The sequence below is a fragment of the Nicotiana tomentosiformis genome, chromosome 11 (genome assembly GCF_000390325.3).
Source record: "Nicotiana tomentosiformis chromosome 11, ASM39032v3, whole genome shotgun sequence".
Lineage (NCBI taxonomy): Eukaryota > Viridiplantae > Streptophyta > Magnoliopsida > Solanales > Solanaceae > Nicotiana > Nicotiana tomentosiformis.
The window spans coordinates 108,718,419-108,790,507 of NC_090822.1; the positions used below are offsets into that span (position 1 = coordinate 108,718,419).

Consider the following 72,089-nt stretch of genomic DNA (forward strand, 5'->3'; position numbering starts at 1 on the left):
TTCTTGGATGCCGTAGATTCTAAGTGTGGTTTCTGTAACTTCGTCTATCCCATCTTTCATTGAAGGCGAGCTTTTAATCTGCTCGCCTGTTAGATAAAATGTGTCCATTATCGCCATGTAAATCATAGTAAAAGAATAATCCCTTGTACAAGCTCAAAAGTAATCCCATATCCCTTATGTGGTTGATTGAAAGAATCAAAGAGGGAGGAAGATGGAGCAAAGCTAGTTTCTATATATGGTTTATTTCGGAGTATTAGTTAATGTAGATAGAAAAGGAAAATTAAGTCCACGAAGGGATAGGAGATAGAAAATAGGATTATAGGATTTCTGTTATTATGAAATTACTTGGGGAGAAAGTCATGAACTACTCTAGTTATTTTGGAACTAAGTTGGTTACTTGGTTACAAAGCTACTTACTTGGTCACCAAGCTATTTTTCGTCGTATAAGTAGGAGATTTCTTTACCCATTTGGAAGACATCAAATGTTGTAATAAAATTATATATGGTCGAAATAGATTTTGGCCTTAGCACGTTCGATCGAGTTCGAACGATGATTTATCGAAGTAAGATCCCGAAGGTGGAACAAACTAACCTCGAACCTGGGGAGGCCAATCCGTGTCGAGTTCGATATCATTATCGAGCTCGAATCAAAATCGAACCATGATGCAGAGTAGATCTATCATGATGATAATCCAGAGACCAACCAACATTGACCTCGAATCAATTCGAGGGCTCGAGCCAGGATCGGGCTCGAACCAAGATCACGAGTTCGAGCCGAAATCAAGCTCAAACCAAAATCGAGGGTTCTAAGCAAGATCGACCTCGCAGACAAAAGCCGTTGCAATCCCACTAGAGAGAATCTTGGCAGAAATTATGGAAAAGCTGACTTATCATGGGTCTCCCACTGAATGTTTATTTTATTATGCTTAGAGCCAAATCCCTCCACTATAAAAGGACTTGGTTATTATTTCTGTAGGACAAATTTTTCTCAGGCTTACATTGTAATAAAAGTGCTATATTCTTCTACATTAAAGAATTGTTCCTTCAGATTTCTTAGATTGATTCTATTTGTTAAATCCTAAGATTCATTGTTCCTGACAACCTTATCTATTTCGCATTCTCTGCAATCTATATTTATATTTCTATATATCCTTACATTTTGTGTTAAGTTACGCCACATATCCTCAGAACTGCGTATAAATTCAACTCTATCTATTTTTTAAGTAAACAGTTTGGCGCCCACCGTGGGGCCGAGGATAACATTGGTTATTTGATACAAATTTGAAAAAACATGCCATTATGCTTTGCACTTATTTCCGAAAACATCTTGAATTTCGGATCAGCTACGAATAACCAACAATCAAATGGCTTCACCGATCGATTACGAAGCCGGCCTTCAAGATGAAACCAACAACTTGACACCCGGGGCCGAAGGGACAATTAACGATGGCACCGAGGCTCGAATCGAAGTACCCGAAATTCGAGCCGAAATACCATTGGATGTCAATTCACAAATAGCTTTGGAGGTGAATCAGCGCTCCGAACCGGAAAGAAGCATTCAGGGCGGTACTCGATCCGTAGCCCGAGACACCCAAAACACGGGGAAAATCGGGGCCAGCTTACGTATGATCTTCGAGATACTACAAGCCCAACAAGTAGCGATGGCTCAGCTACAGAGCCAAACTCGCGCACAAAGCAGGCCGGATTCCAATCCACTTTAAGAAGTCACCCCTAGAACAGAGCCCGCCATAGTGAAATCTAACGAGCAAGAATGGGGGACTACTCCCGGAATTACTAAATTGCTCGAGAAACTCACAAAACGAGTCGAAGCCAATGACAAGAGGGTGGAAAAGTACAATGCCAGGGTCGATCAAATTCCGAGGGCTCCTCCAATGATAAAGGGGCTCGATTCAAAAAAATTCATACAAAAGCCTTTCCCGTCGAGTGCGGCACTGAAGCTAATCCCCAAATAATTGACCCGTTCATCAGAACAGGACAGTTACTAAAAACCAAAAGGAGATCAACAGAGAATAAAGGTCGAACAGAGACCGATATCGACCGTACGTCGCAGATCGGGTGAACAACGATTCAGAACGCAATACAGTTCGAAATAATCGAAGGATTGATCGAGGACAAAATTCTCGGAGGCTTATGAGTAAGAGCGGCTTCGATAAATATGTCAATCCTATAGAAGCACCTCGATTATCAGAATATAACTTCAGCGTTGGTGCATCCGCTCTCGTGTCAGCCATCGGACGCATCAAAGACACTAAATGGCCCCGACCCATGTAGACCGATCCTGCCCGAAGAAATCCCAATCAAATGTGCGAATATCATGGTACCTATGGCCAGAGAACAGAAGATTGCAAGCAACTAAGAGAGGAAATAGCTCGCTTGTTCAACAAAGGGAACCTTCGAGAATTTCTGAGTGATAGGGCAAAGAACCATTTTAAAAGCAGGGATTTCAGCAAGCAAAACGAGCAAGAAGAACCGCAGCACGTCATCCACATGATCATCGGCGGCATCGATACCCCTCATGGACTAGTACTTAAACGCACTAAAACATCGATGGTGAGGGAAAAGCGATCTCGGGCTCAAGATTACGCACCCATGGGGACTTTGTCCTTTGATGATGAAGATGCAGAGGGGGTCATCCAACCTCATAACAACACACTGGTAATATCCGTACTCATGAATAAAACTAAAATAAAGCGTGTGTTAATCGATCCAGGTAGCTCGGCCAATATCATCCGATTGAAGGTAGTAGAGCAGCTCGGCCTACAAGATCAGATCGTACCCGCAACTCTGGTCCTAAACGGGTTTAATATGGCATGCGAAACCACCAAGGGTGAGATAATCCTACCAATAAACGTGGCCGGAACCATCCAGGAAACAAAGTTTCACGTGATCGAAGGCTATATGAGATATAACGCCCTTTTCGGAAGGCCATGGATCCACAACATGAGAGCTATGCCTTCGACCCTACACCAGGCCCTCAAATTTCCGACATCGGGAGGTGTCAAAATGGTGTACGGAGAATAGCCAGCCATAAAGGAAATGTTCACCGTCGATGAAGCTAAACCAATGTCCTCACTTTCACCGACAAAAGTATCTGTCCCAGAAGGAGAATGGGACACCAAATAGCAATCACAGACATCGGCTTCGACCCAGCCAGACAACCAGAAAATCGAAGAGGATGATGATCAAAGGGTCCCTCGATCTTTCTGATTCCCGATGACTCCGACGCCACCAAATTAACAATCGAGGAGCTAGAGCAAGTCATATTAATCGAGCACTGGCCCGAGCGAAAGGTATACTTGGGAACAGGATTGAGCCCCGAACTCAGGAAGAAACTCGTTCAATTTCTTATCGATAACATTGATTGTTTTGCCTGGTCCCATTTAGATATAATAGGGATCCTGCCGGACATAACGACGCATCGGCTAAGTTTGGACCCCGGGTTCGGACCGGTTAAGCAAAAGAGAAGACCCCAGTCAAAGAGAAAGTACACATTCATAAAGGACGAGGTAACCAAGCTTCTCAAAGTAGGGTCCATTCGGGAGGTGAAATATCCTGAATGGCTAGCCAATATAGTTGTAGTCCCTAAAAAAGGGAACAAACTTAGAATGTGTGTGGACAATAAGGATTTGAACAAAGCATGCCCCAAAGATTCCTTTCCACTGCCCAACATCGATCGCATGATCGATGCCACGGCCGACCACGAGATCCTCACTTTTCTCGATGCTTATTCCGGGTATAATCAAATCCAGATGAACCCGAAGGACCAGGAAAAGACTTCATTTGTCACCAAATATGGAACGTATTGTTATAATGTGATGCCTTTCGGGCTAAAAAATGCAGGGGCTACTTACCAACGCCTAGTAAATAAAATGTTCGAAGAACAAATAGGAAAATCAATGGAAGTTTATATTGATGACATATTAGCTAAGTCCCTGCGCGCAGAGGACCATTTGACTCATTTGCAGGAAACGTTCGAGATTTTAAGGAAATACAACATGAAGCTCAACCCCGAGAAATGTGCTTTCGGGGTCGGTTCGGGAAAGTTCCTCTACTTCATGGTGTCACATCGGGGAATAGAGATTAACCCCGATAAAATCAAGGCCATTTAAAACATCGTCGTTGTGGACAGCGTGAAGGCCATACAAAGGCTAATGGGTCGGATTGCAGCCTTAAGCCGGTTCATCTCAAGATCATCTGACCGAAGTCACAAATTTTTTTCTCTACTCAAAGAGAAGAACGATTTTGCTTGGACCCCAGAGTGCCAACAAGCATTAGAGGAACTAAAGCGATATCTATCAAGCCCACCACTACTTCACACTCCAAAAACAGACGAAAAACTTTGTTTGTACTTAGCAGTATCGGAAGTTGCCGTAAGCGGTGTCCTAGTTCGAGAAGAGCAAGCCATGATTGCAGGTCTCGAGCTAGCTAGAAACTTGGGAGCAGAAGTCATTGAAGCCAATTGCGACTCTTTGCTGGTGGTGAGTCAAGTAAACAAAACCTTCGAAGTTCGAGAAGGTAGAATGCAAAGGTATTTAGATAAACTGCTTGTCACTTTGCACCATTTCAAACAATGGACTTTACGGCATGTACCAAGGGAACAGAATAATGAGGCCGATGCGCTTGCGAATTTGGGGTCGTCGGTCGAGGTAGATGATTCGGGCTCGGGGAATGTTGTTCAACTTTCGAGGTCGGTAATCGAATAAGGTCACGCCGAAATAAATACTACAAGCTTAACCTGGGATTGGAGAAACAAGTATATTGAATACTTGAAAAGCGGAAAACTCCCATCAGATCCTAAAGATTCCAGAACCCTACGGACTAAAGCTGCTTGATTCACGTTGACTTCGGACGGAACTCTATACCGAAGAATGTTCGATGGACCGTTGGCAGTATGCTTGGGTCCGGGAGATACCGATTACATCCTACGGGAAGTACACGAGGGTACTTGCGGGAATCACTCTGGAGCCGATACATTAGTTCAAAAAATAATCAGAGCAGGGTATTATTGGATCGATATGGCAAATATACGAAGGAATTTATTCGTAAATGTGACAAATGTCAAAGGTTTGCACCGATGATCCACCAATCCGGAGAGTAACTCCACTCAGTCCTATCCCCATGGCCGTTCATGAAGTGGGGAATGGATATCGTCGGCCCTCTGCCATCGACCCTAGGTAAAGCCAAATTTATTTTATTTATGACTGACTATTTTTCTAAATGGGTTGAAGCGCAGGCGCTCGATAAAATAAGAGAGAAAGAAGTTGTAGACTTTATTTGGGATCATATCATATGCCGATTCGGGATACCCGCCGAAATAGTGTGTGACAATGGAAAATAATTCGTTGGCAGCAAAGTAACAAGATTCCTCGAAGACCACAAGATAAGAAGGATAATATCGATGCCATACCACCCCAATCGGAATGGACAAGCCGAATCAATGAACAAAATTATCATACAAAACTTAAAGAAGAGGTTGAACGACGCTAAATGGAAATGGAGAGAAATTCTGCCCGAAGTCCTTTGGGCATATCGGACGACGTCAAAATCCAGTACGGGAGCGACCCCATTCTCCTTAGTATATGGGTCTGAAGCATTGATACCAGTCGAAGTTGGTGAACCCAGTGCCAGATTTCGATTCGCGATGGAAGAATCAAATAACGAGGCTATGAATACCAGCCTCGAACTATCGGACGAAAGACGAGAAGCTGCTCTCATCCAATTGGCCGCCCAAAAGCAGCGAAATAAAAGATATTATAACCGAAGAACCAAGCTCCGCCATTTCAAACCTGGGAACTTAGTGTTAAGAAAAAATACCATCAATACCCGAAATCCGAACGAAGGAAAACTAGGACCGAATTGGGAAGGACCATATCAGGTGCTCGAGAACATCGGAAAGGGATCGTATAGGCTCGGCATTATAAACGGCAAACAGCTATCAAGCAGCTGGAATGTATCACATCTAAAACGGTACTATTGATAAGGTACAGCCTTTCCATATTCATTTATATCTCAAAACGGACCCCTGCAGAAGTCCGAACAAGTGCTAAAATGGCTCTCTCGCTTGAAAGCACGCGTTGCACTCTTTTTCCCTTAGACAGGTTTTATCCCAAATGAGTTTTTCGGTAAGGTTTTTAATGAGGTAACGATTGATTGTGCAACATTTACAACAATATCCGAGGCCTCACAAGAAAGTTATTTCACAACAACAGGGTTCCAATAGAAAATATTGTAAGAGCCAAATGGTCGAAGTGAACCATGCTCATATAGATTGGCCCGAACCCAGGCGTGTAATAACATGCGAAGAAAGTTTTCTTTATCGGCTTCTTATATCCAAGGAAAATTTCTATATTTTGAGATTTATTATGCAATCAGAATCAAGATACACTCGACTACTAAGCCTACGGGCTACTTTTATTTCGAGTTCGAGCAAACGCTCACTCGACCATTACGCCTACGGGCTACACTACTTCGAGTTTGAATCATTCACTCGACTAAGCCTACGGGCTATTTTTATTTCGAGTTTGAGCAAACACTCACTCGACCATTAAGCCTACGGGCTACTTTTATTTCTAGTTCGAGCTAACACTCACTCGACTATTACACCTACAGGCTACACTACTTCGAGTTTGAATCACTCACTCGATTAAGCCTACGGGCTATTTTTATTTTGAGTTCGAGCAAACACTCACTCTACCATTATGCCTATGGGCTACATTACTTCGAGTTCGAATAAACACTCACTCGACTAAGCCCACAGGCTATTTTTATTTCGAGTTCGAACAAACACTCACTCGACCATTAAGCCTACGGGCTACACTACTTTGAGTTTAAATCGCTCACTCGATTAAGCCTATGGGCTATTTTTATTTCGAGTTCGAGCAAACACTCACTCTACCATTATGCCTACGGGCTACATTACTTCGAGTTCGAATCAATCACTCGACTAAGCATGTAGGATACTTTTATTTCGAGTTCGAGCAAACATTCACACAACCATTACGCTTACGGGCTACATTACTTCGAGTTCGAATCATTCATTCGATTAATCCAACGAGCTACTTTTATTTCAAGTTCGAGCAAGCACTTACTCGACTATTATGCCTACGGGCTATATTTCTTCAAGATCGAACCATTGACAACTAATAAGACTAGGGCTACATCGCTCCAAGTTTGAGTAAGCGCTCGCTCGGTTACAGAGGCTACGAAGTCCAAATTTGATTAAGTTGTTTAAATCATTATGAAAACATTCATAAGGTGTGAATAAAGTCCTCACAAGACAGGAAACAAAAACAGAAGCAAGTCGGCAAAAAGGGAGATATGTCTATATACAAATTTATCTGCATGGATGATTACAAGGTAAAAACAAAGAACTAAACTTCTCGGTCAGGAGCGGTCTCTTCTTTATCAGGCTCCCCCCCCCCCCCCATTTTCGGATCCACTCTTGCTCCCATTGTCATCGTCATCGCCATCAGAAACCAGAGCTTTAGCATCGGCTTCGAGTTCTTGGCCTTTTTTTATCTCTTCAGCGAGATTGAAGCCACGAGCATGGATCTCCTCGAGAGTTTCCCTTCTGGATCGGCACTTAGCAAGTTCGGCGACCCAATGCGCTCGAATATCGGCGGACTCAGCTGCCTCTCTTGCCTGGACTTGGGCAGCTTCAGCATCGGCCCGATAGACGGCCACGAGCGCATCCGCATCCGCCTTTGCCTTTTCGGCATCGGATTCGGCCTTGGCAAGTACAGAGGCCAACCGATCCTCAAGCTCCTCAATTCTTCTTGCTTGAACCAGGCTTTTTTCCTTCATTTTCTGAAGTTGGGTTTCGGACTATGATAACTGGGCTCGAGCAGTCTCTTTTTCTGCAGCAAAGCGGTCCATACCTTCTTTCCACCGCAAAGACTTTGTTCTTATCACGTCGACCTCCTCACGAAGCTTCCCGATCATCTCGATTTTTTGCTGCAGCTGTAAGACCGAAATGTTAGCTATCGTTCTAGTATCAAGCCCATAGGCTTCAAAAGCATCATTACCTGCTCAGACAAATCGGTTTGATCTCGATAAGCCTTGGCCAGCTTAGCTCGGAGGTCTTTTATTTCCTCTTCTCTCTACCCTAGGGAAAGTCTAAGGGAGTTCCTCTCATCAGTAGCCCGTTGCAGGTCGGCCACGTATCAATGCAGCTCATTCTGGGATCGAGAACATTGTTCTCGATGAACTGCCACTGCCTACAAAGAAACAAGAAACGTAGTTAACGAAAAACGAACATGAAGATAGTATCGACAAAATAATTTTAAAATCTCACCTGATTCAAAGCCTGCCGCAATCCGTGAAAAAGATTTGATTCATCACCAGCATCGGCAACGTCCTCAATACCGGTAAACAGATCACGAAAGGGATATTCTTCATCGTGAGGCCTGTCCAAATTGAGGGCTTCCAGAGCTTGAGCTTCCCGAATCACCCCTGCGGAAAAAGCGGGAAAGGTAGGCGAATCCTTGATTGTTGCTGCCCCAAATGAATCGCCTAGAGCATTCTCCTCGGTTCGAAGGGGTTCGAGGGCCTCTTCGGTCATATCCCCTACCGGTTGACTCCGATGAGATGCGTCTTCGATATCCGATATTTTGGGGACTCTACCCGAATCTTTCTCCGGTATATCTTCAGTTCGAGGTAGAGCCTCATGGAGCATCATCGATCCAGCCAGCGATGAGACATCGGTGGTTCTCTTCGTTCGGACTGCCAGCGCGGACTCATCGTTCTCTTCTTCTTCTTCTTTATCTTCATCCCTTAGACGCAGAACGGATTCCGCGGTCAAAGGGATGACATTCTTGTTCGGCTTACGAGCCTTCCTCTTCTTCGATTTTGGATCTGCGGGAACCGAAGCTCTTTTCCTTTTATTTTCCTTCACCGACTTTGGGACAGAGGCCGAAATTTCCTCCTCATTGGACAAGGGCCTCAAAATCGCGTCTTTACCCAAACCTGCATATGGAAAACCTTAATAAAATATTTTGAAAACCGCCTCTTCAGATCATCAAAGAGTCCGAGAAATGAGCTTACCGTGATTTTTGGCCTCCCACCAACCCTTTCACAAATCACGCCATGAGCGCTCGGCGTATGTGGAAGTCGAAACAAGGGCTCGTACACAGTTCTTGAGATCGGATTGCTCCGGGCATCCAGGGAACCGCTACATCACAAAAAAAAGGGGTGTCGATGAGAGAATAAATGAAAGAAGAAAATAGAAGTAACAGCAAGATCACACTTACGTTTCATATTCCACTCCTCGGGAAAGGGCATCTTTTCAGTCGGAATCAGGTTCGAAGTCCTTACTCGAACAAACATGCCCATCCAACCCCGGTCCCTGTCCTCGTCAATACTCGAGAACATAGCCTTGGTAGCCCGACGCTGGAGTTTTATTAACCCTTCTCGAAATATTCGAGGACGGTACAATCGGATAAGATGATCGAGGGTGAATGGCATCCCCTCGATCTTGCTCACAAAATATCGGGTCAAGATAACTATCCGCCACAAAAAAGGATGGACCTGAACTAGGGTTACCTGGTATTGTCGACAGAAGTCAATAATAATGGAATCAAGGGGACCCAAAGTGAAAGGGTAAGTATACACATTCAGAAACCCTTTCTCGTAAGAAGTGATATCTTCGTCGGGGGTAGAAATTATTATTTCTTTCTCACCTCAATTGCAATCCTTCTTTAGCTGTTCGAGGTACTTCTCAGTTATCGAACACATGTACCTCGATACCGGCTCACACCGGCCAGGGACTGATGAACCTTTATCGACCTTAAAATCTGAAGTAAGGACACACGCCCCGGGAACACACTCCTCAGGCCGTGGTTCTACCGGTGTTTCATCGGCGGCACACTGTGAAGATGAAGCCTTCTCTTTCTGAGAAATGGTTTGCGATGTTTTCGCCATTTTCGAATTCAAAGGTGAGGAGTTGAAGAAAGTGACAAAGATTTGGTAGAATTGAAGAGGGATTTTGCGGAAAGAAATTACAAATTTACAAGTAAGTTGGAGAGTACGAAGAAGAACTTGGGAAATTTGGAAGATAGAAGATGTAAAAATGGTAAAAGATAAAAGAAAGGGTTATTTATAGGTTCAAGCGATGGCGGTTCAGTATCAACAGTGGCCGACCACCGCTTGACATGCATTAAATGCCTTGAAAGGCTAAACCGACGGGACAGCTACCAAATGTGTCATGGTTGAACCCGATGGAAATGACAGGATATAATCCGATCGAGCTGTTAAAAAATCATATCATTTCTCGCCACATTCTTTCTGAGAAACGAGGGGGCTATCTGTATACGGTCGAAATACATTTCGGCCTTAGCACGTCCGATCGAGTTCGAACGATGATTTATCGAAGTAAGATCCCGAAGGTAGAACAAACTAACCTCGAACCTGGGGAGGTCGATCCGTGTCGAGTTCGATATCATTATCGAGCTCGAATCAAAATCGAACCATGATGCAGAGTAGATCTATCATGCTGATAATCTAGAGACCAACCAACATTGACCTCGAATCAATTCGAGGGCTCGAGCCAGGATCGGGCTCGAACCAAGATCACGAGTTCGAGCCGAAATCAAGCTCAAACCAAAATCGAGGGTTCTAAGCAAGATCGACCTCGCAGACAAAAGCCGTTGCAATCCCACTAGAGAGAATCTTGGCAGAAATTATGAAAAAGCTGACTTATCATGGGTCTCCCACTGAATGTTTATTTTATTATGCTTAGAGCCAATCTCTCCACTATAAAAGGACTTGGTTATTATTTCTGTAGGACAAATTTTTCTCAGGCTTACATTGTAATAAAAGTGCTATATTCTTCTACATTAAAGAATTGTTCCTTCAGATTTCTTAGATTGATTCTATTTGTTGAATCCTAAGATTCATTGTTCCTGACAACCTTATCTATTTCGCATTCTCTGCAATCTATATTTACATTTCTATTGATCCTTACATTTTGTGTTAAGTTACGCCACATATCCTCGGAACTGCGTATAAATTCAACTCTATCCATTTTTCGGGTAAACAAAAATCTTTCTTTAAGTTTCTTGTTTCATTTTTGAAATTTTCCCCCTGATGAACATTTTCTTTGTAAAGCCCATTGTTTACCGTTGCCCAAAACAATAAGGGAAAACTACACAGTAAAGTCGCTTTTAAAAATAATAATCGATAATTAATATATATATATATATATATATATATATATATATATATATATATATATATATATATATATATATATATATATATATATATTATTTATTTATTTATTAATGTATAACAGGCATATAATTTTCATATTTTATACATATGTTTTATATATTTGGCTAGTACATATCATTATTTTTGACAGACTGGCCAAATATGTAACTTGCCCAAACAACAATATTTACCTCGTTTTGTAAAGGCCAAGAATCACTGTTGTTCGCCTCAATATTCAGATGTCCAGTGATAGTTTCTGCGCTATTCCTATCGTTGTTACAGAATTGCTATGTATACTATTATTTAATGTCACTAATCACTTTCTTTCATTAACTTAATGATAAACCAAATAAATGAAAAATATAAATTGGACAAAAAAAATATAAAATAGCATAGATAGACGTGGAAAAATGAAAAAATAATTAATTTATATGTTTTCCTGTACTCTTCATCATCCGCTTCTTGTTTGTTTCTTTAGTATTCATTTATTTGTTCTATTTTTTCTATTATCGTTGAGTTAATAAGAAAATAGCATTTAGCTGTCAAATAATGGTATGTGAGGTTATTATTCGTAAAAGTGGCACATAAAGAGTCAAAGAAGATACAGAGCTCACTAGTCAAATCATCACATTGCTCTAGTGTTCCTGCTTCTTATTATTGTAATTTTAAATAAATACACTACAATAACAAACAACTTATATTTGGTGTATATGTTTACCACAGTGAAGAGAAAATTTGTAAAGCTAAAGGAAGCTCTGAAGTACAAAACCATGTGATTTGAGTAATTTGTAATGTAAAATACAGTTGTAATAAAAATCCAAATGTTATATGCAAGATCAAAAGCTAAAATTTAGTGTCAAGTTTGTCTAAAAGTCGTTGCCATTTCAAGATTTTAAATTTTATCAATATGCCAACGATTTAATTAGCATTACATTGATTTTGGCTAGAGAACAATTTTGATATAATCTAAAGCTAAAGTGATGCACTTAGGATAGCTGTTTGACTCAAAATTTAGATCTAGGTTTAACCAATTATATTTAATAAAATAGAGTCAACCTTAGCCAATATTAATGTCCAAAAGATATATTAACTGATTTTGTAGCAATATAATATGTACATTATCTGAATGGCAATAAATGTTGACAATACTAACAATATCCAGTGACTCAAAAAGAAGGAGATAGCATTAACTAACAATAAATAGCAATAGATGGCATTTAAGTAAATAAGAACGTGTGAGTCACCCGAAAAGGAATAGGATCTGTGGATATTCCTTCTGACAATGATGAATGATTAATGAGCCTTCAAATGTTCATATTGTTCTTGGATCGAGTGAAAAGGTTAGGCATGAATCTTAAGAAAAAGTTATTTGTTGTATCTTTGCAATAAAGTTAAATTCTATATAGAAAGTCAATATGTATTCTTACAAGTGAACATCTTATGTCCCCTATTATTATGTTCCTTTCTATTTATAGGGAAATAAATCTAAAAACCTTAATAGTAAAAGTCCTAAGAATATACACTAGAATATTCTCTTTTGTGTCTTCTCCTAAAAACTAGCCGTTATAAATCTGTCTAAGATGTTCGACCTCAACCTTGATCAACGATGGCTTCTCGACCTTGGTCTTCACTCACTCGTCGACCCCACCCTTCATCTCTTAAGGGAACACTTCGATCTTGGACAAGCCTTTATTGAAGTCGTACTGATAATATGTGGCAGCCTACGGAGGCTCTCTTAATGCTGACACGACTTATTCATATCAAAGATAATTTTTGGCCCATACAGTTATCCATTTGGCGTCGTCTGTGGGGACTTCTTAGCTAATCTTTTAGTTTTTTTTAGATTTATAACTCACGTGAGTTGCTAACCTAACAAACCACAAGGTTTTTTTCTTTCTCTGCACGTACGGAAATTTACATAGCAGATAACCAAGGAGACGGGAAAAACGTGACAGGTGACATCCCCGACAACCTCATGAACGCTATCAACGAGAGTTATGAAATGTTGGGCGATGACGTGACACCCACTGCCCCCTTCCCCTCCCCCATGCGCGAGAGGTCGCCTCCCCCCATTGTAGTACGATAAAACCAAATCGAAAAGGGGCCTCCACGTCCACAGGAGAAGGGATGCCACCGGCCATGAAAAGGCTCCTCGAAACATGGTTGACTGAGACATTAGTAAGAGTGCTCAACAAACAAGCTTTATGCACGACCATAGAGACCTTAAGAGCCCACATGGTGCAACGAGCAGATGAGCAGGGAAACCAACCAAACCCTTCAATGCCAGGTACAACTCATATTGTTACTAACAGTGCAGGTGAGGGCGTCCTCACTGTTGTTCTAAAAAGAATGGAAGAAATGGAGAATGAGAACAAAAGTCTCAGAGACCAAATGAAAAAATACCAAGAACGGTTCGACAATATACCGGGTGCCCCTAAACTACTGCAAAAGAGGGAGGCCAGCAGGTTCGTAGAGCAGTCGTATAGCGAGGAAGCAACCCCACATGCCATACCAAAGACCTTCTAAATTCTGCCAAATCTCAGGATATATGACGGAACAACCGACCTCCAAGATCACATGACTTATTACGTCACCGCCTGTAACGACACGACTTATCATTTTAAAAATTTATGCCCTATTCTGCAACTAAAGGTCTCGATCAGCTTCGTAATATATATTATGACCCGCGGGTGTGGTCGAGTTTGGTTTTCAAAATATTCGGAATTAAATTAAAAGATCAATTCTCATTTTTGAAGCATAAATGGAAAGAGTTGATCGGAGAGTTGACTTTTGAGCAAACGACCCCAGAATAAAATTTCAATGATGTCAATAGCTTAGTATGATGATTTCAGACTTAGGCGTATGTTCGTATTTGGATTTGAAAGTCCGTAGGACAATTCGACGTATTTTGGCGAAAGTTGGAAAAATAGAAGATTTTTGGAAAGTTCGACCGAAGGTTGAATTTTTTATAACGAGGTCGGATTTCGATTTCGAAAATTGGAATAGCTCCATTACGTCATTTAAGACTCGTTGCAAAATTTGAAGTCATTCCAGATTGATTTAATACGTTTCAGTGCAAATTATAGAATTAGAAAATTTCATAACTCATAATTCGATTCGAGGCGTGATTCATAGATTCGACATTGTTTGATATGATTTGAGACCTCGACTAAGTTCGTATCATATTTTGGGACTTGTTGGTATGATTTGACGGGGTTCCAAGGGCTTTGGGTGTATTTTTGGATCATTGGTTGAGAGACTAGTAAAGTTAAGAAATTTAAAAGTTTGACCATGATCAATATCGGGTGTAGACGACCTCTTTTCAATATTTTGAGTATGCGAGCAGGTCCGTAGCGTGTTTTATGATTGAAAATCATATATGGTTTGTGTCGAGGAGGTTGCGGATGAGTTTCGGGGTGGTTTCGGATCATTTCAGAGAAGTTTGAGTTTGCTGATTTCTGGTGAGATACTATTCATTCACAATTGCGAAAACTGTTCATTGAAGGTTACTTTTCTTTCGCTATTGTGATGATTTTCGGATTTTAGTGAAGTTCGCAATTTTGAACTATTTATCGCAATTACGATTCTTTTTGGATTTTAGTGAAGTTCGCAATTGCGAACAATGTATCGCAATTCCGAACAATGTACCGCAATTGCGAACACTGTTCATGGGAGGTACTGTTCATTCACAAATGCGAAATTTTTGTCCGCAAATGCAAACCTGGGCAGAAACATAAGGATTGAAAATCTGTCATTTCTTCATTTTCGATTGAAATTTTCGGAGCTCGATTTTTGGGCGATTTTGAGGATTTCTTCACAAGCTTGACTGGGGTATGTGTTCTATATCCGAACGTGATTATATTTAATGAATCTATGATTTTATTCATCGTTTAATTCGAGTTTTAATAGAGAAAATTGAGGTTTTTGTAAAACTTTTCAAAAAACAAATTCAAGATTTGGAGGATGATTTGTTATTGGAATTCGATAAAATTGGTAGGGTTAAACTCGTATCGGAATGGGTGTTTGAATTCCGTAAAACTTCTCTCGGGTTCCGAGAGGCGGACCCCGCGTTGACTTTGGTTGACTTTTTAATGTGAAATTTTAAGTCAATAATTTATTATCCGGAATTATTTTCGATGAATTTAAATGAAATTATACAATTAATTTGGATAGATTTGAGCCGCCTGGAGGTCAATTCAAGCAAGAAAGCTATTTTGAAATATCGGCATAACTTCAAAAAGGTAAGTATCTTGCCTAACCTTGTGTGGAAAATTTTTCCTTAGGCATTGTATCTTATTTTGAAATTGTGTGATTGAAAATTATTTACTCGAGGTGACGAGTACGTACTTAGTTTATATGTGCAAATTATATCGGTTAAAATTCGTAGACACCCTTATGTATTAAATTGAAAAAATATTGGAACTTATTAAATCCCTTATTTGTCATGCCTCTTTTCCTTGTTTGCTAAGGTTATTTTTATATGATAATTTGGTGTGATTGCCAATTATCTTTTATGTGAATTCTGTGTTTGTTGAGTTTCTATTTCGTGGATATAATTTTATTACGAATTTTCCATCTGAAAATAATTTATTAAATAATTTTAAAAGGAGGCATTAATCTATTTGCTAAAAATTTAGATTAAAGAAGGCGTTGTTCCTTGATGAATTACTTTTCAACTCATGTCATTGAAATTAGTATTGAGTTATAAAGGTCGTAAATCATATTGAGGCGAAGTGTTAAATTGTGAAATATTATTTTGTTGACTTTTTTACTCCCGGATATTTTGTTAAGATTTTTGTGCGCATTATGGCTGAGCCGTGGGTTTCTTATTGTGAAAAAATAATGTATTGTTGATTTTTGTGGCAAATTATAATATTTGGGTACCTGATGTGCAATTTGTGATATGTTATAATATTTGAGCACTTGACGTGCAATTTGTGATATGTTGTGATATGTGAGCACTTGAGGTGCAAGTTGTATTATGCTGTGATATTTGAGCACTTGAGGTGCGATTTGTGAAAAATTGTGATATCGATACACATGCGGTGATATAAAGTCAGGGTATTGAAACGCATGCGGTGAGATAAGGGTGGCTTGAAATATGTGGCTAGTAGGAGAACTACTAGAAGTCATGCGGTGTGATAATGGTGGCTAAAACGCGGGATGCTATTTCGAAAAAAATAATTTCTTTAAAATTAAAGGTGAAAGCTCCCGCGGTGATATAAGGAAATAAGATATTGTGAATTTATTTATGATTTGGGACAACGAAGCGGTACCTCGGGAATGCCCTGTTGATATTTCTTTATTCTTGTCTTTGGTGATTTTGTTTCATTTAATATATAAATTTTTGTCTTCTTCCGTGATGTACTAGTTGACTTTATTATTATGTGTTTTGTGTTCCTAGTTGTATTGTGTTGGCTTTGGCTTTTTAGCACGAGACTCTGAAGAAGTATATTTCTAATTTTTCTTACTGATTTTCGATGATTGAGTTGTTTAAAATAAAAGAAATTATTATTATATTTAAAATTAAATAGTTTTACATCCAAATCAGTATTTTATCTGATGCTTTAATTTAAGTGCAATGTTATTTTCTTCACCCAAAGGATTTCTAAAATAAATTCATTTCTTTGTTGATTTCTTACTTGATTTAAAAATTGTAAACTTACTTTATTGGAAATAAATTGATCATGTGATCTTATATACATTGATATTATTGCCACGTGAGTTGTCCGTACAGTGGGCTGAGACCCATATTTTTATGATTATCAAATGAGGTGTCACAAGGTAACTTTTATTTGAAGGAATTATATTCCAAAATATTATTTGAAAGAATTATAGTTGAAAGATATTTATTTGAAAGAATTATATTCGAAAGAAATTTATTTGAAGGGAGTATATTTGAAATATATATTTATTTGAGAGGGTTATATTCTAAGGATTTTTATTGAAAAAATTATTTTTGAAAGATTCATACTTGAAGTACTTACGTTGGAAAGACGTATATTTGAGGGACTTGATTGATGGTTGTATTTGTGTTCCTTATTCGTTTAAGAAATATTTGTGGTGTTCTTGTTGCCTTGTTGTTTATATCATTTATTTATTCTTGTTTTCATCATTGCCATTTGTTTATATTATTATTATTATATATTGTTACACTGCACAGGTTAATTGATTAGTGAGTGCCTTGACTGTACCTCGTCACTACTCCACCGAGGTTAATCTTGATACTTACTGGGTATCGACTGTGGTGTACTCATACTACACTTCTGCATATTTTTTGTAGAGAGCCAGGTATTGGAGATATCGGACTCGGACAGAGTTATAATGTGATCGCAAGGATTCAAGGTAGAGTTGCTTTGTCGTCGCAGCCCCTTGGAGTCTTTCCATTTTATCGTACTGTCAATTATTATTCGAACAGTATTGTATATTCGATTTCCTTGAGATCATTTCATGTATTCAGTTAGAGTTTGTGATTCAGTATGACCAGTCTTGGGAGGTTGTATCATTATTTCTGTTGGTGGTTTCGATTATATATGTAAAAAAAATGGCTTGAATTATTGTTATAGTCGGCTTATCTAGTCTTAGAGACTAAGTGTCATCGCGACGCCTGTGGTGGGATATTGGGTCGTGATACCGCCGTGAATGGCAACTATCTCACCAAGGAACATGTGTCATCTATTTTGCTGAAGAAATTTGGCGAAACCCTCACTGGAGGAAAGTTAACATGGTATTCACAGCTACCTACCTGCTCCATATAGACCTTCGAAACAATGGCTGATAATTTCGTGAAGGCGCATGCCGGGACCAAGAAAGCCAAAACAAGAGTAAACGACATCTTCGCCATCAAGCAATCCCTAGGAGAGGGACTAAGGAAATTTCTTGCCCGATTCAACAGGGTAAGGATGACCTTACCAAATGTATCTGAAGGGATGGCACTCCCAGCCTTTCAGAACGGGTTGAGTAGAGAGGGTTCAAGAGCAACCGGAAAGCTACTGAGCCGGTTGATGAAGTACCCTCCGACCACTTGGGATGAAATCCATAATGCCTATTGTACCAAAGTCTGGACAGATAATGACAACCTCAATGGGCCAACCCGACAGCTCATCTCGATACAAGCCGAACCCAGGAGAGAATGAATAGATAACAATATAACATGAGTAGGGATCACCCAATCTCACGACCAAACAGGTGTGATCATGTAATATTTACCCTACCAAAACATTCCTACAAAATTAATAAATAAATTATTCATATTTATTTTTTCTTAGGATTTTGGTTAATTATTCGCAATTATTTGCATTTAGTTGCATTTCTCACGCATTTTTAGCATTTTTGAAATCATAGAAAATAATAAAATATTTAAATCCTCATCATATATCATTATTAGGTTTTTATTGAATTTATCACTTCATTACATGATTTGATCATATTATTAGAAGAAAATCACAAAAATGGTTTATTTTTGATATTTTTAGTTTTAGCGTTAAAATTAGTGATTTTTCCTTTAATAATTGAAGATTAACTAATTATGCAAATAACACAAATAGATAGTTGATTTAATTTTACAAATTAAGATAATTTAGCACTTAATTTAGGATTTGTTTAAATTAAATAGATTTAAAAGTTGATTAAACAAAATAGGTTAGCCTAAATTCGGACTAGGCCAGTGTAAAACTAGCCCAATCCCCAAAATCTAGCCCAAACACCTGAGCCCAATACACAGAATTTGGTCCGCCCCATCACTAAACCAAACGACGTCGTTTAAGTGCCAGGCGATCCTGGCCGTTGATCTTCACAAGATCTAACGGCTCGGAACTCGCTTGTCATTTTGTATATAAATGTCTAAACGACTCCTACACCCCCTCATTTCGTCCCTCCCTTCTCTCATATCTCTCTCTAACCCTAGAGACGACCCCGTCTCTCACCTCTCTCTAACCAAACCCTAGCCGCCCCAATACGCTTCCCTCACACCGCCGCCGGAAATCGCTCTACGGCGGTGGTGGATCTCCAAAGCCACCCAAACTTACCCTAAATACTCTCCTCACCCTCTAGGATCCCACCATAACAACCGATTTCCCAAAAAAAACCTCACCAAAATCAAAAGATTTTAGATCTTAGATCCTAGAAACCGTAATCCCACCGCCGAAAATCGCCCTACGGTAGTGGTGGAACTCTAAACCCACTCAAACTTACACCATACACTCCCCACATCCTCTTAAATCTTATCCTACCAATAGATTTCCCAAAAAAACCACCAAATTTAGTAAATCTTAGATCTAAATTCCCAGAAACTCTACCTAGTCCGTTTAAAGATCCTCAGGACAAGAACTCCTTTCACGGATCTCAGATCTCATATAGGGGTCTTGGCATGAGGATTTTTTCTCCCACTAGATCTGTTTTTTTTTAAAAACCCTTAAAATCTACCTAGTCGCCAAAACATTCTCCTACCAAGATCTCCCATCAAGGATCTCAGATCCCAGACAGGAGTCTTGGCATGAGGGTTTTTTCACGTTTAGATCTACTCTTTTTTACAAATTTTGGCTATTTTCTGCCATTTTTCTGCTTTTCTTAATTATTTTTATTTTTATTCTTATATTCTGTTCTGTTTTTATTTTTCTTATTAATTATTATTGTCGGCTATATTCCGTTAAAATTAACTAGTTAAACCGGACTTAATTTAAAAATATACAAAATCGGGGTTTAAATATATTCTATTAATTTCACATCATCTGTTATTTCATTTGTAATAATTAATTAACTAAAGCGGATTAATCAGTGCTAAGTTTATTTATTTTTCTTTTGCTTACTGTTGCGTTTATTTTTTTTTATTTTTTTTAAATTAATTGTGTCTGGCTAAATAGACAGGCCCATAGCTTTGTTATTTTATTGGGCCTGGCTAAATAGACAGGCCCATAGCTTTGTTAAAAGTTTAAGAGCCCAAGCTCTTTAGGCCCAAAGTCACCTGACTCAGGCCCAGAACTGATCTAGTTTTGAGGTAATTCCAAGACCCTTAAGGGTCAGTTTTGGAAACCTAATTCTAAAATTAATTCAGAAAGTACTAGAACTTTCTAGAATATAGACAACTGTCTCAATGCTGAGTAGGAAAATAGGGATAAGATCCAAAAATATCCAGAAATAGGACACCTATCCATTTTCTGAGATAAGGAAGGTACTAGAAATTGGACAGCTGTCCAATTCTGTTAAGAAAATGCCATTTTCCCTAATTTATAGGGAATTCTTACAGATTCTTTCCTATTTCTCATCCCTTTTTTACTCCCTCACTCTATAAATACACTCCTTCTTTTTCATTAAGGAAGAGAGAATATTTTTCTAGATTTGAATACAGATTATAGACACATTATGGATACATTATAGACGGCCTGAAGATTTATTTTAGCTCTCTCTCTCTAAATACATTCCTTTCCTACTTAAAAAATCTGGTCATCTTTCCTGTTTTGCTGGGTTTCACTGTTGTTGTTCTGCTCAAATTCAGAGATTTATTTTCTTTTAGCTGTTTGTTTGTTTGTTGCTATCAAGGTACTCTTTTAACAAATGTAAAGTTTAATTTTGTTCTATCATGATTCTGGTTTGCTAGCCGTCAAAAATCTGGATTTTGTTTACTATTGTTTAAAGTGGTATGGTTAGAAATTATGTGCAAGTTGGTGTAGAATTAATTATTTATATTATTTTTTAGGCAATTTGAGTTATGTTAGTTCCAGTGTTAAAGTGTTCAACAAATTACAAAACTTTATTTAAAGCTTTTATATTTATGAGATTTATACACTCGTATGTGATAGTAGAAACAAAGGAAAAAAACAGTCTAGAAAATTTGTTCAAGTAGTAACAAGTATATTTATTATTACTGTTTAGCTAGCCAAAAAATATAATAATTTCATTTCTGCTACATTTTTTATACCATGAATTAGTTTAATATATTAGTCATTTACTATACTGTTTTAAATGATTAAATATAGTAATTCAATTTTTTGGGTCATGAAACTGGGTTTTCTACAAGACAATTGATGTAGCAGACCTTAATACAATTTCGGACCCAAATCAGTTGGGTCCCTGAAATTGTATCTTAGGTTCAATCTTTAAATTAAGCAAACAATTTGATTAGAGATAATCACTTTAAGATTTTCAAATGCAATTGATTTTTAAAACTTATCACTTTAACATAAGTTAATAAAAGATTTAGGCAAATCAGAAGAAAAATTATTCAAATTTAACAAAATTTTGATCTATCTTTGTCAGAAATCCTTTTACTTTTAAAAGATAAACAAAATATAGGTAAAATTGTACAAATGTCATCACAAATTTTTATCGCAAGTATGCATTGGGTCAAGAGTCACTTGGACTCATTACCATCAGGCCCAAATCATTCTTAAGTAATTTCATTTATTCGCTCACAAATGGATATTGGGGTAGAGTCATCCGAACTCATTATTAGGCCCAAACCTTCTTGAATCAAATGTGTTTAATTGATTGAATGCTTAATAACATTATTTTGGGCCAGATTCACCTAGACTCAGTCAGGCTCAAGTCCCTTTAGATTTAAATTCATTAACCATTGAGCAATAGACAATATATACCTTGGGTTAGAGTTCATTTGGACTCGGTCCTTGTCAGGCCCCAAACTTTAAAATCTGGGCCAGTTTGGCAGCTAATATACAAGCTGCCCCATTTGATTAAATAAATGTCTCACATAGTTTTGGAACCTTTGCACCTAGTTACATAACATAGGGTACTTAGTTTAGAGACATAATCACAATTTTAGGTACACTTTAGATTGGTTTAATTATTACTATTATGCACACGCAAATGTGACATAGTTGCGATGCCCAAGATAAACCAAGGTATACGTTCGCGTGACCATGGTCAAACATTAGTAAATAAAATACACTAATCAAACACTCATAGAAATGCTTTAGGCGCAGATTTTTAAATTACTATTATGATTACGTTTCTTTCAAATAAATTCAAAGTATGTGTTCGCGCAAATTTGACCAAATCTTTTTCTTAAATAAACTAAGTGTTAGGAATTGGGTATACGTACGCGTAACTCATCTTAAGTTAATTCTTTAAATATGGATTATTAAGTGATTAATAGAGGTAAAAGGTAAAATGCACATAGGTTCTAAAATATATAATTAAATAATTTAATTAAGCCAAGCATGATTAAAAGCAACCATGCTAAAACTACGGAACTCGAAAATGCCTAACACCTTCTCCCAGATTAACAGAATTCCATACCCGGTCTTCTGGATTCATAGACCAAAAATAGAGTCACTTTCCTCGACTTGGGATTTAAAATAAACCGGTGATTTGGGACACCATAAATTATTCCAAGTGGCGACTCTGAAACTAAATAAATAATCTCATTTCGATTAATGTCACTTTAATTGGAAAAAACTCCCCTATCCCCCTCGGGAAAAAGGAGGTGTGACAGCTCTGGCGACTCTCTCGGGGATCAAGAACCCAGAATCTCTAGTTCATGGTTCAAGAATTCGAGCTTGTTAATATGATTTTTATATGGCTTTATTGATTGTTGATATTACTGTATTTTGTGGGCCTAATGTGCTAATTGCCGCTCATTTACCGCTTTAATATTATTTGAACTGTATTAAACTGTCTTCTTACGCCTCCCGGATCCCTAGTAGGAACGTTTATTTGCATCATGTGCATTTGACTTAGGAGGCTCAACACAGGGGTTGGGTTTGTCTAGGGCAGGTGTACAGGAAATAAAAGACCATCGTGATGCATCTTACCTGCTATGTATACATTTATTTATTTTGGCTTGTTTGTTGACCGGTTAAGGAAAGAAATCAACAGAAAAACTAAGAGTGAGGTAGGATAGAAAATTCACCCGGTTATGAAAATTCCGGTATTTAAAAATGCCTGGAAACTCTGCCAAAATGAAAGTGAGTCAATATCATGTCAAAACTGACCGAACTACGCGGGTCTGATTATGTGAGATACGTAGGCAAAACACATCGGTGCCAACCCAAATTTTTCTAACTAAATAAAGTATTGTTCATTGGTCAAAAAATAAAACTGACCCAACTTCGGTTAAGTCCTGCGCCGTTTCGCCGGAATAGTCTTAGAATACCTTTAAATTGTCGAAGGGCTATTCTCGCCAAGAACGGACATGTCTGTCAATAAGGCATCACTTTTCCCATAAAATGCTTTACCCTGGCCTCAAAAAGTAGGAGGGGTCATTATTGCAAAGATGACCATTTTGGTTAACGCTACACAAATAGCCCTTTTCAGGCAATTTCCCTTTGAAAAAATCTGAAATTGGTTTTTTGGTCTGTCATTCGAACTAGAGTCAACCTTAAACCTAACCATTCACAGGTACAAAATGAGAACTGTCCAGAATCCATCATTGAATGTCGTAGAGCAAGCTCCGCTACAGCTCCAAATGTGGTGGTATGATTTAGACAAAGAGGGTCAAGACTGGGTAGTCGAACATCTGGATGCTCTCACCGATATCATGAAAGTTAAGCCACGAAATAATCTGATCAAGGTTTTAGTGACCTTTTGGGGTCCTGTCTGTAATGTCTTCCTCTTCTCAGACTTCGAGCTCACTCCCACCTTGGAGAAAATAGCAGGGTATACAATTTTTGGTCGGGGTTTGAGAAATTAACAGCTCATATTCCCGAGTCCTATGTCAGTGCGCCATTTCTTGGATCTCATGAACATCATTAAGCAAATAAGAAAGAACCGTGTGAACGAGGGCTACTTCTCATTCTACTTCCTATACTCCCGATATGGGCATCCAGAGGGATTTGAAACACATGAAAAAGGTTTAAACAACAAACAAAGCAAAGACACTTGGAAGGTTCACCGTCGTTTTACCTTCATAGTGGCATTTCTGTGTGTCATGGTCTTCCCAAATGAAAAGGGGACAATTGATATTCATATGGCTAGAATTGCACAAGTCTTAACTGACAAGGAAGATCACACGCTCGCTCCACTAATATTGGCGGATATCTATCGAGCACTGACGCAGTGTAAGGCGGGGGCGATATTCTTCGAAGGTTGCAACATTCTTTTATAAATGTGGTTAATTGAACATCTTCACCATCATCCGAAATTTATGAGCTACGGTCCAAGCAAGAGCAACTTCATTGAAAGCTATGAAGAAAGAGTGAAAGACTACAACTCCCCAGAAGGGGTTGAAGCTTGGATCGCCCACTTGAGAGTTTTAAAGGCAAATCAGATTGAGTGGACTTTAGGATGGCTCCCGGTGAGGGATGTTATATGTATTCCAGCCACAAAGAATTATTTTCTATAGATGGACTTGCGAAGTGTCCAACCATATGCACCCCAAAGGGTTCTGAGGCTATTGGGAAGATATCAAGTAGTACCCGAGGATGAAAACTTGAGTGTCCAAGTTATTGAGCTACATCCCGAAGCCAAAGTCCCGAAGCTTTAATTCAACAAATCTGGAATGGGTGCCGATACTTGAAAGCGGATACTCAAGTACCCGATCTTGCTAGAGGCGAAGTAGATCCAGGCTATGCCACATGGTTTGAGAAAAGGAATTGCATTGATGAGGAACCAGAGTCTGAGCCAGAAAGGCCCGCCAAAAGTCTACAAAACTAGCTAAGGGAGAAGAAGAACATGCCCACCATTTGAGACAGAAATATGGCAAAGAAATAACAATTCTAAAGGAAAGGTTGTTTGCCCTTGGGAATGAGATGGTCCAGCAAACCAAAGATTTCAAAACTGAAAAAGAGCATTGTTACGCACTAATCTGCCAACTAGAAGAAAGTGTGCAACAGCTACAGGACCAAAACAACACAAGTGCACAAGTGTTGGAAGCCCGGGCACAGCAGATTGGGCGTCTGCTTCAAGAGAAAGGAGTCATCAGAACTAGGATCAAGGAAATGGCTGACTATGTCGTGATGAAATGTCACGAGTGTGAAGACATGACTAGGTCCTTATTTTTCGCTTCTATGATGACCTTCGTCCATCAAGTAATGGATGACTTGGACCGTCTTCAAGAAGACATTGCGCGAAGGCCCGTGCAAAGACCAGCTAATGCCCCACAATCTCCAAGAAGACCAGTAAAAGCTCTCATGTACTTTTGATTAACCAGTTTTCGAGTATGTACTTTACTGCCCTCTAGAGTTTTAAATTGTTTTGAGTTTGTATTGTTGTCAGTACCTTAATCACCTATAATGAAAAACCTAAAAGAAAGCGATATTCTTTATTAATAAAATGAAAAAAAATGCACTTTGTTACTTTATATCTATCCCCTGAATTATGTAATGATCTAATTCATGCGGCGTCATGATACATAGGCAATCCACGTAGGATTCGATCATAACCCTAAAAGAAAGTGATTAAGAAAGCAAAAGAGAGAGAGACAATAAAGCTGGGATGAAACACGCAGCTGTTACAAAACATCTTAGCAAAACGTTCAACTGTTTAGGTGCATTGTATCTCCATTATGCGATTCCTATTAAATGTCTCAAACTAACTGGTTTGTTGTGTGTGCTTTAAAAGAACATGTTCTATTTTTAGGTGGTTAGTTTTGTGGTGGTAATCTGGCTTCACGCCCTTATTTCACGAGATCCAAAGGAAGTATCGCCATGGCCTCAGAGAGTCACTTACCTATCATTGAGCTCGAAGATAGCCCTGCATCAGTTATACCACAACTTGAGTCAGCAACTGCTGAGGAGAATAGGCGGTTAAGATGCCGCATGCTAGAAATTTGGGATGCATGGTCCAATGGCAAGGAGCCACCCAGTAATATCCCTGGTTTCCCTAAGTTGGTCCCAAGGACGGGAGGAACTACCAATGTCCCTATCTTACCATTCATGCCATTTGGGTTCCTCACCATGTCAACAAACTTTACTGGAATGCCTTCTGAGGTTCGCCCCCAGGCACCATCTTCGGGAATACCATCTATCGTGTTCACAACACCACCAGCCTCTAGCATGGCACAACCAACACTGCCTCGACAAACCTACGAACCATCAACTTTTACTTTCCAAGCTCCTTAATTCTAACTGGACACCGCTCGGGTTACCCAAAATGCCTATCCTCAACACCCACAATTTGAATCTCCTGTAGAACAGGAGAGAGTCTTGAGGAATCATGAACAAGAGGAGATAGCACGAAAAATGAAAAACATTGAGCAAAGCCTCAAGAATATACAAGACCTCAGTGGCCAAAAGAGCGTGTCATACACTGATCTATGCATATTCCCTCACGTGCATTTACCTGTGGGCCTTAAGACGCCAAAGTTTAAAAGATATGATAGGCATGGAGACCCAATTGCTTACTTAAAGTGATATTATAACCAGCTGAGGGGCGCTGGTGGAAAGGAGGAGTTATGAATGGCCTACTTTGGAGAGAGCCTCACCGGAATTGCTTCTGAATGGTATATAGACCAAGACATCTCCTATTGGCACATATGGGATGACCTGGCCCGCGATTTTGTAAGGCAATTCCAATACAACGTGGACATAGCTCTAGACAGAAATTCTTTGTCCAACCTCAAAAAGAAAACCTAGGAAAGCTTCCGAAAATACGCTCTCAAATGGCGTGAACAAACGGCCAGGGTAAAACCCTCGATGGATAAGATCGAGATGGTCAGTGTCTTCTTACAGGCCCAAGAGGGCAATTATTTCCAAAACATGATGTCTGTCAAGGGCAAACCGTTCGCGGAGTCCATCAAAATTGGAGAAATGGTAGAAAACGGCCTAAAACCAGGTTGTATCTTAAGTCAATCTGCTCTAAGAGCCACTTCCCAAGCCATTCAGAGCGGCTCGAGAGGTTTAGCAAGCCGGAAGAAAAAGGAAGAGGAAGCCATGATGGCTTCAAGCTTAAGAAACTCTCAGTGACCCCGGGATTATTCTGGTCCACCTTCCAGGGCCCCGCAACATTATTACCCCCCACCAGGATGTAGCCTATGCCATGGCCCCTCATCCTTATACAGTAATGAACGCTCAACTGTACACCCGACCACAACAACATTATAATCAGAACAGAGCTCCACCTCTAAGAAACATGCCTCCTCACCAAGCTCTGTATAATCCTCGTCCACCACAGAATAATTACCAATATAACACCCGTCCCCGTGAACCACCCAGAAAAGCAGACTTCACACCCATTGGTAAGTCGTACTCCAACCTCTTCCCGAAATTAGTCCAAATGGGTCTGTTGCAGTCTGTACCGCCGAACAGACAAAACCCAAAATCTCCATCCTACAAGCCAGGTACCAGGTACGCTTATCACTCTGGGGCAGAAGGGCATGACACTGAAGATTGTTGCACAATTAAGAGAGCAGTCGAGAGCCTGATCGAATAGAAAAGGGTAGTTCTAAGGGATGAGGAAGTCCCCAAGGTAACCAACAACCCGTTACCAACTCACAACAATGGTCCGGTCATCGGGATGATCTGTGAAGACAAAGAATTTGACCCCGCATTAAATGCGATTATTGCCATTGCTAATTCAAAGAAGAAACCTAAATCAATGGCAAAATAGGTCAGGGATGAGAAAAAGATGAATTTGGCTCCTCGAAATGAAGAAAAGAACGGGGGAAAAAAGACATGGGCAGCACCTGCCAAAGAGGCCATTCTCTACGTTCCAAGAGCCCCCAGAAAGGGACAGCTCGTGTTAAGCCCTCCCAAGAGATTACAGCGGAGGAAAACCACGCTAAATCTACCAAAAATGTATATACCAAAGTAGACTTACGTGGCACGAAGGCCAGTCATCCTACCTAGACTGGATGAGCCTTTAATCATTAGACGCATGTCACAAAATCCCATAAAAAACACTACCGCCGTCCCTTGGAACTACGATCAGACAATTGTCACATATAAAGGGAAGGAAGTTAAGGGGGAAGTGAATGAAACAAACTAATCTAGGATGTATCATAACCCAGAAGTATTGATCAAAACCAAGCAGAAGCGTTTCCCCCTCAAAAAGCCTGTAACTACTGAAGAAGCTGAGGAATTCTTCCAGAAGATGAAAACCTCAAAATATGTTGTAATTGATGAAGAGAGAAAGGCCCCCTCCCAGGTTTCACTCTTGTCTATACTGATGATCTCAAACGAACACCAAAAGGTGCTTCTAAAGACGCTGAATGAGGCGTATGTTCCAATTGAGACCATGGTTGAACAGTTAGAAAGAATGACAGGGCAATTTTTTGAGGTCAACCGAATCTCCTTCAGCCTAAACGACTTGCCTCCCGAAGGATCCACCCACATTAAGGCCCTTCACTTGACTGTCAAGTGTGAAGGATATTATATGAAAAGGATCATGGTGGATGGCGGGTCCTGAGTCAATATCTGCCCTCTATCAACATTGCAGAGGATGGAAATTGGGACTGAAAGGATAAAACCAAACAATGTTTGCGTGTATGCTTTCGATGGTGTCAAGAGGGACACGATATGGGATATTGGCTTAATCCTAATCATTGGCCCCGTAGACTTTGAAGTAACATTCCAAGTTCTGGACATAGACACTTATTATAACATTCTGTTAGGAAGACCATGGATCCATGCAGCAGGAACCGTGCCCTCTACTCTCCATCAAATGTTCAAGTTCGAACATGAGAACCAAGAAATAGTAGTCCATGGAGAAGATGAACAGTCAATCTATAGAGACCCGCCAATCCCATACCTTGAGGCAAGATACGGAAGTGAGCACATCATCTACCAAGCCTTTGAAATTGTGCTCGCCGAGCAGTACAATGAAGGAACCCCATGCCCTTAACCTTATTTATCAAGCGCATCAATCATGGTCGACAGCTAAATGATCAAGCATGGGTACAAACCTAGAAAAGAGCTTGGGGTATCCTTACAAGGCATCACAGAACCTGTCACCTTGGCTGCCAACAAGAAATTATTTGGCATAGGTTTCCAAACCACCGATGCCGACGTAATATGGGCCGATAAACGTAAGAAAAATGGGTAGGTCTTGCCTCAGCCAGTCCCGTACCTCACCAAATCATTTGTTAAGCAAAGATATATAGAAGAAGAAGAGGCTTTCACGACCGATGAAATTGAGGATATTTGTGAAGCAATGAGGAAAATGCTCTATGAAATCCACATGGTCCAACCGGGCGAAGGCTCAAGCACTGTTGGGGTGCAATACATGAGGCCCAATGCTAAATTGCAAAACTGGCAGGCTACTCCATTCCTAGTCAGGCGCGAATCCCGATAGTTCGGTCTTGCCATCTTTTCTGCATTCCGAGTTATTTCAGGGTGTAACTCGAATGTTTTTAGTTTTATTGTCTTTTTAAATTCCAATGTAAACTCTCCTATCTTCAAAATTCAATGAAATCAATATTTCATCATCTATGAATTTTTTTTTTATTCTTTCTGATTTTGCTATTTTTCTTATCTTTCTCTTTTTAGTTCTAATAATGCGGATTTAAATAACATGACATGCTTGTGAACTTCATACCCAGATCCTAAAACGATGTCTAACCCTGAAATAATGAATCAAGAACCAAAATATGATGAAGACGGGGCTTTTAGGCAAATAAATCAAGAATTGGAACAATTTGAGAATAATCCCAAGCCAAACCTAAATGAAACGAGCCAATTAACTTGGGCAATTCAGAAGAGGTCAGGGAGATCATGATAAGCATTCACGCCAGGAAAGAACTAAAGACGCATTGATCCAACATGTGTTTGAATTTAAAGACGTGTTTGCATGGTCCTACGACGATATGCCAGGACTAAGTGTCGACCTCGTAGTACACAAATTGCCAACTTATCCCGGTTGTCCGCCTATCCAACAAAAGCAAGGAAAATTCAAAACGGATATCAGCAACAAGATTAAAGAAGAGGTTGCCAAATAATTAAAAGCCAGTGTGATCCGAGTAGTCCGATACAGCACATGATTAGCCAATGTAGTCCCAGTACCAAAGAAGGACGGGAAGATCCGAGTATATGTGGACTATAGAGATTTGAACAAAGCAAGCCCTAAGGACAACTTCCCATTACCCAACATCCACATCCTTGTCGACAATTGTGCCAAACATGAGATACAGTCTTTCGTGGATTGTTATGCTGGGTATCACCAAGTCTTCATGGATGAAGAAGATGCAGAAAAGATAGATTTCACCACACCATAGGGCACTTACTGCTACAGGGTCATGCCATTCAGCCTGAAAACTTCTGGGGCAACCTACATGAAGGCTATGACTACCATTTTCCACGACATGATGCACCAGGAAATAGGTGTATGTGGATAATGTGATCGTTAAGTCCATAATGCAGGAAAACCAAATGAAGGATTTTAGAAAGTTCTTTGAGCGCCTGCGCAGGTATGAATTGAAATTGAATTTGGCTAAATGTGCATTCGGAGTTCCATCTGGGAAGCTTTTAGGGTTTTTAGTCAGTCGGAGGGGTATTGAGTTGGATCCAACAAAGATAAAATCTATCCGAGATCTACCACCTCCGAAAACCAAGAAAGAGGTCATGAGTTTGCTGGGATGGTTAAATTACATCAGTAGGTTCATCGCCTAGCTTACTACCATTTGTGAGCCCATATTTAAGCTACTAAAGAAATACGCAGCAATTAAATGGACGGATGAGTGTCAAGAAGCCTTGGACAAAATCAAAGAATATATGTCAAATCCGCCGGTGTTGGTCCTGCCTGAGCCCGGAAGACCGTTGTTCTTATACTTAGCGGTTCTGGAGAATTCTTTTGGTTGTGTCCTCGGACAACATGATACAACCGGGAAGAAAGAGTAGGCCGTATACTATTTGAGCAAGAAATGTACCGGTTATGAAGCCAAGTACACTTTGCTGGAAAGAATTTGTTGTGCCTTGACTTGGGTCACTCAAAAGCTTAGACATTATTTGTTGGCCTATACCACATACCTCATAACCAGAATGGACCCTCTAAAGTACATATTCCAAAAACCGATGCCAACGGGAAGGCTAGCCAAATGGCAAATCCTGCTCACTGAGTTTGACTTTGTCTATGTCACCCGCACGGCCATGAAATCCCAAGCCTTAGCCGATCATTTAGATGAGAACCCGGTTGATGATGAATATCAACCCCTAAGCACTTATTTCCCAGACGAGGAAGTGAATTCAGTTGAAGTAATCCCAGAAGACACTAAGACTTGGAAAATGTTCTTTGATGGAGCTGTAAATGCAAAGGGTGTTGGGATTGGGGCAATTTTTATTTCGCCCATGGGTCAGCACTATCCGGCTACAGCCCGTCTTCGATTCTTCTGTATGAATAATACCGCTGAATATGAAGCTTGCATCATGGGCATGAACATGTCAATTGATACGGATGTAGAAGAATTATTAATCATAGGAGATTCTGATTTGATCATTCGGCAAGCACAAGGTGAATGGGAAACTCGAGATATCAAGCTTATCTCATATAGACAACATGTGGAAGATCTTAGCAAACGGTTCAAATCCGTTGAACTTGGGTATATTCCTCGATTCCACAATGAGTTAGCTGATGCACTAGCTACTTTAGCTGCACTGCTGCCGTATCTAGGCAACGTCTATATTGACCTGTTGGAGATTCAAATCCGGGAAAGACATGGTTATTGCAACACGGTTAAAGTAAAACCAGATTCCCAACCATGGTATCATGATATTAAAAGGTTCTTGAAAACAAAGGAATACCTTGATCAGGCCAATGGAGACCAAAAGAGAACCATTAGAAGGCTCGCCAGCAGTTTCTTCTTAAGCGGAGAAGTATTGTATAAAAGAACCCCATATTTGAATCTTTCGAGGTGTGTGGATGCCAAAGAAGCTAAAAAGATCATGAACGAAGTGCATTCGGGAGTATGCGAGACCCACATGAATGGATATGTCCTTGCAAAGAAAATCCTGTGGGCAAGTGATTAATGGATGACCATGGAAAAGGATTGCTTCAGTTTTGTCCGGAAGTGCCATCAATGTCAGATACACGGTGACCTGATTCATGCACCGCCTTTAGAGTTGCATCCTATGTCAGCACCTTGGATGTTTGTTGCTTGAGGTATGGATGTCATTGGGCCGATCGAGCGGAAAGCCTCAAATGGGCACAGGTTCATCTTGGTTGCCATTGATTATTTCACAAAAATGGGTCGAAGCGGTCACTTTTAAAGCTGTCACCAAGAAAGCAGTGGTGGACTTCATACATTCCATCATTATTTGTCGTTTTGGTATTCCAAAAACTATCATTACTGTCACGACCCGAAATTTCCCACTGACGGGACCGTGATGGCGCCTAACATTTCACTTGCTAGGCAAGCCAACGTTAGAAAATCGTTAAACCATTTCCTTATTTCCATTCAGTAAATAACAATAATTAACTAAGATAAAATATAATAAGTGCGGAATATAGTAAAAACTGTATTAATTACTACCACCCGGATCTGGAGTCACAATTCACGAGCATTCTAGAATTTTCTACAAGTAATAGTCTGAATGAAATACAACTGTCTGAATGAAAGAAAACAGTAGGACATAAAAGATAAATGGGGACTTAAAGGTCTGTGAATGCCGACAGATCTACCTTGAGTATCCGGACAGCGGACCAGTAGAAAATCTCGATCAACCTAAGCCGGTATCAAAATCTGCACAGAAAGTGCAGAGTACAGCATCAGTACAACCGACCCCATATACTGATAAGTGTCGAGCCTAACCTTGACGAAGTAGTGACGAGGCTAAGGCAAGGCACCTCCAATCAACATGTACAATTTAACAGTGTATACACAAATAACAGGAATGAAGAACTAAACAGGAAATGTCGGGAGTGGAACATACTGAGGGGAGTACAAGATAAAGAACTACAACAGAATGACCACCGGAGCAGTCAATATACCATGAATCAACAGGAATAGTGAATACAGTAAGAAAAAATGCACGGCATCATCCTTCGTGCTTTTACTCTCAATCTCACCATAAAATTAATAGAAACGACACGGCATCACCCTTCGTGCATTAACTCTCATATCATGGAACGGCATCATCCTTCGTGCATTAACACTCACATTATGGTACGGCATCACCCTTCGTGTATTAACACTCACAATATGGCACGGCATCACCCTTCGTGCATTAACACTCACAATATGGCACGGCATCACCCTTCGTGCATTAACACTCACAATACGGTACGGCATCACCCTTCGTGCATTAACACTCACCCTTACCATAATGCAATGCATAATTAAAAACAGGGAGATAGAAATACAAGTACAAACCTTACTTCAACATTTGGTTCCATAATATCAATCTCAACTTTGAAATAAAAACTAAATTATCACCAGAAATTCCGTAAACATGATAAGAACAATAAATTGAACAACACTAGTATAACACGTAGCAATTTGGCATAGGAAAGAGACAATATAAGAAAAACAGAGAAACATGAAAAAATAGGTAAATTGGCGGTGCATAAGTACTCGTCACCACACATATATACCGCTCACGTGAATTTCACTTAGCAAGTAATCTAAGGTTCCTAATTCCCTCAAGTCAGGGTTAGACACAACACTTACCTCGCTCCGAAGGCCACTTAATTCTCAATCATAACTTTTCTTTGGAATTTACCTCCAAACCACTCGTATCTATTCAAAAATGAGTCAATAATATCAAATATTACTAAAGGAATCAATTATTTTGCATAAATTAAATTTCACAAATTTTCCTCCAAAAAGTTAAAACAGTCGAACACGGGCCCACTTGGTCAAAACCTGAGGTTCGGACCAAAATTCTTTTACCCATTCACCCCGAGCCCGAATATGTAATTAGTTTTGGAATCCGACCTCAAATTGAGGTCTAAATCCCCAAATTCCTGAAATCCCTAGTTTCTACTCTTACCCCTAATTCTACCATGAAAACTTTAGATTTTAGATTAAAACTTCAAGAAATATAATGGGTAATTGAAATAAAATAGTTTAGAATCACTTACCAACAATTTGGGTAAGAAATGACTCTTGAAAAATCGCCTCTCACTGTTTAGTTTTTGACAAAAATGAGTTTTTGGCTAAAATCCCATTTTTTGGATTCTGTTAAGTGTTGGGTGACAATGTTCATCGCGTTCGCGAGAGCACTGTCGCGTTCACGAAGTGTATGGGCTGCCAATCCTTCACGTTCGTGAGACAGTGATCACGTTCGCGTAGGCTACCGTTCCCTGGTCTTCGCGTTCGCGATGAAGAAAAAGATGCTTGCCCCTCCCCGGTGACTAACGTTACTCGTTCGCGATGGGCTTGTCGTATTCGTGAAGGATAACGCCCCCATCACTTTGCGTTCGCGACCAAGCCTTCACGTTCGCAAAAAGGAAATCCTCAGCTGCCCAGTTTACTCTTCGCATTCGCGAGAGTACCTTCACGAACGCGAAGAAGGACATGCCAGAACAAAGTGCTGAAAAACCAGATTTCCAAAGTCCAAAACATCCCGTGGCCTATCCGAAACTCACCCGAGCCCTCGGGACTCCAAACCAAACATGCACACAAGTCTAAAAATATCATACAAACTTGCTCGCGCGATCAAATTGCCAAAATAACACCTAGAACTCCGAATTTAGCACCAAATCGAATGAAGTTCTCAAGAACACTTTAAAATTTCTATTATATCAGCTGGACGTCTGAATCACGTCAAACCAACTCCGTTTCTCACCAAATTTTACAGACAAGTCTTAAATATCATAATGAACCTGTACCGGGCTCCAAAACTAGAATACGGACCCGGCACTAACAATGTCAAACGTCAATCAATTCTTAAAAATAATTAATTTTTAGACTTTTGATTTTCATCAAAAATTCATAACTCAAGCTAGGGACCTCCGAATTCGATTCCGGACATACGCCCATGTCCCATAATTCGATACGGACCCACAGGGACCATCAAAATAAGGATCCGAGCCCGTTTACCAAAAATATTGACCGAAGTCAACTAAAATTAACTTTTAAGGCAAAAATTCTTATTTTCATTAGTTTTCAACATAAAAGCTTTCTAGAAATCTGCCCGGACTGCGCACACAAATCGAGGAGGGTAAAAATGAGATTTTTAAGGCTTAAGAGTGCAAATTCGAATTCTAAAACATAAGATGACCTTTTGGGTCATCACAATTACCGACAATGACGCAAATCTGAACAGTCATATGATGAGGGAGGTATGCGAACAGTTTAAAATTACGCATCATAATACTACCCCTTACCGACCCAAAGCCAATGGTGCCGTTGAAGCGGCAAATAAAAACATCAAGCAAATCTTCAGGAAAATGATCCAAAGTTCTAGGAAAATGCGGCAAATCCTCTTGGTGATACCCGGCAAATAAAAACATCAAGAAAATCCTCAGGAAAATGCGGCCTAGAAACTTCGAAGTGGGACAACTCGTTCTAAGACATATTCTCCTGCATCTCGAAGAAGTGAAAGGAAAGTTCGCCCCGAATTGGAAAGGTCCATACATTATAAGAAAACTGCTGCCAAAAGGGGCATTGTACTTAGGAGACATCGAAGGAAATGACCTCGAGTCAATGTATACGTAGTCAAGAGGTATTATGTTTAACCCTTTTTGTGGTCTTAACACTCTCTGGTTGGGATGATGAAGGCTTTCATTCTTGCTATCCAAACACTATCAAATTTTTGTCAACCTTTGAGCCGGTTACTCTTCTTTGATCACCCTCATTGGAACTCGAAAGTTCAACTAACAGAATTAAAAAAAAATCAACCAATCAAAAAAAATGAAACTGTCACGACCCAAACTAACCCCTGTCGTGATGGCGCCTATCGTGGAACTAGGCAAGCCGACTCATTTCCAAAACAAACCGATATTTTCATTTCAAAGATAATTTCAATGTTATTTAACATAAAAACCTTCGTAAAGGAGTTCCAATCAAAATAAAAGTGCGGAAAGAAAAGCCCGACATCGGGGTGTCACTAGTCATGAGCATCTACTACAAACTGTCTAACAATATCAAGGCTAACTCAGCCTGGAAAATAACTAAATACAACTAGAGGAAGATAAGAGGGAGAAGAGCAGGGGATGCGATCGCCAAACATCTACCTTGTTATCTCCAAGAAAATCTGCAATCAGAACACTCAATAATCGCTACCGTGCTCAGCTACACCTAAATCTGCACACAAGGTGCAGCGAGTAACGTGAGTACGCCAACTCAGTAAGCAACAACAATAAATAAAGACTTAGCAGTAGTGACGAGCAATAAAGCATATAACATTCATATCATGAAATCTCAGTAAAGTACAACATGCTTTAAAAATCAGTGTTTGTACCAAATCATCTCGTTTAAACCCGGTTCCAGTAAAAATTATTTAAAGATATTTTTCCAACTGTTTTTCACACAAAGGCTCAATGCAAAGGTGAGCAAAATCGATGAAATCATAAACAGCCCCTCGGGCAAAACATCACTCATATACAGCCCCTCGGGCAAACCTCACAGTCACTCGTGCAACTCGGGCATACCTTACAATCACTCTTGCCACTCGGGCATACCTCACAATCACTCATACCTCCCAGTCACTCAGCACTCGGCACTCGCACTCAGAAGGTACCTGCACTGACTGGGGGTGTGTACAGACTCCGGAGGGGATCCTTCAGCCCAAGCACTATAATCTTCACGGACAACTCACGTACTATAATAATAAAGTATGCTGTAGGCGAGCAGCCCCGATCCACACTCATCCTCACAATCAGGCCCTCGGCCGCACTCAGTTATAAACCTCTCAAGCCACTCGGGCATTTCAGTCAAATGGGGCATTCAGCCCAAAACATTTATATGCATCAAAAGAGAGTCATAAAACTGAGTTATGTGGTAAACAAGTATAAACACGACTGAGTATAGGTTTTTAATCGAAAACAATGAGAGGATAGTAAGAAAAAAGTCCTTAAGGGTCCAAACAGCAATGGCACAAGGCCCAAACATTGCATTCAGCCCAATTTACAGAAACTCTTTCTAAAACATATAAGTATCATATAGTTTCAACAAAGTATGCAACTTTACAGTTGCTACGAGACGGACCAAGTCACAATCCCCAACAGTGCACGCCCACACGCCCGTCACCTAGCATGTGCGTCACTAAAAATAGTAGAATGATACAAAAATCAGGGGTTTCATACCCTCAGGACTAGATTTACAATCGTTACTTACCTCAAACTGCGAAATTCTTATTCTGCAATGTCCTTTCCTCGTGAATTGGTCTCCAAACGCCTCGAATCTGGTTATAGATAATTTGTTTCAGTCAATAAAATTAATTGGAATTAATTCTACAAGATAATAACGATTTTCCATAAAAATCTGAAAATTAGCTCACAAATTGCCCCACGTCTCGGAACTCGACAAAAGTTATAAAATTCGGAAACCCATTCAACAACGAGTCTAACCATACCAATTTTACAAAACTCCGACCCCAACTCGACCCTCAAATCTTCAATTTAAACCAAGAGGGTTTTTAAATTTATCCCAACTCAATTCACCAATTAAATGATAAAAACAACTATGGATTCGGGTAATTTAACCAATATTGAGTTAAGAATATTTACCCCGTTGTTTCCTCTGAAAATCACCCAAAATCGCCTCAATTCCGAGCTCCAAATCGCCAAAAATTGAAAATGGGATGAAGTCCCATTTTCAGAACTTAAACTCACTGCCTAGACTTTCCTTCTTCGTGAACGCGGTCAGTGCCTCGCATTCGCGAAGCACAAAATAACTCCCGTCCAAATTCCTCCTTCGCGAACGCGACAGCACCCCCGCGTTCGCGAAGCACAAAATGCCTCTGCCTCAATGCCTTCTACGTGAACGCGTTCAACCCATCGCGAACGCGATGCTTCGTTTCCCCCTCACTATGCGAATGCGACACCCCCTACACGAACGCGTAGACCAATTGCCTGGGGGTCTTCGTCCGCTTTCTCTCTTCTTCGCGAACGTGTAACACCTCTCACGTTCGTGATGCACACCCAGTCCACCCTTCGCGAACGTGCAGAGAAAATATTACCAGCCTCCCAGTTCCTCTTCGCGAACGCGAGGCTCCACTCGCGAACGCGATGAAGGAAACCAGATGGTGCATCAGAAAAATTCCAGCAGAGTTCCAAGTCCAAAATTCAACCCGTTAACCATCCGAAACTCACCCGATACCCTCGGGACCTCAACTAAATATACCAACAAGTCCTAAAATATCATACGGACTTAGTTGAACCCTCAAATCACCTCAAACAATGCTAAAATCATGAATTACACCCTAATTCAAGCCGAATGAAATTTGAAATTTTTAATTTCTACAAACGACTCTGGAACCTATCAAATTACGTCCGATTGACCTCAAATTTTTCACGCAAGTCATAAATGACATAACAGAGGTATTCCAATTTTTAGAATCGAATTCTAACCCCGATATCAAAAAGTCAACCCCCCAGTCAAACTTCTCAAAAATTAAACTTTTGGCATTTCAAGCCTAATTCCTCTACGGACCTCCAAATAATATTTCGGACACGCTCCTAAGACCAAAATCACCATACGAAGCTATTGGAATTATCAGAATTCGAATCCGAGATCGTTTACACATAGGTCCATATCTGGTTCACTTTTCTAACTTTATTTTTTAATTATGATACTAAGTGTCTCATTTCACTCCGAGTTCCTCCCGGACCCAAACCAACTAACCTGATATAACATAATATAGCTGAATAACACAAAAATAAGTAAAAATAGGGAAAACGAGACTATAACTCTTGAAACGACCGGCTGGATCGTTACAGAAACAAAACAAAATGTTTCCTTGAACTACGTTCAACTTGATTCCGAAAGGATACATAGGCAGCCTCACTCTGGGGTTCAGTCACACCAAAATAAAAATCCAACCCCCCTCCCCCCCCCCCAAAGATGAAACTGGGACAGAATTTATAATGGTTTGGCATGCTTTCGCTTGAAAGGTTCCAAGGTTGTAATTCAATCCAAATTCTTTCTACCCAAATCCTGTTCAAGTCCTTCCGACCAATCGGTAAAGATGTCCAAAATGGGAGAATACAGTGACATAGATTTGATGCAACCAAATAAGAGAAATAAAATGAGAGAGTCTTATCGGTGAAAACCCACACGGGCACCGTGAGGCGATGGTAAGAAGAGAAATTGAAAATTAGAGAGCCACATTAGTGAAAACTCAGCAAAGAGCACTACAAGGCAATGGTGAGAAGAGAAACAAGAGAGGTTAGCTGGTGAAAACCCGCAAAGGGCACCGCTGATCAAAAAAGGATAATTGGTCACTAACATGGACACAGTCCTCGGCAAGGTTTCTCAAATCTTGAGGTATAAGCTATAATGGATTTCTGAGAGTTGGACGGTTCGCACAGATCGGGCATCCAGTCCAAGAGGCATGTCATGTTCATTGAAGTCCGCATACACTCTAGATAAGTTTTCTTTCCTTTCCCCGAAAAGGATGCCTCTTGTCTAAATTCATTCGTCTATTCCGTTATTTGTTTTTATTTCAATCCCTTTTGGTCTAATTCTATTCTAAATTAAGACAAGGAAAGGATGGCAAGACTAATCTACAAGGTTCTCATTTGATACCAGCTAGTACGCAAAAGTGTCCAGCCTCGGTAGTGCATCAAGTCAGCCTCGACCGGCCATGATAGCTCATACTTTGAAGATCAGGAATTCCTAAAAGGAAAGGGATCAAAGTCAAAATTCCATAAAGGCAAAAGAAATTTAAAAAGGGTCAAGTCCCGCGTGATTAACCGTCCTGGTAAAGTTTTGGAAAAGTCAAGATCTTAGGGTCAGAAATGAAACCAATCCCCAGCGAGCCAGTAAGAAATCACAATCTTCGTCCAAAAGATGGGCCAAGATCGAGTGATCAAAAATCAAGGCCACAAAACCAACCACCATTTCAAAAAACAAATTGTTCCTTTTTGAAGAAAACAGGAAACAGGTACAACCCAAAAGCAACCTTGCAAAAAGCAGGGGCAACAAAAAGGAAAATCGCGCAAAGGCCGGAAACAGCTTTGCAACAACAACTTCAGAAGGGAAGTCTTCTCCAAAATTCTTTCCTGCATTCACTCATCCTCTGAAAATAAAGGAAGAAAAGAAGAAATAATGTTGAAAATAATTCAAAACTATAGCCTATGCTCCCTAGTTGATGTCAGCATAACCGGATGTCTTTTCCAACATAGGGTCCCACTCCCTAGTTGATGCCAGCATAACCTGATGTCTTTTCCAACATAGGGTCTCACTCCCTAGTTGATGCCTGCATAATCTAATGTCTTTTCCAACATAGGGTCCCACTCCTTAGTTGATGCCAGCATAACCAGGTGTCTTTTCCAATATAGGGTCCTACTCCTTAGTTGACGCCAGCATAACCTCATATCTTTTCCAATATAGGGTCCCACTCCCTAGTTGATGCCAACATAACCTGATGTCTTTTCTAACATAGGGTCCCACTCCCTAGTTAATGCCAGCATAACTTGATGACTTTCTAACATAGAGTCCAACTCCCTAGTTGATGCCAGCATAACCTGATGTCTTTTCCAACATAGGGTCTCACTCCCTAGTTGACGCCAGCATAACCTGATGTCTTTTCCAACATAGGGTCCTGCTTCCTAGTTGATGCCAGCATAACCTGATAACTTTCCAACATACGGTCACACTCCCTAGTTGATGCCCACATAACCTGATGTCTTTCCAACATAGGGTCCCACTCCTTAGTTGATGCCAGCATAAACTGATATTTTTTCCAACAAAGAGTCTCACTCCCTAGTTGATGCCAACATAACCTGATGACTTTCCTACATAGGGTCTCACTCCCTAGTTGATGCCAGCATAACCTGATGTCTTTTCCAATATAGAGTCCCACTCCCTAGTTGATGCTAGCATAACCTGGTGATTTCTCCCAACGTAGGGTCTCCAATCCCTAGTTGATTTTACCTTTAGAAATAGGGTCTCCACTCCCTAGTCCATATTTTCCCCGGGCACACCATCCCTGTCTTTTTATCGCTTTTAATAATTAAGTAGTATAGAATTTTGTTACAATAACTCACGAAATTTTCCTAATGAAACAGGGGCAGAAAATTTCATTCATTTGCTTTTGATTTTTTGAGCAGATTAATACCTTAGGACACTGGGTTCGAGAATATCAAAAGAAGAAGTCTCAATCCAGAATAAAAGAAAAGAAGAAAAGAGGAAGTTGAACCCAAAGTACAGAAGTGGAGAAGATGTGGATTGCTTAGGACAAGATTGAAGTCACCAGTTTTGTATGTCCCGTCTTGATCCGAAAAGATGGAGAAGATTGAACCAGCACCTGCGGCTAACAAGCATCGAGATCCAAATCAGAGTCTGCACAAAGAATCAGCCAAGACTCAAGACCAAACTTCGAAAAATTTACAGATAAGAATCTTCTAACTCGTAGCTGATAGGCTTAGTTAGTTTTCTTCGTTTTTTACTTTGGTGTAATCAGGAGTTCAGCAACAATAACAACAGCAACAACAGTGAAATCACAGTTTTCCGGTAGTCCCAGCTACCAAAACTTCAGAACTACACTGACATGATTCCTTTATAGCCAAGGATATGTAGTCAACATTTGAAGCAAGGTTCGGTCAAATATTTTCAAAACGCTTCCCATGGAGTGTCAAAACGGGTAAAATTAGTCCATGACTACTCACTTCGTCTTTGCCCGAAAACTCTTCGTGTTTCCGAGCAAAGAGCGGCAGCTGTGAGCAGGTAATTTTTACCCTACCAAAACATTCCTACAAAATTAATAAATAAATTATTCATATTTATTTTTTCTTAGGATTTTTATTAATTATTTGCATTTATTTCATTTCTCACGCATTTTTAGTATTTTTAAAATCATAGGAAACAACAAAATATTTAAATCCTCATCATTTATCATTATTAGATTTTTATTGAATTTAGCACTTAATTACATGATTTGATCATATTATTAGAAGAAAATCACAAAAAATATTTATTTTTGACATTTTTAGTTTTAGCGTTAAAACTAGTGATTTTTCCTTTAATAATTGAAGATTAACTAATTATGCAAATAACACAAATAGATAGTTGGTTTAATTTTATAAATTAAGATAATTTAGCACTTAATTTAGGATTTGTTTAAATTAAATAGATTTAAAAGTTAATTAAACAAAATAAGTTAGCCTAAATTCGGACTGGGCCAGTTTAAAACCAGCCCAATCCCCCAAAATCTAACCCAAACACTTGATCCCAATACCCAGAATCCGGTCCGCCCCATCACTAAACCAAACGATGTCGTTTAAGTGCCAGCCGATCCTGGTCGTTGATCTTCACAAGATCTAATGGCTCGGAACTCACCTGTCATTTTGTATATAAACTTTCAAAAGACTCCTACATCCCCTCATTTCGTCCCCCCTCGTCCCTCCCTTCTCTCATATCTCTCTCTAACCCTAGAGACGACCCCGTCTCTCACCTCTCTCTAACCAAACCCTAGCCCCCCAATACGCTCTTCGCACGCTGCCGTCGGAAATCACCCTACGCCGGCGGTGGACCTCCAAAGCCACCCAAACTTACCCTAAACACTCTCCTCACCCTCTAGAATCTCACCATAACAACCGATTCACCAAAAAAACCTACCAAAATCAAAAGATTTTAGATCTTAGATCTTATAAACCCTAATCCCACCGCCGGAAATCGCCCTACGGCAGTGGTGGAACTCTAAACCCACTCAAACTTACACTATACACTCCCCACACCCTATTATACCTTATCCTACTAATAGATTTCCCAAAAAATCCATCAAATTTAGTAAATCTTAGATCTAAATTCCCAGAAATCCTACCTAGTCCGTTTAAAGATCCTCAGTCCAAGAACTCCTTTCACGGGTCTCAGATCCCAGATAGGGGTATTGGCATGAGGGTTTTTTCTTTCCGACTAGATCTATTTTTTTCAAAACCTTTAAAATCCACCTAGCCACGAAAAATTCCTCCTGCCAAGATCTCCTATCAAGGATCTCAGATCCCAGACCAGAGTTTTGGCACGAGGATTTTTTCACGGTTAGATCTACTCTTTTTACAAGTTTTGGCTATTTTCTGTCATTTTTCTACTGTTCTTAATTATTTTTATTTTTATTCTTATATTCTGTTCTATTTTTTTATTATTATTAATTATTATTGTCAACTATATTTCGTTAAAATTAACTAGTTAAACCGTACTTAATTTACAAATATACAAAATTAGGGTTTAAATATATTCTGTTAATTTTACACCATCTGTTATTTCGTTTGCATTAACTAATTAACTAAAGAGGATTAATCAGTGATAAGTTTATTTATTTTTCTTTTGCTTACTGTTGCGTTTATTTTCTGTTATTTATTTTTAAATTAATTGGGCCTGGCTAAATAGACAGGCCCATAGCTTTGTTATTTTATTGGGCCTCGCTAAATAGACAGGCCCATAGCTTTGTTATTTTATTGGGTCTGGCTAAGTAGACATGCCCATAGCTTTATTATTTTATTAATATTGGGCCTGGCTAAATAGACAGGCCCATATCTTTGTTAAAAGTTTAAGAGCCCAAGCTCTTTAGACCCAGAGTCACCTGACTCAGGCCCAGAACCGATCTAATTCTGAGGTAATTTCAAGACCCTTAATGGTTATTTTTGGAAAAGTAATTCTAAAATTAATTCAGAAAGTACTAGAACTTTCTAGAATAGGGACAATTGTCCCAATGCTGAGTATAAAAATAGGAATAAGATCAAAAAATATCCAGAAATAAGACACTTGTCCATTTTCTGAGATAAGAAAGGTACTAAAAATTGGACAACTGTCCATTTCTATTAAGAAAATGTCATTTTCCCTAATTTATAGGGGATTCTGACAGATTCTTTGTACCTAATTCTCATCCCTTTTTCACTCCCTCACCCTATAAATACACTCCTTCTTTTTCATTAAAGGAGAGGGAATATTTTTCTAGATCTGAATATAAATTATAGACACATTATGGATATATTATAGATAGCGTGAAGATATTTTTTAGCTCTCTCTCTAAAAGGAAAAACTTCTGAAAATCGTCTTGATCTTTCAGAATATATAATAATACATTCCTTTCCTACTTAAAAAATCTGGTCATCTTTCCTGTTTTGCTGGGTTTCACTGTTGTTGTTCTGCTCAAGTTCAGAGATTTATTTTCTTTTAGCTGTTTGTTTATTTGCTGCTATCAAGGTACTCTTTTAACAAATGTAAAGTTTAATTTTGTCCTATCATGATTCTGATTTGTTAGCCGTCAAAAATCTGGATTTTGTTTACTATTGTTTGAAATGGTATGGTTAGAAATTGTGTGCAAGTTGGTGTAGAATTAATTATTTATATTATTTTTTAGGCAATTTGAGTTATGTTAGTTCCAGTATTAAAGTGTTCAGCAAATTACAAAATTCTGTTTAAAGCTTTTATATTCATGAGATTTATACACTCGTATGTGGTAGTAGAAACAAAGAAAAAAACAGTCTAGAAAATTTATTCAAGTAGTAACAAGTAGATTTATTATTACTGTTCAGCTTGTCAAAAAATGTAATAATTTCATTTCTGCTACATTTTTTATACCATGAATTAGTTTAATATATTAGTCATTTACTATACTGTTTTAAATAATTAAATATAGTAATTCAATTTTTGGGGTCATGAAACTGGATTTTCCACAAGACAACTAATGTAGCAGACCTTAATACAATTTCAGGCCCAAACCAATTGAGTCCCTGAAAATGTATCTTAGGTTCAATCTTTAAATTAAGCAAACAATTTGATTAGAGATAATCACTTTAAGATTTTCAAATGCAATTGAGTTTTAAAACTTATCACTTTAACATAAGTTAAGAAAAGATTTAGGCAAATCATTAGGAAAATTATCCAAATTTAACAAAATTTCGATCTATCTTAGTCAGAAATCCTTTTACTTTTAAAAGATAAACAAAATATAGGTAAAACTGTACAAATGTCATCATAAATTTTTATCTCAAGTATGCATTGGGCCAAGAGTCACTTGGACTCATTACCATCACGCCCAAATCATTCTTAAGTAATTTCATTTATTTGCTCACAAATGGATATTGGTCTAGAGTCATCCGGACTCATTATTAGGCCCAAACCTTCTTGAAATAAATGTGTTTAATTGATTGAATGCTTAATAACATTATTTTGGGCCAGATTTATCTAGACTCAGTCAGGCTCAAGTCCCTTTAGATTTAAATTCATTAACCGTTGAGCAATAGACAATATATGCCTTGGGCTAGAGTTCATTTGGACTCAGTCCTTGTCAAGCCCCAAACTTTAAAATCTCGGCTTGTTTGGCAGCTAATATACAAGCTGCCCCATTTGATTAAATAAATATCTCACATAGTTTTGGAACCTTTGCACCTAGTAACATAACATAGGGTACTTAGTTTAGAGACATAATCACAATTTTAGGTACACTTTAGATTGGTTTAATTATTACAATTATGTACACGTATGTGTGACATAGTTGTGATGCCCAAGATAAACCAAGGTATACGTTCGCGTGACCATGGTCAAACATTAGTAAATAAAATGCCCTAATCAAACACTCGTAGAAATGCTTTAGGCGCGGGTTTTTAAATTGCTATTATGATTACGTTTCTTTCAAATAAATTCAAAGTATGTGTTCGCACAACTTTGACCAAATCTTTTTCTTAAATAAACTAAGTGTTAGGAATTGGGTATACGTACGTGTAAATCATCTTAAGTTAATTCTTTAAATACGAATTATCAAGTGATTAATAGCGGTAAAAGGTAAAATACACATAGGTTCTAAAACACGTAATTAAACAATTTAATTAAGTCAGGTATGATTAAACGCGACTGTGCTAAAACCACGAAATTAGGGAATGCCTAACACTTTCTTCCGGGTTAACAGAATTTCTTACACAATCCTTTGTGTTCGCAGACCAAAAATAGAGTCACTTTCCTCGACTTGGGATTTAAAATAAACTGGTGACTTGGGACACCGTAAATTATTCCAAGTGGCGATTTTAAAAATAAATAAATAATCACATTTCGATTAATGTCACTTTAATTGGAAAAACTCTCATATCCCTCTCGGAAAAAAGGAGGTGTGACAACAGGGAGCGACATCAGCCTTACGTCAGGGCCCTCGTCCCTCCTTCCTCCTGCTATGATGAAGGTCTGTCGAGGACGAGAATGGGGACTCACAGGAACGATAGAGGTATCCCCCCCCCCCATTATCTACTCATAACTTTTGTGTTTCACCTATAGAAATAGTCTACGCCCTGGAGAAACTCGGAACAAAGGAAAAGTGGTCGCCAAAGATGAGGTCCGATCCAAATACCAAAAAATCCGTCGCCCTCTGCGAATTCTTCCAAGAAGAACAACAATAACATACCCAGTACTATCCCACACCGTGGGATCTAGGGAGGGTAGTGTGTACGCAGGCCTTACCCCTACCTTGTTAGGATAGAGAGGTTGTTTCGGCTCAGGAAAGCATAAGCACCACATTAATGAAAATATAGACAAGAAGGGACACCACCAAAAAGTTATATAAAAGTAGAATAAAAATAACAAGATAGTAAGGTGATCAATAGTGAAAGAAAACAACGGTTAGTCATAAAAATCTACTACGAGCAGAAGAGAGATTGTGTTCTAATACTACTGTTATGAACACTCTAGACTACCTACTCTACCGCCTTAATTCTTGACCTTCATACCTTCCTATCAAGGGTCATGTCCTCGGTCGGCTGAAGTTGCGCCATGTCTTGCCTAATCACCTCTCCCCACCTCTTCTTTGGCCTACCTTTACCTCTCTGTAGGCCCTCCAATATCAATCTCTCACACCTTCTCACCAGGGTATCTGTGCTCATCCTCCTCACATGACCAAACCACCTAAGACGCGCTTCCCGCATCTTGCCATCAATAGGGGCCACACCCACCTTGCCACGAATAACTTTATTTCTAATCCTATCAAACCTGGTGTGCCCGCACATATATCTCAATATCCTCACCTCTGCTACTTTCATCTTCTGGACATAAGCAATCTTGACTAGCCAACACTCAGTCCCATACAATATCATTGGTTTTACCACCATTATGTAGAACTTACCTTTAAGTTTCGATAGCGCCTTCTTGTCACACAAAACACCGGAAGCGAGTCTCAATTTCATCCATCCCGCCCCAATATGATATGTGATATCTTCATTAATCTCCCCATCCCCCTGAATAATAGACCTAAGGTACTTAAAACTTCCTCTCCCAGGGATGACCTGCGAGTCTAGCCTTACTTCCCCTCCCCCCCTCTCCCCCCCGAGTCTCACCAATGTACTTACACTACAAGTATTATGTCTTGGTCCTGCTCAACTTGAAACCTTTACTCTCCAGGGTCTGCCTCCATACCTCTAACTGTGGGTTCACTCTGCCTCGCGTCTCGTCAATCAATATAATATCATCTGCAAATAGCATGCACCACGGCACCTCCCCTTGGATATGGCACGTCAATACGTCTATCGCCAGGGCAAACAAAAAGGGCTGAGTGCCGACCCTTGATGAAACCCTATCATAATCAGAAAATGGTCTGAGTCCCCACCCACCGTCCTCACTCGCATCTTTGCTCCATCATACATGTCCTTAATCACCCTAACGTAGGCAATAGGAACACCTCTAGCCTCCAAATATCTCCACAAAACCTCCCTCGAGACTTTATCGTACGTCTTTTCTAAGTCGATGATTACCATATGCAATTTCTTCTTCCTCTCCCTATGCTGCTCCATCAATCTCCTTACAAGGTGGATGGCTTCTGTAGTCGAACGCCCCAGCATAAACCCGAACATATTCTCAGAAATAGACACACTTATCCTCACCCTTAGTTATACCACTCTCGTCCAGACTTTCATAGTATGGCTAAGCAGCTTGATACCCCGATAGTTATTGCAATTTTGGATTTCACCCTTGTTTTTGTATACAGGAACCATCATGCTCCACCTCCACTCTTCGGGCATCTTCTTCGTTCTAAAAATGATATTAAATAACCTAGTGAGCCACTCCAAGCCTGCTTTGCCCGCATTCTTCCAAAACTCCATCGGGATTTCATCCAGCCCGGTCGCTTTGCCCCTGCTCATCTTACGCATAGCCCCCTCCACTTCATCAACTCTAATCCGCCTACAATACCCCAGGTCACAACGACTCCCAGAAAGTTCTAAATCACCCATTACAATGCTCTTGTCCCCCCACCTCATTCAAGAGGTTATGAAAGTAGGTCTGCCATCTCCAACGGATAAGCCCCTCAATGAACAAAACTCTACCTTCTTTGTCCTTTATGCACTTCACTTGGTCATAGTCACGAGCCTTCCTTTCTCGCACCTTGGCTAACCTGAACAACCTATTATCCCCACCTCAGCCCTCGTGTTCCTCATACAAATGACTAAAAGTTGCAGTCTCGGCCACCGTAACTGCTAGATTTGCCTCTTTCTTAGCCAACTTATATTGCTCCCTATTTGCCCTCTTCTCCTCCTCATCTACACTTTTCACTAGTTTCAGATACGCCGCTTTCTTGGTTTTCACTTTTTCTTGCACCTCTCTATTCCACCACCAGTCTCCATTGTGACCACCAGAGTAACCCTTTGAGACCCTTAATACCTCTCTCGCACTTCCCTAATGCACTGCACAGTCGTGATCCACATAAAGTTTACGTCCCCACTGCTCCTCCAAGCCCCCATAGTCAGTAGCTTGACCCCCAACTCATACGCTTTAGCTTCCGTCAAGGCACCCCACTTGATCCTATGTTGGCTATACATCGCCCTCTTCCTCCTCTTCCTCATGATCTCAAGGTCCATGACCAGGAGCCTATGAAGGGTCGCGAGGTTCTCACTTAGGATGACCTTGCAATCCATGCAAATACCTCTATCGGACTTCCTACAGAGTAAATAATTAATCTGAGTCTCGGCCACCGAACTCCGGTTGGTGACCCTTTTCTTCGGGAAACTCGAGTTTGCTATCACCAAATCAAATGCTCTTGCAAAGTCCAGCAGAGACGTTCCTCCTCCATTTCTATCTCCAAAACCAAAGCCACCATGCACATCATCATACCCCCCAGACGTCGCTCCAATGTGGCTGTTGAAATTTCCTCCTATGGAAAGCTTCTCGGTATGCGGGATACCACGTACCATCTCATCCAAATCCTCCCAGAAATGTCTCTTGACTTCAAATTCAACCAAGAATGCAGGCAAAAAATAGAAGATTGTATCGCCCTAAGGCAAGAGGTTGTGAACATGTTGCAGCAAGGGCACCTTAAAGAACTACGGAGCGACAAGGGAAGAAATACCTTCGCCAGGGGTCAAGGACGTCAAGGCCCGCCGAAGACGCCCTCGCCGGCATGCACCAGCAACATAATTATTGGCGGCAACGATGATGCCTCCATCTACGACTTCAAGTTCACTGCCACTCACAAGCTTAAAAGATCAATCACCCATGAATGGTATGACGGTCTTGAAGAAAGTATCATCTTCGATGAGTCTGATGCCGACGGTTTGACTTTCCCTCACAATGATGCTCTTGTTATTACATTACGAGTTTTAGATACTGATGTCAAATGTATCATGGTAGATAATGGGAGTGGAGCATGCATTATCCATCCCCGATTCCTCTCCCAGATAAGACTCGAGGACAATATAGTGCCACGCTGTATCACACTAACCGGTTTTAATAATGCAATTGAACGGACATCGGGAGAAATTACACTCCCCATACTCGACGATGGCATAACTCTGGAGACAACGTTCCACATGATGGACCAAGCCACCGCATACAATGCCATAGTAGGACGACCATGGATATATCCCATGAGAATCGTCCCCTCCAGCCTATACAAGTGATCAAGTTCTGAACGCCTTGGAAAATATTTAGTATATGAGAAGAACAACGCACGTCCTATAAATGCTACCGCATCGCCATGGATAGCACGACAACCCAACAAAAGAAAGATAAGAAAAAAAAAAGCATACCAATCAATAGGGTCGAGGTCGATGCAAGAAGAGACCAGGGATGCCATCATAGACCCCAAAATGATTGAAGTCGTGGACTTAACTGTGGAGAACCTCGACCCCATTCAACTAGATCCCAGCGACCCCGGCAAAAAGGCCTACATGGGCTGCAAACTCCAAGAACTAGGTAAATTTAGTCAATTTTTAATAACTAACGTAGATTTGTTTGCTTTCAGCCATGTAGATATGTCGGGAATCCCTAAGGAGATTGCCACACACAAGTTGAATGCCAACCCATTCTATCCCCCTGCAAGGCAGGTCAGATGAAAGTTCAACCCCACCATCAATGATGCTGTCCACGAGGAGGTAAAAAAGCTATTAGAAAATGGTTCCATCAGAGAGTCGAAATACCCCAAGTGGATAGCCAACATGGTGATAGTCAAAAATAAAAACGGTAAATGAAGGATGTGTGTAGACTTAACACACTTAAACAAAGCATGCCCGAAATATTCATTCCCGTTGCCACACATCGACCAACTCACCGATGCAACGGCCGGGATGAGCTGCTGAGTTTCCTGGATGCATACTCGAGTTATAACCAAATACTCATGGAAGAAGAGGACCACATTCATCACCCTCAGAGGAACATATTGTTATAGGGTCATTTCATTCGGGTTGAAGAACGCATGAGTTACCTGTCAGAGATTGGTCATAATAATGTTCAAAGACCAACTCGGCAAGACCATGAAGGTATATATCGACGACATGCTGGTCAAATCCGTAAGGGTAGAAGACCATATCGACCACTTAAGGAAAGCTTTCGACATACTAAGATTGTATGGGATAAAACTACACCCAGAGAAATGCACATTTGGTGTAGCCTCGGGAAAGGTTTTGGGTTTCTTAGTGCCACAACGAGGGATCAAAGTCAACCTGGACCAAATCAAGACTATCAATGAGATACCCAAACAACAGACTACTAAGAAACAGGTCCAAAGGTTGACAGGATGAATCGTCGCCCTATCAAGATTTATCTCGTGGTCGTCCGACAGATGTCACAGATTCTTCTTCTTGCTCAAAAAGGATAACGGCCTCGAATGGACTCTCGATTGCGTACAAGCTCTGTGAGAACATAAGGCGTATTTGTCGTCACCGCCTCTACTCTCAAAGCCTAAACCCGGGGAACACATCCTCATCTACCTCACTGTCTCTGAAGTAGCAGTAAGTGCAGTGCAAGTGCGAAAAACTAAAGGTACTCAATCTCATATTTACTACATTAGTAAAATACTTGTCAATGCCAAGACGAGGTATCCATACCTCAAAAAACTGGCCCTGACACTGGTCATAGCTTCACGGAAGCTTAGACCCTATTATCAGTGCCACGATATCTTGGTCGTTATTACTTTTTCTTTAAGAAGCATTTTACATAGACCCTAGTTGTTGGGGAGGCTGGCCAAGTGGACCATCGAGATAAGCGAGAACTACATAACATATCAGCCAAAAACAACGATAAAGTCGCAAGTGCTCGCCGAGTTCGTTGCGGACTTCTTCGCAAAGATAATGCCTGAGGTTGAGAAGGAAGCCGCTCAAGCTTATCTTCAAACACAAGACCTTTGGATCCTATACACCGATAGTACATCTAATGCTTCTGTATCCGGACTGGGACTCGTACTAGAGGTCCCTACCGGTGAAGTAATTCACCAGTCCATAAGATACCTGGATATGACTAACAACGAGGTGGAGTCACAAGGACTTTCCAAATCAAAGAACAAGGGTTGCAAACATATCAAACCGAGATCTATAAGTTACGACCCGATTTCAATGAATGCCAGCTCGACCAGATCTTGCGAGCCTAAAATGTCGAAGTGGACGGCCTCGCCAAATTGGTCGTAGTCACCACAAGCATCATAAGCGGGTATAAAAGTATTGTCCACCTCATCAACTCATCGTTTGATCAAATCGAGGTAAGATCTATAAGTTTAACTTAGGACTGGCACAATTGTATTATCACCTACTTGCAGGACGACACACTCCCAAACGACAAAAAGGAAGCTAAAAACTGAGAATGCAAGCGATCAGATACAACCTCCTTCATAACGACTTGTACAAAAGAACATACAGCGGCCTTCTACTGAAATGTTTGGGTCTAATCCAAACCCAACACATTCTCGAAGAAGTCCATAAAGGCCACTGCGACGCTCATTCTGGTGATCGAGCACTCATTAAGTACCTCATATGGATAGGGTACTACTGGCCTACCATGAAAAAAGATGCCTCAGAATTTGTAAGGAAATGTGAAAAATGTCAAAAATATGCCACAATAAATCACCAATCAGGCAAACATCTTCACTCGGTCACCTCTCTATGGCCGCTTATCAAATGGGGAATAGACATCATGGGCCCCCTCCCGGCAGGGCAAGTTAATCTGCGAATTATTTTAGTTTTAACTGACTATCTCTCTAAATGGGTGAAAGCAGGAGTGTTCGCCCAAATATGCGAACAAGAGATAATCGCCTTCATATGGAAAAATATCATCTGCCGATTCGGCCTACCCAAGGAGATCGGCTGCGACAACGGACCCCAGTTCACAGGAAAGAAAACCGCTAAATTACTTGAAAAATGGCACATTAAGAGGATACTTTCAACCTCTTATCACCCGGCGGGCAACGGGCAGGCAGAATCCTCCAACAAGTCCATATTAAACATCATGAAGAAAAAACTCGAAAACGCCAAGGGATTATGGCCGGAAATACTCCCAGAAGTATTGTGGGCGTATAGAACAACCACAAAGACAAGCACAGGAGAGACACCCTATTCTATGGTGTACGGAATTGAAGCAATTATATTAGTCGAGGTCGGAGAGCCCAGCCTAAGGTACTCCCATGAAAGCGACACTAGAAATGACGATAAGGAAAGAGCTCGATGAGATCGATGAATGAAGAGATATGGCGTACCTAAGAATGGTCGCCTAAAAATAGCAAGCGGAACATTACTACAATAAGAAGGCAAAGGTACGGCCGCTCAAAGTCGGAGACTACATACTCAAATCAAAACCCTAAGTAAGTAGAGATCCACGAGAAGACAAATTAGGAACGAACGGGACGGCCGTACAAAATTATAACCCAAATCAAACTTGGGTTCATTCCAACTAGAGACAATGGAAAGAAAACAATTACCAAACAATTAGAACATCAGCCACCTCAAATACTTCAACTTCTAAAAGGAAGGAGAGCCCCCCCCAAGTCGTACTCTTTTTCCCTCACGTGTGTTTTGTCCCATTAGGGTTTTCTCAAAGAGGTTTTTAGTGAGGCGACGAAAGGGGACACTTTGAATCAAACTATGCAAAGAACAGACTGCTTTTTCTTTCATTGCCCGACTCCTCATGATTCCCTAAGTCGAACAATGAAGGGATTAGATAGACCGGGACTGTCACTGGAATGCCATCCAATGCCCAGAGTTTGTAACTTTCTCCAATTATGTAGTCAGAGCAGCAATGTCAAAGTAATAAAAATTTACGTTTATCAAAACCGCCTTAACAAAAGGTTAAGTTCGACCATCTCTTCGAATGGCCTATCGTCCCTCGACCACAATTCAAGGAAAGGTTAAATTCGACTTCGCTCGAACAAACACCCATCGACCCTCAGTCGCACCTTAACAAATGGTTAAGTTCGATCATCTCTTCGAGCAACGCCTATCGGCTCTCGTCCATAATTCAAGAAAAGGTTAAGCTCGAACAAATACCTCTCGGCCATCAGTCGTACCTTAACAAAAGGTTAAGTTCGACCATCTCTTCGAACAACGCCTATCGACCCTCAGCCACAATTCAAGGAAAGGTCAAGTTTAACCCAGCTCGAACAAACACCCATCGGCCCTCGACCGCACCTTAACAAAAGGTTATGTTCGACCATCTCTTCGAAAAATTCATATCATCCCTCGGCTACAATTCAAGGAAAGGATAAGTTTGACCCAGCTCGAACAAACACTCATCGGCCTCCGTATGTTTCACCTTAACAAAAGGTTATGTTCGACCATCTCTTCTAACAATGCCTATCGGCCTTCATCCATAATTCAAGGAAAAGTTAAGTTCGACCCAGCTTAAACAAACACCTATCGGCCCTCGGCCGCAACTTAATAAAAAGTTAAGTTCGACCAAGTTCAAACAATGCCTATCGACACTCGGCCACAATTTAAGGAAAGGTTAAGTTCGACCCAGCTCGAACAAATACCAACCGGCCCTTGGCCATAACTTGACAAATAGTTAAAATTGACCATGTTCAAACAACACCTATCAGCCAAATCTAAACGAATAGACATATTGACCTATGTAAACAAAGGGCTGATATGACCCATAGATATTCATCCCCAAGGCTACGACCAGCTAGAAAATGATGTCAATAAAAAGAGCAGAAAATATAACGAGCAAACAACAGAAGCAAATAAATACAAGTGCAGAAACATATCACAGGAATAGAAGAAGGTGCAAAAAACAACTTTAATATTTCATATGTAAATAAAGAGTTTTTTACAAAGGCTCTTGAAGACGCCGACAAAAATACACACAAAATTTAAAAAGAAAAACTACTGGCCATAGCCATCACGGCCCTCTACGCCCTCATCAACTAAATTTCTAACAGCGTTATCTCCCTGACCACCAATGCCCTCATCATCTCGGTCCCCGGCATCCTCTCCACATTCGCCCTGAGGGTAAACGGTATCATAGTAGGCGTCCTCTTCAAGCTAATCTATGACCTTTTCCTCATCCTCCTAGTCAGGTCGAGGCATGGCAGGGTCGTACCCACAAGTGACCCGAGCTTCACGAGCCTTAACCCGGGCATCATCAAGGGCCACCTCAGAAACAAAGCTCGCTACATGCAAGTCCCAAAACACATCTAGTTGGGCCTCAGCATGAATCCACTCTTCGTACAACTCCCGAGGGGCACTGGGAAATCAGAAGCATAAGAAGAACACAACCGCACAAGTAGTTGGGCCCTCTCAGCCTCTAGAGCATCAACTCGGTCATGAAGTTCGGAGTTTTCCCTATCTAGTTCCCCGATCCTCTCCTCGAGCCGGTCCTCTTTTGCCCCCATCATCGATTAATCATTTTCCTACTCATCCCGAAGAGTCTTATTCGATAACTCGAGGATTTCAACCTTCCTCCGACCGTCCAACCAGGAGGATTCCGCCTTCTCGAACTCCTCCTGCTTTTCGGCAATCTTGTCGCGGAGGGCCTATGCCTGGAACCGGCACTCTTCAAGATAGCCTTGCATCTTGACCACTTGGGATTAAAGATCATTGCATTGGGCCTCTACGTCTCTACTGATCTTGAGCTCCTCCTCGTTGCTCCTCAATATCCCTTCTAGGATGCTACACTTCTCTACCGCCTGCAACAGCTTTTCATCACTCTTCTTCAAGTCTTCCCTTAGGTCCCATATATCGCTGTCCTTGCAAAGCTGACTTCGGAGATCCCTGTATTTACCACGGTACTCAGTATATTTCCCTTTGAGATTCACAAAGATCTCTTTGCGCCTTTTTACCCTCCAGGCGCTCTCAATTTCCAGAATCACTGTCTGTAATCAAAGGAAAAAAGTCAGAACTTAGAATGTTCTAAGACATAAGAAAAGAGTCTTACAACAGTACTTACCCTGATAGCAAGGCCGGTAATGCTCTTCGACAGAGCAATGTTATCTATCTCCTTGAGGGTCTTACCCTCGACGTCGAAACAAAGAGGGTCGAGGGCAGATACTATCTCCCAGGTGTTCACCAGCAAATCATATCGATTTGGATCGTGATGGTCCTCGAACCCCCTTCAATCTCACCTCAATCTGGGTGAGCCCCTTTTTGATTACCTCAAGTCGTCTAAATCAACTTCGAAACCTGATAAGCGTAAAGGGCACTGGATGGGCGCAAATATTGTGACAGCTGGAATTTGGACGAAGGCAGAATTGGAAATAGCTGAGACAGGGGCGGAGATTGAAGGCATAGTGGCCCTTCTCTTCCGGAATAAGGTTACGGGGGCCCTCGACCTCCTCGCAGCCCCTCTGACCGAACCTAGAGAAAAATTGAGAAGGAAGGGATCAACATAAAGGACAGACATAGACAACAGATAAATATCGTCAATGATTGGGAAGATATTACCTGTCGAGGGAAGAGACGGTCTGAATTTCTGGAAAAAAACTCGACCAGTCACGTATCCCCATCGTATGAGGAAGGATTTCTCTGTTCTAGTCGGTAATATGGACCACCAACCGAGGAGGTCGTATAGAAGCTGCAGAAAAAGAAGAACTGATTAACCAACCCACAGCAAGAAAAATGCAAAAGAAACACAAACAATACGAGCACTTACGGGCGGGTTTCCAGGCCTTAGGGAAGCTAACGACAACTGACATTGCGGCTTCGGTCCTAACAAAGAAATAATTGAGCCAGAAGTGCTGACTAGCCTTGTCGTCCATCCTCACCACCAAGCATTTTCGCCCACAGTGTTAAAGATTCAGCAACGTCCCTCGATTGAAATGGGGGCGAAGAGATGCGCCAGGTGGCGTATCGTAATCTCGATGTCGACCAATTCGGCGAACTTCACTAGCATTTTTACCACCTTGAAGATGTAAGGGGCGAGTTGCGCTGGGCACACGTTATAATAATGGCACAACTCTTCTATCAATGACGGGAAAAGGAAAGAATAATCGATGGTGAACGGATAAGCGTAAAGGGCACTAAATCCAGGACGATGGACCCGCACTTCGTCGTCACCTGCGGGGACCAATTTCACGTGATCAGGAAGGCCGACTAGCCTTAAATTCAGCTAAACACTTGACCGTCATTGTAGATCAGAACCTGTCAATCACCACTTTCAGCATTTTTTGGAAATCGGGTTTGGCGTCAGGGTACCGGGATACAATCTCCTCTATAGTAGGGAGGGTTTCCTCCTCAACAACAATTGCAACATCTTCCCCCTAATCAGGGAAAATGACATCTAAAGGGATAGAATGATCTTCCATATAGATATCGGATGAGAGGTTCGACACTGTTATAGAGGAAGACAAAGAAGTAGAGAAAGCAACAGAGAAGCGGTAAAATCCTACGAAGGAGAAGTAGGATTTTTGCTTAAGAAATATAAAGAGTGTGGAAAAACTTCAAATCAATGAACCCTCCCCTATTTATAAGCTTTAGGGGCACCAGAATCGAAATTTATGCCCTCTTCCTCATCCTCCTCGTTAGGTCGAGGCGTGGTAGGGTCGTACCCACAAGCGACCCGAGCTTCACAAGCCTTAATCTGGGCATCATCAATGGCCACCTCAAAAACAGAGCTCGCTGCATGCAAGTCCCGAAACACATCTAGTCAGGCATCAGCATGAATCCACTCTTCGTACAAGTCTCGTTGGGCACTAGGGAAATTAGAAGCATTAGAATAACACGGTCGTACAAGTAGTTGGGCCCTCTGAGCCTCTAGAGCGTCAACTCGGTCATGAAGGTCGGAGTTTTCCCTGTCCAGTTCCCCGATCCTCTCCTCGAGCCGGTCCTCCTTAACCCCCGCCATCGACTGATCATTTTCCTGCTCAGCCCGAAGAGTCTTATTCGTCAACTTTAGGATTTCCACCTTCCTCCGACCGTCCAATCGGGAAGTCTCCACCTTCTCGAACACCTCCTGCTTCTCGGTAATCTTGCTGCTGAAGGCCTATGCCTGGAACCGACACTCTTCAAGTTAGCCTTACACCTAGACCACTTGGGATTAAGGATCATTGCATTAGGCCTCTACTGATCTCGAGCTCCTCCTCTTTGCTCCTCAACGTCCCTTCTAGGATGCTACACTTCTCTACGGCCTGCAACAGCTCTTCATCCCTCTTCTTCAAGTCTTCCCTTAGGTTCTGCATATCGCCGCCCTTGCGAAGCTGACTTCGGAGATCCCTGTATTTACGATGGTACTCAGTATATTTCCCTTTCAGCTTCACAAAGATCTCTTTGCGCCTTTTTACCCTCCGGGCGCTCTCAGTTTCCAGAATCACTGTCTGTAATCAAAGGAAAAATTTAGAACTTAGAATGTTCTAAGACATTAGAAAAGAGTCGTACAACAGTACTTACCCTGAGAGAAAGGCCGGCGATGCTCTTCGACAGAGCATTGTCATCTATCTCCTTGAGGGTCTTACCCTCGACTTCGAAACAGAGAGGGCCGAGGGCAGGGACTATCTCCCTGGTGATCACCAGTAAATCATATCCATTTGGATCGTGATGGTCCTCGAACCCCCTCCAATCTCACCTCAAGCTGGGTGAGCCCTTTTTTATCACCTCAAGTCGTCCAAATCAACATCGGAACCTGATAAGCGTAAAGGGCACTGGATGGGTGCGAAAGCGGCGATAGCTGGAATTGGGACGAAGGCAGAAGTGGCAATAGCTGAGACAGGGGCGGAGATTGAAGGCGTAATGACCCTCCTATTCCAAAACGAGGTTACGGGGGCCCTCGACCTCTTCGCAGCCCCTCTGACCAAACCTAGAGAAGAATTGAGAAGGAAGAGATCAATACAAAGGACAAACATAGACGACAGATAAATATCGTCGATGATTGGGAAAATATTACCTGCCGAGGGAAGAGACGTTCTGAATTTCTGGAAAAAAAACTCGACCAGTCACGTATCCTCGCCGTATGAGGAAGGATTTTTCTGATCCAGTCGGCAATGTGGACCACCAACCGGAGAGGTAGTATAGAAGCTGCAGAAAAAGAAGAACTGATTAACCAACCCACAGTAAGAAAAATGCAAAAAAACACAAATAATACAAGCACTTACTGGCGGGGTTCCAGGCCTCAGGGAAGCCGACGACAACTGACACTCCGGCCTCGGTCCTAACAAAGAAATAATTGACCCAGAAGTTTCGACTAGCCTTATCGTCCATCCTCACCACCAAGCATTTTCCCCCACAGTGGCGAAGATTCAGCAACGTCCCTCGATAGAAATAGGGGGCGAAGAGGTGCGCTAGGTGGCATACCGTAATCTCGATGTCGGCCAATTCGGAGAACTTCACTAATATTTTTACCACCTTGAAGACATAAGGGGCGAGTTGTGCTCGGCACGCGTTATAATAGCGGCACAACTCTTCTATCAACGGCGGAAAAAGGAACTAATAACTGATGGTGAATGGATAAGCGTAAAGGGCACTGAATCCAGGACAATGGACCCGCACTTCGTCATCACCTGCGGGGATCAATTCCACGTGATCAAGAAGTCCGACTAGCCTTAAATTCGGCTAAACACTCGACCGTCATTGTAGATCGGAACCTCTTAATCACCACTTTAGGTGCTTTGTGGAAATCGGGTTTGGCATCAGGGTACCGGGATATTACCTCAAGTCTACAGTATAGAGGGTTTCCTCCTCAACAACAACTGCAACATCTTCTCCCTGATCAGGGAAAACGACATCTAAAGGGATAGAATGATCTTCCATATGGACATCGGATGAGAAGTTCGACATTGTTATAGATGATGACAAAGAAGTAGAGAAAGTAACAGAGAGGCGGTAAAATCCTACGAAGGAGAAGTAGGAATTTTGCTTATGAAATATAAAGAGTGTGGAAAAACATAAAATCAATGAACCCTCCCCTATTTATAAGCTTTAGGGGCACCAGAATCGAAACGGCTAGTCATGATTAGCATAGAGATCATAAACGACCGAACTAATTAAGGGTCAGAATTGACGCAATATGTCGGGAATCATAATCATAATGACGCATGACAACATGACGTCACTCCTTTTCTTGGAGCAGGTGGCTTCTACAAATTACCCAGGATATTTAAGGGATTTGAAATATGCGGCCCACAAAGTGCCACATTGCCTGCTCTCCACAACGATCACGACCCGTATAGTCTGCTCGATAAGATCGACCACGGACGACATTATTCGTTCATTGAACTCGCCTCTGAGGACAACCTCAACAATCGGAGGGACTAACTGTATGGGTCAAAAATTATCTTTGATATGAGTAAGCCGTGTCAGCATTAAGAGGGCCTCTGTAGGCTGCTACGTGTTATCAGTACGACTTCAACAAATGCTTGCCCAAGGTTGAAGTGGTCCATTAAGAGATGAAGGGTGGGGTCGATGAGCCATCGTAGATCAAGGTCGAGGTCGAAAATATTAGACAGAGTTATAACGACTAGTTTTAGGATAAGACATAAAAGAGAATATTCTAATAGATATTCTCTAGACATGTTCTATTAGAGTTTTTAGGTATATGTTCCCTATAAATAGAAAAAGGCATAGTGATAGGGGACAGAAGATATTTACTTGTACGAAAATATATTGACTTTTGATATAGAATTAGGCGTCATTGCAAAGATACAACAAATACCTTTTTCCGAAGATTCTTGCCTAACTTTTCCACTCGATCCAAGAACAATCTCAACATTCGAAGTCTCATCAATCATTTATCATTATCAGAAGAAATAACCACATATCTCATCTATTTTCGAGTGACTCACACATTCTTATTTACTTAAATGACATCCATTGCTATTTATTATTACTTAATGCTATCCCCTTCTTTTTGGTCATTGAATATTGTTAGTATTGTCAACATTTATTGTCATTTGTATAATATACATATTATCTTACTACAAGATCGGTTAACGTATCTTTTGGACATTAATATTAAATAAGATTGACTCTATTTTATTTAATATAATTGGTTAAACCCATATCTAAATTTTAGGTCAAACAATAATAGTGCTGCCGGAAGGGAAACTCTTAGCAGGATGGGGCATAGCCGAATAGCTATACAATTTTATTTGAAATTTTATAATGAGGGAGCTCGGAATTGGCCAAGATAAGGAGAGAGGGAAAAAAAAAAAAAAAAGAGAACCTTTTGAATTCTAATGTCCAGCGTCTCCTGATAATCTAGAATTAGTAGTGATCGGATTGATGTGATATTTTGGAGACTGATGCCTATGAAAAAGTTGTTCGCTATCTGCTCAAACTGCTAAGACAATCTGTTGGGAATTCTTATTTAATTTGCAAGATGAAACTTATTTGTTTAAAAAAAAAAAAATGTGCACAAAGTGCTAGGGTATACCTCGAATTTTCTCTCAATTCAATTCATTCGTCAAAGCAAAAGCACCAAAGGTTTCTGCCAGCATTTAAGTAATGAAACGGGCGATTCTCAGTTGGAGACCAAGTTGGGAGATTCCTTGAGGAATGCAATAGAATTGGAGCATATCTTTATTCTGAAGCTCATTATTTGGTTTCAGAATAAAGACATAAAGAAAGAGAATATCAAACATCATATCCTTTACTACTTATCTTCCCTTTGCTATCAAATAATGAGCTGCTTTCTTTCGTATGCTACATGAATGAATTGGGCTTAAATGGAGAAATAAAAATTAATATGGTCCATCTTAACTTATTTATTACTGAGACGTAATTATTATTTGTTATTACCTTTCGTGTATCATTTTGGCGCCGTAAAATATGTACAAGGAAGCTAAGTAGGAGTTAGGACGGGACAAGACTTTCCCCACATCCCATTGCTATTCAAAAATAAGTTGAGAAGATTTTCTGGATTTATTAAGCAATATATTATTGTTAATATATGGACAAGGATTACAGCTTACAATAGGCAAAACGACTGGTTTTCCTATGGCATTACAAAAATATTTTTTGCCACAGTACTTATATATGTTGTAACACTTTTATCTCAATCGCAAATGACTCCGTTGCTGGAAATCTATATATATGAAACTTGCAAATAAATATTTAACTTCCAAAAACATTTTTTAAGCTTCAACTTCAAATATTTCTTTTCCTACTACAAATCGAATATTGTCTAAACCCATAGTGAATTCAATTAATATGGACCAACAATAAGTTCCTAAAACATACATAAGCATATGGTCTTGTTGTAGTCATATTAAAGAAAATGGCAGATTGGTGCTCTAGGTATCCAACGTTCATGAGGGTCCAAGATTTTATCGTCATATTTGACGAATGAAAAAATTCTTAGGATTCCAAATGCTTTCAAAGAAAATCACAGGAAAGTCTCTTTCTTGTTTAATTCAATTTTGCTTTAACTTTTCCTTTGTGCTTCTCCTTGTTTGTTTCCTTATCTTTCTTATTCTCATTCCCCTCAAACTAACGACAATGTATCCGACAGACCCTTTCATATGAGGAGGTTAAAGAAAAATGTTACGTAGGACTTCAAATGAAAATAACACGAAACTCTCCTTCTTGTTTTATTCACATTGTTTTAAGTATTTTCCTTGGTTCTTCTCCTTGTTTGTTTTCTTATGCTTCTTAATTTCATCATCTTAGTTAAAGTTGTGGGACAGACATTTTCCTCCTCACTTTCTCCATAGGGTTAGCGCCACTTTATTTATTAAAAAAAAACATTGTTCACTTTATAGTTAGCATTCTCTTTCTTGACCTTTCTCTTTTTTCCTTTACTTTTCTTTTTTGTTTGTGAACCATTCCTCGATCCGGGGCGAATGTAATCTTTTGGTTACGGGTTTAATTGAATGCATAACTTTCGATGAGAATTATGGATTTATATGTAAAAATCTGCTGAATAGATTTGAACCCATAATTTTATCAGTACAATTCTGATTTCGCCTCTGCCTCGACACACATGAAGTGTAGAAAGTCAACGTATTAATGAAAAACTTCACCATACCTTTTGAAAGACAAAGAAGGAACAACGAAGCATGCACCCAAAATCACAAATAAAAACAAAGAAGCGTCTTCTACTCTTGAGACTACAAATTCCTTTGTTTTTTAAAAGAATTGGATCTTTACACAAATAGCCGGTCATATTCATTGTTTACTTTTTCTAAATATATATATAGATTATACATTGATTATACGTAATTATATACATAATACATAAATTATGCATATATTATACCTCCACCGACTATTTTTAGTTTAAATGATTGGGTGGGCGGCTATTTGTGTTAATTCTTCTTTAAAGAAATCCTAATGGTGGTGGACTTACAAAAGACGACTTCAGTAGGCCAATGCTTTACAGCTCACAAAAGTACAAAAAGCGACACACCCTCCCTATAAAGGCTCAAAAAGTCAGAAAGGCTTCTCACTAATCTTTTCGGCCCACCAACAAAAACCTATTACGCCTTACCGAACGAAGTTTCCTATCAATTACCCAAGCCCAATCGTCCTAAAGCACAGGCACTTTAGTAAATTCAAAAATGATTTAAGTTATATTTACTTCCATCCTAACCTAATTTATGTGATGTTATTTGATCTGATACAAAAAATATTTTAAAGTTTGTGGTATAAAATAGATCATAGATATTTTTGTGCGTAAACTATTTTATTAGGGGTAAAATGTGTCTAAATATAGTATTCCTTTCATCCCAATTTATGTCTGGTGTTTGACTGGGCACGAAGTTAATTTTTTTTAAACCTATAGTCTAAAATAATTTATAAATATTTGTGTGACTATAAATCATTTCATTAAGAAGAAAAATAGATATTTTTAAGTAAACATGTTAAGTATTAAATATCAAAATGTGACATTCTTTGTAGAACTAACTAGAAAAAAAAGGGTGCCACATGCATCGGTACGGATGAAGTAATATATTATTTTCTTGGACATATTTAAAAGGAAAAATTATCGTATATAAAAGGTGTAATTGACAACGTAATTTTTTTTACTATCGGTGCAAATTATTAATTACTATTTTAATCAAATTATGAATGTTTATAATAGATAAGAGTACTTATTTGTAATTACTTTGACTAAATTGATTATGTAAATACCTTTTGTACTATTAATCACAAGACATAAACTCATTTTAGAATTCATTTGTAGTTAAGTAAAGGGAAAATACATAAAGATCCCTTTCCAAAAAATATGTTTGAACACTTAAACTAAACGGGTATTCTTTTACCCCCTAAACATATTTGAAATAAATTATTTCACCACCTCAAACACGAATACCAGTTTCACAATATGCGTTATTTTTCACACGCGCCAGGTCAGGCACCATGTCAGCGCTACGTCAGAAATTTTCTATCTTTTGTAATTTGTACTCTTTTTCTTTTCCATTTTTCTTACTTCTATTTTTACAAACAAAAAAATAAATTTGCTTAACAAACTTATAGAATAAACTGACAAATAATTAATTTTAACGACATTTTAGGTATTCCAAGCGCAAGCTTTTGTAGCAAACTGAACAATATTAGTTGTCATTTTCCTAGTTCCGGCGACATCTCCAACTTGCCTCATTTTCTTCTCTGTGTTCAAAACCGCTTCTATTTGCGCCTCTAATTCAAAAATTCAAATGAATAAATAGAGGAGTAGATCGAAAATTAACCACGAAATAAAACATTTACCGCATTGAATTTTTGAGTTTTTTGACCGATTAAGATCGATTTTGAAACCCTAGAAGAGAGAGAGAGAGAGAGAGAGAGAGAGAGAGAGAGAGAGAGAGAGACTTGTGTTTGAAGACTTTTAACTTTGGGTGTTGCGAGATTTTGTTGGGTGCAATTTATGGAGTCTGTATCTGAAATTTGGGAAAATTTGGTGAAAGATTTGGGTGGTTTCGAGTTGGATTAAAGCTTCATAGTTTACTGCACTATCTGTGAAGAAGAAAGGGACCGGGGGGGGGGGGGGTGAGGAAGAATGACAAAGAAGAGGGGGCCACTTTTTTTTTCCTATTATGTACGCTCTTTTAATTTGTTTTCTTTCTATTTTTTGCCACATTAGTTATTGATAAATGATGAAAAGTACATATTTTTTAGTATATTTGCAATTAATTCTTGTGTGAGTCGCGAGAGATTACGTGATTTTTGAACTGAAATATACTCATTATGTGTTTCTTATGTGTAGGAATGAGTTTTGGATGATAAATGATCAAAAAATAATAATTTGACATAAAAAAGAAGAGATGGAAAGAATTGGGAGGTCGTCCAATCTCATGCGTGGCACAAAAATGGACGCGAAAAAAGAGAAAACTGAAGGCACAAAACAGCAAAGTGAAGCAAAGGCACGGATCGCTTCACGAACTGAAAAATTGCAAAAGCTGAGTCCGCGTCTATGGGCGCGCGGCGCGCGAAGGCAGATGCGGATTCCAGCTTTCCTATCTGAGATTGGATTATATTGGACGGCCCTCCATCCTACCTAGGTCATATAAATAAACGATAAACATGATTTTTACACAACTTTGGAGGAGGAGACACTACTTTAGGGTTATACAACACCTTTGGAGGCAAGAATACACTAGGAACAAGGAGGAAGATTCAACCATGAGTTTTTCCTTTCTTCTTCCTATTTTCTATTGTTGGTTATGAATTTTAGTATTGAATTTCACATACTACTATGAGTAGCTAATTTATTATTTAGGGTTGATGGAACCTTTTGGAGGATGAATTCTTGTTAAGTTTAAATATAATTTAGCCTTTGAATTTTTTTACTTGTTCAACTACGTGCTTATTTATGTTGATTGAATGATCATCAATTGACTGTGCCTATTTATTATGTATTGCTTGGGAAAGGATACATATTTAGGTAGTTGTTGAACAATGTCATTCCTAGCGTATATGAGGAATCAATGTGGCAGGTTCAAAGGTGGGTTTAGGAATAACAAAGCCTTGACGTGGTCATAGTGAGCGGTAAGATTGTGCTAGCTAGTGTAGTTCGGGAGAATATATCTAGTAAATTATTGTAGTTGCTCGGGAGAATATTACGACAGCTGAAATACTCATGATCAATAAAAAAATAATTAGGCAAAATTATAGGAGACATAGCGGGAAGGATTCAGACAATTGGAAAAAATCATAACTCTAAACCTCCTTAATCTTGTCTCCAACCCTTAGTATCTTTAGTTATTAATTTACTATTTTAATTTGTTAGTTAATTAGTTAGACATAAGAATCATAATATTTATAACTTAGGAATTGTTCAACCTTGTCTTCTTGGTGATAGTGAACAGTTGTAGCTAAACATTAATTTTCTGTGGGATTCGACTCCGGACCCTTAGACTGGATTATATTTGCAGCGACCGCTTATCCTTTTTAGGACTAGAGCTGGGCGTGATCAAATTTTGGCGTCGTTGCTGGAGAACTAACGTTGTAGTTGTAGCTGTAAATATTGTTTGGTGTTAGTTTTGAATTTTTTTTTATTTGTGAGACATAGCATCTTGGAACTATGAGAGTTTTGATGTTGACAATTCTACTTTTGATCATTCTTATGCATATTGTGGAGGAACCACCTATGTCAAAATTATCAAAATATTTTCGAGAGAGAGTTAAGTGCACCAACTCAATCTTATGTGTGGAATGTGTGTGATATGTGTGGTGGTCAAGATGGTTACTTTCATGGTTGTGCTTATATTTCTTATCCTCCCCAATTCCTTACTATAATAGTTCTACTTTTTCTTGTGAGGTTAACAGGAACAAAGAACCCGGGGATAACAACCTGAAAGAGACCAAGGATATGCTAAGGTACCTTGTGAAAAATAATGATGAGACACAACTGCAGATACAAAGGCAAGATGCAACTATTCGCAACTAGGAGGCTCAAGTGAGTCAACTAGTTGAAACTTTTAATGCTCAACATGTTAATATTTTGGATAGTAGCCAGGAGCTGCATGCATTAGAGACAGAAATTGAGGTGCCAATGGAGGGGTCCAAAGTAGAACACCAATATTCTAACCAGCTAAAATTTAAAGATGTCGATGTTGTAGAAGAGATACTGGTGTCAACTAAGGACATTGAGGATACATATTTAGTTGACTCTAGTGTCATTGGTGTTGAGGATGTTGACAATCTCAAGGTTCATGTAGTTGAGCGCATTGGTCCACACTTCAAGCATTTTTCCACATTGTGTTTGGATAATAATATTGAAATAGAGCCATCTGAGCAAATTGAAGAGTCAAGGAATGAGTAACAAGGTGCCTGCATTCTGGAATTCTTCTTGCCAGAAAGTCAGGATTACATACCTCATGTAAATGCTAGGAAGAGCAGAATGCTATATTATTTTCTTGGGGCAGTTAGATTTGTTCCACCACACTTGGAGCATAACCGAAAACTTGAAGCAAAACTTGAGGTTCAATTCATAAGCTCGAGGTAGAGGCAAAAAGTGATTTGCGGCATGCCGCGATGTTAAATCAAGCGCTTGTTGGGAGGAAACCCAACTTTACTGCTTTTTTAATTTTTAATTTTTTTTGTAGTGTCGCTTTTTATTTTCTAGGAGCATGGGAAGCAAAGCCATTAGAAGAAAGCAAAGCAAGTGAGATGGTGAGAACTAAGTATAGGGTGCCCACACAAAGAATCAAGTATGGGAGAAGTCTGAGTACCCCATGAGCTGCTAATGCTTCGGCCTATGGCCTACTAGGGAGTTTCTTTTACCCTATTATTATTACACTTTGTGCGCCCCAAGGTGACGTAATGAATATGAGACTTGTTAATCATGATTTAAATAATTTTAAAGTTATAATATAGCTATATATGATATTTGGATAGAAAATATGAAGTTTGAGCAAAATCGGATTAAAGTTGCGGAAACACCGATTAAGGATTTGCCATATAATAGAGTTTTTTAAGAAATATATTTCGTATGTTATATGAGGTTGTTTTGAGATATATTATATATCAAATTAAAGGTCTTGGAATATAGTTTCCAACGCACTTAACCGTTCGTTCATACGACACCCGGATAAAAAGTTATAAGCATTGGGAGAAGGGCCTATCAAAGGGTGCCAAGTATCACCTTTATGACTTTTAAAACAATTGGGATATTTGCATCCCATCTTGTCTCTTTCTCCAATTTTCCAGAGAGCTCGCCAAAATAACACCCCTAACTTTACTCTTAAGCTCTCTATAAGAGCTTCAAACAACATTATCATCCCGGGCACGGAATCAAGAAGCGATAACATTAAAACGATCCTTACGATGTAAGTATCGCTATATCGCCTCTCTTTTTCTTGTGGTTTGACTTTAGGAAGGTACTTCATAGTTAAGAAAATGTGTACTTTCTGTATTTAAGTGTTTAAATATCAAGGAAGGTTGATAAATTCATTTCCTAATAGTTAGAACTCACGGGACGGTGATCGGAAGTCGTGAGTTCGAGTTATTTGACTTGTAGTGGACTGTTTTGTGGGCTGTTTCGTGTTGCCTTTGGGCTGTATATTTTTCTACTATTTAATGGAGTTTTGGAGAATAAATGGTGTGGAGAAACACCACATAATAACAGAATGGTGGGCTGGTCGTTCATCGTTACATTATTTTAAGTTGTTTGATACTACTTTGGTTGTCGTTTTATGTATGAAGTGATTAGGGTATGTGGGCTGTTTTGTAGTATATTATGATGGTGATAAGGTTGGAAAATGATGCTCACATGTTGTTATTGTTATGTTCTTATTGTTGTTAGTATATGGTATTGGAGGAGGAGGGCCTAGTTACAGGGGAGATGCTGCCCAAATTTACGTAAACGAGCTACTAGTTTAAGTTGAGGATCTAGCCTTCACTCAGCACTGATTTTGAATCTCCTTATGATGTGGTAGATTGGATTGAGTTGTTTGAAGAATTTCTTGGAAGGTATTAAGGACTCAATAAAGTTAAGGTATGTTAAGGCTATCTCTTCTTTCTTTTTGGCATGATCCAAATGATACAAACGAAACGAGCAAAATACGCAACTTTCATAAATGACTATATTCATAGAAATACTATGGATGTCTATATTCTTGATTCCCCGTGTGAATTATTATTATATCCTTTGTTCATGGGTCTCAGAAAAATATGTATTTGATAAAGTTTGTCCGAAAGGCATATTGATTTTATGATATTCGAGAAATCTTATTAACATATTTCTTATGAATTTCATGCATTTATACATGTACATTGACCCATGACAAGAAGGCGTTATATACGCATATATTATATGTATATAAGATATGGAAAGAGGTTATGGCATTATATACGCACCACCACCTGATCAGCTGGTATACGTTGATGATTTACCCACAGTGGCCGAGAAGATATGATGGGATGCCCTCAGAGACTTGATGATGTTATAAATGTATATACCTATGCATGGTATGACATTTATACGCATATGCATGATATTATAATATTAAACGATTCACAGAGCTATTCAGATTTACATGTCGAGTCCTTTACTCCATGTTTCTCTCATATCTATGATTTACTGATTTTCATTCCTTACATACTCGGTACATTATTTGTACTGACGTCCCTTTTGCCTGGGGATGCAGCGTTTCATGCCCGCAGGTCCCGATAGACAGATTGAGAGTTCTCCTAGTAGGCTATTAACTCAGCAGAAAGTGTTTGTGCACTCCACTTGCTCCGGAGTTGTCTATTTGGTCAGTATGATTTGAATATGTATTGTTTGGTATGGCGGGGCTCTGTCCTCCGGCATTTATGATATTTATGTACTCTTAGAGGCTTGTACACATATGTCATGTATACGAATACTAGTATGATCTTATAGGCCAGTACGTCATATGTATAAGTCGGTATATCAAGTTGGGTCACCATATATTGAGTATTTCCTTATGTTTTATTCTACTTATTTCACGACAGCCTCTCCGGCTTATTTACCTATGATAGTACGATACGAAAGATACGTTACGTTGGTACTCGGTTGAGTAAGGTACCGGGTGCCCATCGCGGCCCATCGGTTTGGGTCATGACAATTGTATTTATGGGTGTGCACTTGGGACAATGCAAAATTTTAAGTGTAGGGTGAAGAGACTGTTTGGGTGGATTCCTATGCTAGTTTAGTTGTGTTAATTTATATGTGTTGAAAAAAAATTAAAAAAAATATAATTATGTAGAAATAATCCCTTTTATTTTTTCTTATGACCGCGGTTCTTTTCCAAGGGATGACTCTTTGAACCGGATAGTAAATTTTTTTTAAGTAGAATTTTCAAAAATTTTTGGACTTTTCCCAACGATAGACTTCCTAGACAGTTTTCTTGAGGGTATAAAGTCTAAAGAAAAATACAAAAAGATTTATTTTTTCTTTCCCTTGGTTGTTTTGAACTGATAATGGAATGGGAAGAACTTGAGTATCTATGCTTTTTGACATGTTTTACATCGGGGCTTAGAGATGGAGCATTTTTGTTGAGTACTTTCTTCTTGATTCTTGCGACTATATGCCTCGAGAGTATATGTGACTTATTTTGACACTTGGGCTCATCTTTTGACTCCTATTATGTACATCCTATGTGATTGAATTATATTATGACTGTGCTTAGTTGCCTTAACTTGATAGTCGAGTCTGAGCCGTCCTGAGTAGTCATGTGCATTGTGTGAGGTGAGATATTTGGTTGTACTTTGTGTCATCCCTTGCTAGTCTAGAACTTTCCCTGTGTATGAGTTGAAGCGAAATAAATAAGCTTTGCGAGTCTAGAAAATGATATAGGCGTTTCTTTGATTGACCTTTGAGTTACTTGCCGACCAATGATAAAATTCTCCTTTGTTAGCCTATTAGAGCCTGTAAACTTTTTCTTTGGTATCCACATTACAAGATGAATCCATTTTGTTCTTAATTAAATCTTGTTGAACCTTTACCTCTGAAAGCACTTAAGTAGCTAGAAGAGAAGGAAAAGAGGTTGGGTAGTTTTTGAGTGGAACCATAGAAAGGCCAAAAGGTGCATGTGTATATTGAGAGAGCCACTAGCTGGAAATACCAATTTATGGTGGGTGCTGAAAAGATTTTGAAAAAAGAAAAAGAAAATAAAAAATAAAAAAATCCCTCCATTTCACTTTGATATGTGCTAGTGCTTATGTAGATGTGCTTAAAGTTAACGGGCTACGTTATGTACGGTTTCATAGCGATATGTTGAGTGATCATGAAGAGGATGTGCTTAAAAATTAAAGTGTTTTGTATTAAAAGTGCTTAAGAGGGTTACTCACTATTGTCCATATCTATCCTACCCGTCTCTTAGCCTATATTACAATCCATGAAGACCTAATTGATCATAGACTTTGCGAGTTTAAATTAGTAGCGACTTATATAATGGGCAAGCCTATGGTACGAGCTTTGGTGGCACATGAGTTTCGTTGCGAGAGTGAGTGAATTCTTTCATTATGTGAGTCCTTAAATTATACTTGAATTCATATTTGAGTGTGCGGACTAATTACTCTCTTTGTTTTGTTGGTGAGGGTACATGCTTTACAATAGATTGGTAAGGAACTCGTATCTTTAGTTTGCACAAGAAGCGAGTCAAAAAGAGGAATATATTGGAGTCATCCTTTGAGGCTTGGATGTTAGAAAGAGTCACACAAATATTTTAAATAGTCTTGGCATCATTTTTAACCTTGAGGAAAAGTATAAATAGTGCTTATGTAGGTTCTAAGCATTGATATAAACCATTGTCATTGGTAGGTATCTTAAGTATGTTTTGAAAAGTGTACTTGCAGACGTGCTTAATTTTAAGTTGCTCAAGAGAGAACAAGAATTTAAGTGTGGGGTGTTGATAAATGATGAAAAATGCATAATTTTTTGTATATTTGCATATTAATTCTTGTGTGAGTCGCGGGAGATTACGTGATTTTTGAACTGAAATATGCTCATTATGCGTTTCTTATGTGTAGGAACGAGTTTGGATATAAATGATAAACAAAAATGACAATTCGACACAAAAAGGAAGAGATGGAAATAATTGGGAGCTCGTCCAATATCGTGTGTGGCATGAAAACAGACGCGAAAAAGGAGAAAACTGAAGGCACAAAATAGCGAAGTGAAGCGAAGGCACGGATCGCTTCACGAACTGGAAAATTGCAAAAGCTGAGTTTGCGTCCATGGGCGCGTAACGCAAGAAGGCAGACGCGGATTCCAGCTTTCCTATCCGAGATTGAATTGTATTGGTCGGCCCTCCACCATACCTATGTCATATAAATATACGTTAAACGTGATTTTTATACAACTTTGGAGGAGGAGACACTATTTTAGGGTTACACAACACCTTTGGAGGCAAGAATATACTAGGAAC

General features: G+C 39.8%; 4 protein-coding genes across 4 annotated transcripts; 2 read left to right on the forward strand and 2 right to left on the reverse strand.

Moving 5' to 3' along the window:
• Positions 1–31,094: 31,094 nt before the first annotated feature.
• Positions 31,095–32,078, forward strand: LOC138902003 (uncharacterized). Its single transcript, XM_070189808.1, has one exon. The coding sequence runs from the start codon at positions 31,095–31,097 to the stop codon at positions 32,076–32,078; it is 984 nt and encodes a 327-aa protein (XP_070045909.1).
• A 14,788-nt stretch (positions 32,079–46,866) lies between these two features.
• LOC138902004 (uncharacterized) lies at positions 46,867–47,988 on the reverse strand. Its single transcript, XM_070189809.1, has 2 exons — positions 47,749–47,988; positions 46,867–47,376 (listed from the first exon to the last, which is right to left on the reverse strand). Exons 1-2 carry the CDS (start codon positions 47,986–47,988, stop codon positions 46,867–46,869), a joined length of 750 nt encoding a protein of 249 aa, XP_070045910.1.
• Positions 47,989–48,550: 562 nt separating this feature from the next.
• On the reverse strand, positions 48,551–49,323 carry LOC138902005 (uncharacterized). Its single transcript, XM_070189810.1, has 2 exons — positions 48,794–49,323; positions 48,551–48,734 (listed from the first exon to the last, which is right to left on the reverse strand). The coding sequence occupies exons 1-2, from the start codon at positions 49,321–49,323 to the stop codon at positions 48,551–48,553; spliced, it is 714 nt and encodes a 237-aa protein (XP_070045911.1).
• Positions 49,324–49,344: 21 nt separating this feature from the next.
• LOC138902006 (uncharacterized) lies at positions 49,345–50,028 on the forward strand. The gene has a single exon (XM_070189811.1). It carries the CDS (start codon positions 49,345–49,347, stop codon positions 50,026–50,028), a length of 684 nt encoding a protein of 227 aa, XP_070045912.1.
• Positions 50,029–72,089: the final 22,061 nt, after the last annotated feature.

Bases quoted from the DNA above. Each gene is read 5' to 3' on its own strand.
- LOC138902003 (XM_070189808.1), top strand. From the start codon at position 31,095: ATGGACCCTCTAAAGTACATATTCCAAAAACCGATGCCAACGGGAAGG.
- LOC138902004 (XM_070189809.1), bottom strand. From the start codon at position 47,988: ATGTTCGGGTTTATGCTGGGGCGTTCGACTACAGAAGCCATCCACCTT. The intron at 47,377-47,748 runs GTGGGTGGGGAC...TCTATTATTCAG, and splicing joins CAAAGATGCGAGTGAGGACG to GGGGATGGGGAGATTAATGA.
- LOC138902005 (XM_070189810.1), bottom strand. From the start codon at position 49,323: ATGGTACGTGGTATCCCGCATACCGAGAAGCTTTCCATAGGAGGAAAT. The intron at 48,735-48,793 runs GTATTAAGGGTC...GTGGTGGAATAG, and splicing joins ATTAGGGAAGTGCGAGAGAG to AGAGGTGCAAGAAAAAGTGA.
- LOC138902006 (XM_070189811.1), top strand. From the start codon at position 49,345: ATGTCTCTTGACTTCAAATTCAACCAAGAATGCAGGCAAAAAATAGAA.